This window comes from Oncorhynchus mykiss, chromosome 23 (assembly GCF_057628025.1).
Source record: "Oncorhynchus mykiss isolate SJ-2025 chromosome 23, ASM5762802v1, whole genome shotgun sequence".
NCBI classification, from domain to species: Eukaryota; Metazoa; Chordata; class Actinopteri; order Salmoniformes; family Salmonidae; genus Oncorhynchus; species Oncorhynchus mykiss.
This window is the reverse complement of record NC_143044.1, coordinates 30,748,991-30,820,910: the sequence shown is the minus strand read 5'-3', so window position 1 is coordinate 30,820,910 and position 71,920 is coordinate 30,748,991. Positions and strand designations below refer to the sequence as shown.

The 71,920-nt window shown below is 43.7% G+C and overlaps 3 protein-coding genes across 7 annotated transcripts in view; 1 reads left to right on the top strand and 2 right to left on the bottom strand.

Moving 5' to 3' along the window:
• The window catches only part of lrrc59 (leucine rich repeat containing 59), a 5,911-nt gene extending 591 nt beyond the window's left edge, over window positions 1-5,320 (bottom strand). Inside the window, exons 1-8 of the mRNA XM_021581021.3 lie at window positions 5,067-5,320; window positions 4,671-4,781; window positions 4,348-4,407; window positions 3,090-3,248; window positions 1,889-1,993; window positions 1,525-1,597; window positions 371-565; window positions 1-272 (exon numbers count right to left, since the gene is read on the bottom strand). The exon at window positions 1-272 is cut by the window's left edge and continues 591 nt beyond it. Of these exons, the coding sequence (XP_021436696.2) occupies window positions 1-272; window positions 371-565; window positions 1,525-1,597; window positions 1,889-1,993; window positions 3,090-3,248; window positions 4,348-4,407; window positions 4,671-4,769 (963 nt within the window). The 5' untranslated portion in view covers window positions 4,770-4,781; window positions 5,067-5,320. The remainder of the gene's footprint in view (window positions 273-370; window positions 566-1,524; window positions 1,598-1,888; window positions 1,994-3,089; window positions 3,249-4,347; window positions 4,408-4,670; window positions 4,782-5,066) is intronic.
• Window positions 5,321-18,891: 13,571 nt separating this feature from the next.
• Window positions 18,892-54,030, bottom strand: rnf157 (ring finger protein 157). Of its 2 annotated transcripts, XM_021581018.3 has the most exons (18): window positions 53,514-54,030; window positions 51,190-51,308; window positions 47,083-47,171; window positions 46,676-46,825; window positions 46,249-46,366; window positions 45,971-46,081; window positions 45,542-45,589; window positions 45,243-45,314; window positions 42,616-42,775; window positions 42,274-42,386; window positions 34,490-34,722; window positions 32,888-32,990; window positions 32,697-32,805; window positions 32,372-32,580; window positions 27,331-27,379; window positions 25,396-25,503; window positions 24,011-24,045; window positions 18,892-19,961 (listed from the first exon to the last, which is right to left on the bottom strand). In XM_021581018.3, exons 1-17 carry the CDS (start codon window positions 53,599-53,601, stop codon window positions 24,011-24,013), a joined length of 1,914 nt encoding a protein of 637 aa, XP_021436693.2. In that variant the 5' UTR covers window positions 53,602-54,030; the 3' UTR covers window positions 18,892-19,961. The 2 variants fall into 2 exon arrangements, with proteins under 2 accessions (XP_021436693.2, XP_021436692.2); XM_021581017.3 differs by lacking the exon at window positions 24,011-24,045 and having other exon boundaries at window positions 53,514-54,019.
• Window positions 54,031-64,814: 10,784 nt separating this feature from the next.
• Window positions 64,815-70,615, top strand: srsf2a (serine and arginine rich splicing factor 2a). 4 transcript variants are annotated; one of them, XR_002470365.3, is made up of 4 exons: window positions 64,815-65,707; window positions 67,169-67,443; window positions 68,984-69,080; window positions 70,050-70,615. XR_002470365.3 is itself a non-coding variant. In XM_021581014.3 (3 exons), exons 1-2 carry the CDS (start codon window positions 65,346-65,348, stop codon window positions 67,416-67,418), a joined length of 612 nt encoding a protein of 203 aa, XP_021436689.1. In that variant the 5' UTR covers window positions 64,815-65,345; the 3' UTR covers window positions 67,419-67,443; window positions 68,984-70,615. The 4 variants fall into 4 exon arrangements, 2 of the variants coding, with proteins under 2 accessions (XP_021436689.1, XP_021436691.1); XR_002470367.3 differs by having other exon boundaries at window positions 67,169-67,451; XM_021581014.3 differs by having other exon boundaries at window positions 68,984-70,615.
• Window positions 70,616-71,920: the final 1,305 nt, after the last annotated feature.

The following is a 71,920-nucleotide window of genomic DNA, read 5'->3' as shown; positions in this document are numbered from 1 at the left end:
CACCAGAGAGGACAGTTTCTGCAGCAGCTCTCTGGCTCTGATATCCACTTCCTCCACCAGCTTTCTGACTCTTACATCTACTTCCTGTTCCCGGACCCAGGAGAGGCTGTCATCCACAGCAACATTGATTGGCACACAGACTGCCTCCTCCTTTAGCCCCGTTAGTTGACACACCCCCACGACGCCAGCCAATCCCAGCAGGAGGAGCTTGAACAGCAGGCCAATAAGAGAGCGTCTTCGGGCTTTGGGGGCGGATTCAGCTGCTTTCTTATCTGGAGAGAGAGATGGGAGTAAGTGACGTGTGCTGTGTAGTCAACATGTGAGCTGCACGACTACATTAAGAACAACCTGGAACACTCCCATTGCATACCTGCTGCTATCTGTCCATTCCTCTTTTTCTTCTCCTCTTTTCTCTTATTCTTCTGTTCCTGGATGGCCAAGGCAGCCATGTGAGCGTGGTACTCCTTCCTCTTCCTCTCCTTCTCCTCTGCCTTGTCTCGTTTACGCGACTCCTTCTCTTTCGCCTCCCTCTCTCTCTGCTTCGTCTCTTTCTTCTTCTCCAGTTCTAAAGCGATGGAGGGATGGACGAAAGAAAACAGATTAAGTTACAAATGTCCCAATCAGTTTATATCCCGAACCCAAACTGTAACAAGATTGAAACTCTTAAGCTTTGATGTTCACTTTCTATCATGTTCAATGTACTGAGTGTACAAAATATTAGAAACACCTTCCTAATATTGAGTTGCACCCCCTTTTGCCCGCAGAACAGCCTCAATTCGTCGAGGCATGGACTCTTGAGGTGTCAAGCGTTCCACAGGAATGCTGGCCCATGTTGACTCCAATGCTTGTGTCAAGTTGACTGGATGTCCTTTGAGAGGTGAACCATTCTTGATATACACGAGAAACTATTGAGAGTTTGAAAAACCCAGCAGTGTTGCAGTTCTTGACACACTCAAACTGGTGCGACTGGCACCTACTACCATACCCCGTTCAAAGGCACTTAAATATTTTGTCTTGCCCATTCACCCTCTGAATGGCACGCACACAATATATGTCTCAATTCTCTCAAGGCTTAAAAATCCTTCTTTAACCTGTCTCTTCCCCTTCATCTACACTGAAGTGGATTTAACAGGTGATATCAATAAGAGATCGCTTTCACCTGGTCAGTCCATGTCATGGAAAGAGCAGGTGTTCCTGCCCCGCAGCTTCCATTAACGTTTTTTGTCTCATTCAATGATTACCCAGTGAGGAATAATAATGTTTTTGAACACTATAAGCATGGAAAGCTATATAGTCAGTAATATCAGCTGCTCTGTGCTAACAATGTTAAAACACTATGAAATAACACGAGCGAACCCATAGCCACTAGGGCAGGAAATGGCAGCCTATTCCCTACATAGGGCTCTGGTCAAAAGTAGTGCACTATGCTTTCGTCATAAGTACTGCACAACATAAGGAATTGGGTGTCATTCAGGACACAGACCTAGGTTGACTGACCACTGGCACCTGCATTGTAATACCCACCTTTGTCCTTTAGGAAGCGCCGCTCCCTCTCTTTGTCCACCTCGTCCTGAAGGATCCTCATGTGCTGGAGAACCTACAATCATATTGTAGTCTAAATGATATTGCACCATGCTGGAACCAAATAACCCTAGTCTGTCCCAACATTTCCTTCCTCTCCCATTCTCCCTTAATTTCTAATTTCTTTATCTCTACTTCCCTTCCTACCTCTTATTCTCTCCCTCAGTCCATATTTTCCTCCCTACCTCCCTCTGCTTCTTTTAACAATGAATAAGCTTTATTATCAACTTCCATTGTCCTCCAAGAGTTGTGGAATCTCCTCTACTTCCCTCTGCCTCCCTTCCCACCGCCTCCCTCCCAGTCTTACCCTGGCAGCACATTGTTTACACTGTTTCTCATCCAGACAGTCTCCTGCAGCTTTCGCCAGGTTGATTTCCAGAGGGTTGTCCTTTAGATCCAGCCACTTCAGGTTCTACACACACACACACACAACAACAAAAAATAAGCCTGTTGAGATTGTGTGAATTGTTTTCTGTCTTCAACCTCTGTCCATATGCCACTGTGGTCATGTTGGAGTTTACAGAGTTCAAAGATAGCTGGCTTATCCTTATTGTAGAGTTGACTGTATAGTCTTGTTCATGAAAGTATGACTCATTGTTTTTAAACCTGTTTGTAATGAACTAACAATAGACATTTCTGATTGTTGTAAAACATTATAATTGGTTGATTACAGTTAGCCTTTCCTACTGTTGATGGTCAGATTCAAAGTTTATTCCCAGGGCTTTACTAATGTTTCTGCCAAAAAGTTATCAGTAAATGTGACTATATATTATAGAAGCAGATTACTATACTAATGATGATGTTGTTAATGAATAATAGTGTCGAAAATGCCAGGAGAATAAAGGGACTTTAGGGGTAGCCTAGTGGTTAGAGCGTTGGACTAGGAACCAAAAGGTTGCAAGTTCAAACCCCCGAGCTGACAAGGTACAAATCTGTCGTTCTGCCCCTGAACAGGCAGTTAACCCATTGTTCCTAGGCAGTCATTGAAAATAAGAATTTGTTCTTAACTGACATGCCTGGTTAAATAAAGGTAAAAAAAAATACAAATTTGAAGCTTGAAGCATGGGAACACTATGAGACGTTACCACAATCAAATAAGCAGGTCCTGATGTTTGAGAAAGGTCTATTTTTCCTCTTATTTACATCACCAACTAATTTTGCCAAGTCAGCAGCATTTCCACATACTGGTGATTGCTTTGAATACATTCTCTCTAGTTCTTAGTCCAACTTATTTCCAGCAGAATTGCATCAATGAAAATGGGCCTTATATTGTGCTGTAGTTTGCCTGCTATAACTATTACTCTAGAAGAGCTTGGTGATGATGGGAACTAACTACTACACCCAGGCAGATATGTTTCATTATCTGTGTCTTTCTGTAACATGGCTTACAATGGTGAAACATGCTTCCCCATTAAAAAATGTTATGTTCAGTGATTAGATGCGTTTTAGTATTGTGAGGTCCCTGGCAATTCCCAGCCCTAGTGTGTGTGTGTGTGTTTGTTACCCACCTTGAGCTGGGAGAAGCTGACAGGCAGAATGGTCAGCTTGTTGTTGTACAGGTCCAGGTGTTGCAGGTTGCCAAGGCGACCCAGATCATCAGGTAGAACGGTCATGAGGTTCTTACTAAGGTCCACCTTGACCAAGTGACTCAGGCTGCAGAACTCCAGCTGGAGACACACACACATACTATTATGTACAGTGTAATAATCATCTCTCCACTCCTATTGCAATGATCCACTGACAGGAGACAGTGGAATGTCTGCACAATTTCAACACTCAAGGTACTGTACACTACTTCTGCTACCCCCTACGCGTCTTCTCTCCTGCTCTACCCACATCTCTCCTCCTTTACTTCATTATAGTACAACTCCTTGACCATCCAGCTGGGTTGGCTACTATACATTAGTCAGTGACATTAGCCAGTTGTCTTCAGGCGGGAGCAACAGGGTGAGCAGGCTTTAGTTCCAGCCCAGCACTAACACAACTGACCGAACTGAAGGCTGTGGTGACAAGCATTTGGCTTTGGAGCTGGGTTCATTCTTGCCTAATAAATCAGACTGCAGTTTCCATCCAATTGGCGACAGATTTTCATGCAAATATTCTAAAATCTGCATAAAGTAAATATGCACGTTTTCTCACCAAACTGACTTGTTGCGGATAAAAAGCAGTGTGTGATGACGTAGTGCACATAAAATATACTTTAAATCATTTACATTTTCATGTACCAAATAAAAAGTTAAATGTGTTTCCAACTCTACCGATAATTTTGTCACAAACTGTTGCGTTAAATAGCAAATGTGCCCACTCTGGTCTTGGAAAGTGTGCATAGCCCACAGCTCGCAGATACAGTGCTGGTAGGCTAGCCTACAAAATGAGATTCAAATGGATAAGAGATTATTTTTACTTGTCAAACGGCTGCCAAAGATAGATCGATCATGTCACCTGAATAAGACCCTCAATATTTATTGGAAAGGAGCAACAAACTCATCACCGTGCACTTTCACCATCCTGTGAAGTTGATCATCACATATTTTATCTGAAGCCTAATAAACTGCATGCTTTGTACTGGGAGGACCACACAAATGTCATCGCGTGACTTCAAGTTTGCTTCTATATGATGGTTATTATATCAATATTTGGGCATTAAGGGGTTTCCACCACCCTTTCTCGCATACATTGTTTTTTCTATGTAAATGTGTCTGGCTATGCTGTACACAATGGAAAGAATCACCACCTTTGGGACTAGGTTAACTCAAGGTTACTCACAGGCAGGGAGGTGATATTGTTGCAGGACAGGTCCAGGACTGTGACTTTAGGGAAGGCAGCCTGAAAACACACATGTGTATGACAACATGACTATTCCATACTAGTTGCGCCTTGTGGAAGGAGGACAGGCTCATTGTAATGGATGGAATGGAATAAATGGAACGGTATCAAACACATGGAAACCACACGTTTGACTCCATTCCATTTGTCATATTCCAGCCATTATAATGAGCCTGTCCTCCTGTAGCTCATTCCACCAGCTTCCACTGTTGCTTACAATATATGGCTTTATAAAGGTAATGTGTGTGTCGTTGTGGGCCTACTAGTTCTTTAACAGGAACTTCAGTGAGGTTACAGAGACTCAGATCCATCTCGTTGCCATCGATTTTGTCCTTCAGATTCAACACCTTGTTCTTACTCATCCTGAGTTTTGGCTGGGGGAGAATACACACGATTTTGTAAACAGAAACTTTCATAGCTAATAGACTAGCTAACTGACATGGTGATTATGGTTTGCTAGCTGCTGTAGCCCACCTAGCCAACAAGCTATTTAACGTAAACTACGTTGTTGCAATGTTATTATTTTACTGTCGTTGTAATCACTTCTTAGCTAAACTGAGTAACGTTAGTTAGCTGCAAATTGACTTTCTTTTGTTGGTCGCTACAGTGACACCACAGCAAAGTAACCTTTTCTTGGTAACGTTAGTCAAAGTACTCACATGTTTCACTGCGATATCACAACCGTTTAAGCGTCTCAGACCTTCTATTCCTACTAATAAATACTACACGAATCTCTACTTTAAAGACAGTTGGCAAAATATTCGTACAGTGCGATTAAATCGCTGACAAATATCATTTGTGTGGCGTTAGTTGTTACAATGAAAATTCCACGTCATTGATTGAACTCGCAGTCCAGTTGGCGGTGGGGCAATGACGTGACATTTCAGAGCATTATCGCCACCTACAGCTTTGGAGGAGCAACTGGCAAGTTTCTCACACGAACACACACACAGGAAGTTTTTTATTTATTTTTATGTTTAGCATAGTCTACAATACAATTATTTAGTTGAAAAATGACATGAAAAGCACACAGTTTATTATAACCAGGAACAAAGTTGTTTTCTATAGTGCTTGAAAGGGAAATACCTTGTCCGTTGTACAACTGAATGCCTTTAACTGAAATATGTCTTCCGCATTTAACCCAATCCCTCTGAATCAGAGAGGTGCAGCGGGCTGCCTTAATCGACATCCACATCTTTGGCCTCCAGGGAACAGTGGGTTAACTGCCTTGCTCGGGGCAGAATGGCAGATTTTTACCTTGTCAGCTAGGGGATTCAATCCAGCAACCTTTTGGTTACTGGCCTGGTGCTCTAACCACTAGGCAGGTACATTGATATTTTCTTAATTTGTATTTATTTAGCCAGGATAGTCCACTCAGTAACAATTGTTTTCCAGGGAGTCTTGGGTTCCAGAGAATCAATTAAAACACACCATACACAGAAGCATATACAGCACAGGAGGTTTGGGCACCTTAATTGGGGAGGACGGGCTTGTGGTAATGGCTGGAGTGGCAATTAGTGGAATGATATCAAAAACATACCATTTGCCATTCCATGGATGGGTGGAGACTCCCACCTGAACAGATCTGACGTATTCAGGCAGTTTGTGCTGTGTCGCCTTGAAAACAGTCACTAGGCTGTTGTAATGGATCCTGTCCGTCAGTGGTTGGATTACATATTTTTGCAGAAGAACCTCTGTTTATATGTTTTCCTTCCATGAATGCCCAGTCTTGATACGAGCGGCCCTGTTGATGATACGCTGTAGCTGGTTAAAACCTGTCTCATTGCATTGACGTAGGCAGGGACGCCATACTGTGGTACAGTCACAAGAGATTGGTGGCACCTTAATTGTGGAGAACGGGCTCGTGGTAATGACTGGAGCAAAGTAGGTGGTAACAAATACAACAAACATTCCTGGTGTTTGATGCCATTCCATTTGCTCCGTTCTGTTCATTATTGTCAGCTGTTCTCCCCTCAGCAGCCTCCTGTGAGCAGAGTAGTCCAGGTGAGTTGTTATCATGCTGTGGTAGATTGTCAGGATGTCCTTGGAGATGAACAATACACACACTGATAATACATGCAGTTATTGACATCCAAAATTAGCTATAGGGTCACCTATCTCTAACCCCAGGTAAGAAAAGTTTGGAAGGTGATCCAGAACAAAAACAGCTCCTGTCAGCTATACAGCACAGTTCGGTTATCCACATCTATGTGATGCATTATGGGATTATTATGGGCTCCTGAGTGGCTCAGTGGTCTAAGGCACTGCATCTCAGTGCAAGAGGCATTACTGCAGTTCTTGGTTCAAATCCAGGCTGCATCACATCTGGCTGTGATTGGGAGTCCAATTGCCCCAGCTTTGTACGGGGTAGGCCGTCATTGTCAATAAGAATTTGTTCTTAACTGACTTTCATTGTTAAAATAAGTTAGGAGGAATAATGAACAGTCATGAATGCACTTAACATGATCTATAGAAGTAGTAGACATAGAGTACGTGTGTTACTAAGTTAATTGAGGAGAGGAAAAGTGGAAAAAAAACTGTGCTTGTATGAAATGAGGCTCTCCTTGTCCACAGAGGCGGTCTTACCGTTACGCAACCTAGGGAATCGCCTGGTGCCTCACCTCATCAGGGGGTCTCATGAACTTGGCATCATTTTGTTAATTTTTGTTGTCTTGCCTTTCTCCTCTGCTGAAGGTCCTCCTCCACTCGTGAGTAACCTCTGATGTACACCATTAGCGGTTGTGACAAATGGAGTGGTTTCTGTTTTCTTCCTCCGAATTTAGCTCTAGCTTTTGAACGATTGATGCAATTACTTAATATTAATTACCCCATTCCTGAAAGCAAAGACTCTCAGGAACACGTACATGTCTTCTATTTCCCTCACATGGCCACAAGACACATTAGAAGGGATTGTGACAAAACCGCAATTGAAAACAATGCAGATATGTTTTTCTACACACACAATTATTACCTAAATGTTTTGCCAAACTTTTCAATACCTTTCTGATGCATTTCACTCACTTTTTGATGCAAATACAAAAACAATCCTGTAAAAAGTAATTGTACATATTTTCTTATTAGCCTTATGAACATATACACTGGGTTGCAGTTTGTATCTGTGCTAGAATGGTTAAAAAGGCCATAAAATGAGTATTGGCCCAGAACTTCAATATCAGTGCATCCCTAACTTGCATCCCTAAAAAAAACAGATAGAAAGAATGTAGAAATGATAATGGACCTATATATTTAAGCAATTGTCACGTTCGTCATATTGATGAGACCAAGGCACAGTGTGATAAGCATACATTCTTCTTTTAATGAAGGAAACGAACACTGAACAAAACTAACAAAACAACAAAACGAACGTGAAGCTATGAGACACGAGTGCTGACAGGCAACTTACACATAGACAATACAAAAACTAAACCAACCACCCTTGTCACACCCTGACCTAACCAAAATAATAAAGAAAACAAAGATAACTAAGGTCAGGGCATGACAGCAATAAGGCACAAGGGGGTGTGGTATATGACCAATAAACCCCGGCTAAGGGCTGTTCTTAGCCCCGACGTCCCCACAGTGACCGTATGTACATATCCCAATCAGAAGCCATGCATTACAGGCAACATCCACATTGAGCTAAAGGCTAGAGCTGCCACTTTCAAGGAGCGGGACTAATCCAGTGACTCGAGCCTACCAGATGAGCTAAATGCTTTTTATGCTCGCTTCAAGGGAAGCAACACTGAAGCATGCACGAGAACACCAGCTGTTCTGGATGACTGTGTGATAACGCTCTCGGTAGCCGATGTGAGCAAGACCTTTAAACAGGTCAGCATTCACAAAGCCACGGGGCCAGATGGATTACCAGGACGTGTACTCAAAGCATGCGTGGACCAACTGGCAAGTGTCTTCACTGACATTTTCAACCTCTCCCTGACTGAGTCTGTAATATCTACATGTTTCAAGCAGACCACCATAGTCCCTGTGCCCACAGAAGCGGAAGGTAACCGGCCTAAATGATTTCCGCCCCGTAGCACTCACGTCGGTAGCCATGAAGTGCTTTGAAAGGCTGGTTATGGCTCACATCAACAGCATCCTCCTGGATACCCTAGACCCACTCCAATTCGCATAGCGCCCCAACAGATCCACAGATGACACAATCTCAAATGCACTCCACACTGCCCTTTCCCACCTGGACAAAAGGAACACCTATGTGAGAATGCTGTTCATTGGCTACAACTCAGCGTTCAACACCATAGTGCCCACGAAGCTCATCACAAAGCTAATGACCCTGAGACTAAACACCTCCCTCTGCAACTGGATCCTGGACTACCTGACGGGCCACCCCCAGCTGGTAAGGGTAGGCAACAACACGTCTGCCACGCTGACCCTCAACACTGGGGCCCCTCAGGGATATGTACTTAGTCCCTTCCTGTACTCCCTGTTCACCCACGACTGCAGGGCCAAACACGACTCCAACACCATCATTAAGTTTGCTGACGACACAACAGTGGCCTGATCACTGACAACAATTAGACAGCCTAAAGGGAGGAGGTCAGAGAACTGGCAGTGTGGTGCCAGGACAACAACCTCTCCCTCAATGTGAGCAAGACAAAGGAGCTGGAAAAGGTGGGCCAAACAGGCCTCCATTAACATCAACGGGGCTGTAGTGGAGAGAGTCGAGAGTTTCAAGTTCCTTGGTGTCCACATCACCAACAAGCGATCATGGTCCAAACACACCAAGACAGTCGTGAAGAGGGCATGACAAAAACTTTTCCCCTTCAGGAGACTGAAAAGATCTGGCATGGGTCCCCAGATCCTCAATAGTTCTACAGCTGCACGATCGAGAGCATCCTGACCAGTTGCATCACCACCTGGTATGGCAACTGCTCGGCATCTGTACTTACATCTGTAAGGCGCTACAGAGGGTAGTGTGTACGGCCCAGCTTCCTGCCATCCAGGACCTATATAATAGGCGGTGTCAGAGGAAAGCCCATAAAATTGTCAGAGACTCCAGTCACCCAAGTCATAAGACTGTTTTCTCTGCTACCACATGGCAAGCAGTACCGGAGCGCCAAGTCTAGGACCAAAAGGCTCCTTAACAGCTTCTACCCCCAAGCCATAAGACTGCTGAACAATTAATCAAATGGCCACTGGACTATTACATTGACCCCCCCTCCATTTGTTTTATACACTGCTGCTACTCACTGTTTTATTATCTACGCATAGTCACTTCACCCCTACCTACTACATTAATAAATTACCTAAACTAACCTGTACCACCGCACACTGACTCAGTACTGGTTCCCCCTGTATATAGCTTTGTTATTGTAATGTTATTGTGTTACTTTTATTATTTTTGTATCATTTAAAAAAACTACATTTTTTGATGTTTTGATATAGTTTTATATAGTTTACTTGGTAAATATTTTCTTAACTCTTCTTGAACTGCATTGTTGGGTAAGGGCTTGTAAGTGAGCATTAGGTAAGGTCTACACTTGTTGTATTCGGCGCATGTGACAAAGTTTGATTTGATGTGAAAGTGTGTCAAATAAGTTGAAAGCACTGTTTGTGGCTGTACCTAACCTTGACAACAGACAAAGAGCTGTGAATGGATCAACGGTCCACCAATCAGGGCCTTGATGGGCTTGGCAACAGTAACAAAGGGTGATGTGTTCAGGTTGGAATGTTCTTGCAATGTCACATGAAAGGTGTCTAGAACATAAATATCTTTATTCTGAGAACATGGCAACCATGTTCTGTTACGTTTGTTGTGATGTCGTTGGAATATTCTCCTTACTCTCATAAAACTGGACACATGAATGTTTTTGCAATGTCCCATTAAACATATCTAGAACATTAATATTGAATGTTCTCCTAACTCCAATGACAAAACATGCTAAATGGGTTCTCAGGAGGTTTTTGCTAACATACATAGAATGTTCTTCTAACTAACAGAAAATTGGACACTCAAACATCAGGGGAACATTACAAAAAAAATTCTCTCTCCCTAGAATTGTTAGTTGGGCCAAAACTAAAATCTTGCTTATGTAGTCTGTCCACAAGAGATTAGATTTCTACTAATAGGACTTGGTGCTTCCAATGGCAATGTCCGCGATAGGAATGTCAGGAGCCCCTAGTGGATTTGACAGTTCCAACGCAGTTACACCTCCGACACCACCCTAACAAAATACATTATACAGTGCCTTGCGAAAGTATTCGGCCCTCTTGAACTTTGCGACCTTTTGCCACATTTCAGGCTTCAAACATAAAGATATAAAACTGTATTTTTTTGTGAAGAATCAACAACAAGTGGGACACAATCATGAAGTGGAACGACATTTATTGGATATTTCAAACTTTTTTAACAAATCAAAAACTGAAAAATTGGGCGTGCAAAATTATTCAGCCCCTTTACTTTCAGTGCAGCAAACTCTCTCCAGAAGTATTGTATTTCATATACCTTTGACTATTGGATGTTCTTATAGGCACTTTAGTATTGCCAGTGTAACAGTATAGCTTCCATCCCTATCCTCGCCCCTACCTGGGCTCGAACCAGGAACACATTGACAACAGCCACCCTCGAAGCAGCGTTACCCATGCAGAGCAATAACTACTACTACTACGAGTGACGTTTGAAACGCTATTTGCGCTCACCCCGCTAACTAGCTAGCCATTTCACATCGTTGACACCAGCCTAATCTCGGGAGTTGACAGGCTTGAAGCATTGCGAAGAGCTGCTGGCAAAATGCACTAAAGTGCTGTTTGAATGAATTCTTACGAGCCTGCTGCTACTTACCATCGCTCAGTCAGACTGCTCTATCAAATCATAGACTTAATCATAACATAACACACATAAATACGAGCTTTAGGTCATTAATATGGTAGAATCCGGAAACTATCATTTCGAAAACAAAACGTTTATTCTTTCAGTGAAATACGGAGCCGTTCCGTATTTCATCTAACGGATGGCATCCCTAAGTCTAATTATTCCTGTTACATTGCCCAACCTTCAATGTTATGTCATAATTACGTAAAATTCTGGCAAATTAGTTCGCAATGAGCCAGACGGCCCAAACTGTTGCATATACACTGACTCTGCGTGCAATGAACGCAAGAGAAGTGACACAATTTCACCTGGTTAATATTGCCTGGATTTCTTTTAGCTAAATATGCAGGTCTAAAAATATATACTTCTGTGTGTTGATTTTGAAAAAGGCATTGATGTTTATGGTTAGGTACACATTGGAGCATTGACAGTCCTTTTTCGCGAATGAGCACCGCATCGATTATATGCAACGCAGGACACGCTAGATAAACTAGTAATATCATCAACCATGTATAGTAGTGAGTAGTGATTATAACTAGTGATTATGATTGATTGATTGATAGTTTTTTATAAGATAAGTTTAATGCCAGCTAGCAACTTACCTTGGCTTCTTACTGCATTCGTTCGCCTTAGCAATCTCACTAGGATAAAGACCTCCTCCATTCCTGCCATTATTGAAAGAGATCGTGATACCTCACATCTCAAAATAGGGCTACTTAATGTTAGATCCCTTACTTCAAAGGCAGTTATAGTCAATGAACTAATCACTGATCATAATCTTGATGTGATTGGCCTGACTGAAACATGGCTTAAGCCTGATGAATTTACTGTGTTAAATGAGGCCTCACCTCCTGGTTACACTAGTGAACATATCCCCCGTGCATCCCGCAAAGGCGGAGGTGTTGCTAACATTTACGATAGCAAATTTCAATTTACAAAAAAAAAAAGAAGTATTTTGAGCTTCTAGTCATGAAATCTATGCAGCCTACTCAATCACTTTTTATAGCTACTGTTTACAGGCCTCCTGGGCCATATACAGCGTTCCTCATTGAGTTCCCTGAATTCCTATCGGACCTTGTTGTCATAGCAGATAATATTCAAATTTTTGCTGACTTTAATATTCACATGGAAAAGCCCACAGACCCACCCCAAAAGGCTTTTGGAGCCATCATCGACTCAGTGGGTTTTGTCCAACATGTCTCTGGACCTATTCACTGTCACAGTCATACTCTGGACCTAGTTTAGTCCCATGGAATAAATGTTGTGGATCTTACTGTTTTTCCTCATAATCCTGGACTATCGGACCACCATTTTATTACGTTTGCAATTGCAACAAATAATCTGCTCAGACCCCAACCAAGTAGCATCAAAAGTCGTGCTATAAATTCACAGACAACACAAAGATTCCTTGATGCCCTTCCAGACTCCCTCTGCCTACCCAAGAACGTCAGAGGACAAAAATCAGTTAACCACCTAACTGAGGAACTCAATTTAACCTTGCGCAATACTCTAGATGCAGTTGCACCCCTAAAAACTAAAAACATTTCTCATAAGAAACTATCTCCATGGTATACAGACAATACCCGAGCTCTGAAGCAAGCTTCCAGAAAATTGGAACGGAAATGGCGCCACACCAAACTGGAAGTCTTCCGACTAGCTTGGAAAGACAGTACCGTGCAGTATCGAAGAGCCCTCACTGCTGCTCAATCATCCTATTTTTCCAACTTAATTGAGGAAAATAAGAACAATCTGAAATTGATTTTTGATACTGTCGCAAAGCTAACTAAAAAGCAGAATTCCCCAAGTGAGGATGGCTTTCACTTCAGCAGTAATAAATTCATGAACTTCTTTGAGGAAAAGATCATGAATATTAGAAAGCAAATTACGGACTCCTCTTTAAATCTGCGTATTCCTTCAAAGCTCAGTTGTCCTGAGTCTGCCAGGACCTAGGATCAAGAGAGACACTCAAGTGTTTTAGTACTATATCTCTTGACACAATGATGAAAATAATCATGGCCTCTAAACCTTCAAGCTGCATACTGGACCCTATTCCAACTAAACTACTGAAAGACCTGCTTCCTGTGCTTGGCCCTCCTATGTTAAACATAATAAACGTCTCTCTATCCACTGGATGTGTACCAAACTCACTAAAAGTGGCAGTAATAAAGCCTCTCTTGAAAAAGCAAAACCTTGACCCAGAAAATATAAAAAACTATCGGCCTATATCGAATCTTCCATTCCTCTCAAATCTTTTAGAAAAGGCTGTTGCGCAGCAACTCACTGCCTTCCTGAAGACAAACAATGTATACGAAATGCTTCAGTCTGGTTTTAGACCCCATCATAGCACTGAGACTGCACTTGTGAAGGTGGTAAATTACCTTTTAATGGCATCAGACCGAGGCTCTGCATCTGTCCTCGTGCTCCTAGACCTGCTGCTGCTTTTGATACCATCGATCACCACATTCTTTTGGAGAGATTGGAAACCCAAATTGGTCTACACGGACAAGTTATGGCCTGGTTTAGATCTTATCTGTCGGAAAGATATCAGTTTGTCCTCTGACAAATCAACTGTAAATGTTGGTGTTCCTCAAGGTTCCGTTTTAGGACCACTATTGCTTTCACAATATATTTTACCTCTAGGGGATGTCATTCGAAAACATAATGTTAACTTTCACTGCTATGCGGATGACACACAGCTGTACATTTCAATGAAACATGGTAAAGCCCCAAAATTGCCCTCAAAATTGCCCTCGCTTGATGCCTGTGTTTCAGACATAAGGAAGTGGATGGCTGCAAACTTTCTACTTTTAAACTCGGACAAAACAGAGATGCTTGTCCGAGGTCCCAAGAAACAAAGAGATCTTCTGTTGAATCTGACAATTAATCTTAATGGTTGTACAGTCGTCTCAAATAAAACTGTGAAGGATATCGGCGTTACTCTGGACCCTGATCTCTCTTTTGACGAACATATCAAGGCTGTTTCAAGGACAGCTTTTTCCATCTACGTAACATTGCAAAAATCAGAAATTTCTGTCCAAAAATTATGCAGAAAAATTAATCCATGCTTTTGTTACTTCTAGGTTTGTCACATTCTGACTATAGTTCTTTTGTGTTTTTCTTGTTTTAGTGTTGGTCAGGATGTGAGCTGGGTGGGCATTCTATGTTTTGTGTGTCTAGGTTGTTTTTCTGTGTTCGCCCTAGTATGGTTCTCAATCAGAGGCAGGTGTCGTTAGTTGTTTCTGATTGAGAATCATACTTAGGTAGCCTGGGTTTCACTGTGTTTTTGTGGGTGATTGTTTCCGTGTTTTACACCACACAGTACTGTTTTCGGTTTTGGTTATTCACGTTACGTTTATTGTTTTTGTATGGAGTGTTCAGTTTATGTGTTTAAATAAATACCATGGACACTTACCACGCTGCGCTTTGGTCCTCTCCTTCAACGGAAGAAAACCATTACAAAGCACTAAATAAACTTCAGTTAGTGCTAAATACGGCTGCTAGAATCCTGACTAGAACCAAAAAATTTGATCATATTAATCCAGTGTTAGCCTCTCTACACTGGCTTCCTGTTAAGGCAAGGGCTGATTTCAAGGTTTTACTGCTAACCTACAAAGCATTACATGGGCTTGCTCCTACCTATCTCTCTGATTTGGTCCTGCATTACATACCTACACGTATGCTACGGTCACAAGACGCAGGCCTCCTAATTGTCCCTAGAATTTCTAAGCAAACAGCTGTAGGCAGGGCTTTCTCCTATAGAGCTCAACCTTTAAGTTTTTACTGAAGACTCATCTCTTCAGTGGCTTATATGATTGAGTGTAGTCTGGCCCAGGAGTGTGAAGGTGAACGGAAAGTCTCTGGAGCAACGAACCACCCTTGCTGTCTCTGCCTGGCCGGTTCCCCTCTTTCCACTGGGATTCTCTGCCTCTAACCCTATTACAGGGGCTGAGTCACTGGCTTACTGGTGCTCTTTCCTGCCGTCCCTAGGACGGGTGCGTCACTTGAGTGGGTTGAGTCACTGATGTGATCTTCCTGTCTGGGTTGGCGCCCCCTCTTGGGTTGTGCCGTGGCGGAGATCTTTGTGGGCTATACTCAGCCTTGTCTCAGGATGGTAAGTTGGTGGTTGAAGATATCCCTCTAGTGGTGTGGGGGCTGTGCTTTGGCAAAGTGGGTGGGGTTATATCCTTCCTGTTTGGCCCTGTCCGGGGGTATCATCGGATGGGGCCATAGTGTCTCCTGACCCCTCCTGTCTCAGCTTCCAGTATTTATGCTGCAGTAGTTTGTGTCACGGGGCTAGGGTATGTTTGTTATATTTGGAGTACTTCTCCTGTCTTATCCGGTGTCCTGTGTGAATTTAAGTATGCTCTCTCTAATTCTCTCTCTCGGAGGACCTGAGCCCTAGGACCATGCCTCAGGACTACCTGGCATGATGACTCCTTGCTGTCCCCAGTCCACCTGGCCATGCTGCTGCTCCAGTTTCAACTGTTCTGCCTGCGGCTATGGAATCCTGACCTGTTCACCGGACGCGCTACCTGTCCCAGACCTGCTGTTATCAACTCTCTAGAGACAGCAGGAGTGGTAGAGATACTCTTAATGATCGGCTATGAAAAGCCAACTGACATTTACTCCTGAAGTGCTGACTTGCTGCACCCTCGACAACCACTGTGATTATTATTATTTGACCATGCTGGTCATTTATGAACATTTGAACATTTTGACCATGTTCTGTTATAATCTCCACCAGGCACAGCCAGAAGAGGACTGGCCACCCCTCATAGCCTGTTTCCTCTCTAGGTTTCTTCCTAGGTTTTGGCCTTTCTAGGGAGTTTTTCCTAGCCACCGTGTTTCTACACCTGCATTGCTTGCTGTTTGGGGTTTTAGGTTGGTTTCTGTACAGCACTTTGAGATATAAGCTGATGTACGAAGGGCTATATAAATACATTTGATTTGATTTCGTGTAACAGGCAAGCTCCTCGTGAGGCAGGTGGTTAGAGCCTTGGACTAGTTAACCGTAAGGTTGCAAGATTGAATCCCTGAGCTGACAAGGTAAAAATCTGTCGTTCTGCCCCTGAACAAGGCAGTTAACCCACCGTTCCTAGGCCATAATTGAAAATAAAAATGTTCTTAACTGACTTGCCCAGTTAAATAAAGGTGTAAAAAAATATATCCAAAAATACCGATTTCCGATTGTGATGAAAATTTGAAATCGGCCCTAATTAATCGTCCATTCCGATTAATCTGTCGACCTCTAGTCGCCACCATATAAATCTCCATTCTGGAATGTAAGCATGGCTTTTCTGTTCTATTCTAGAACCCTGACCAAGCTCATCCACAATCTCAATGCTCGAGACATTGCTCCCTTCACAAATCAATCAAGGGCACTATATAGGAAATAGGGTTACATTTTGGAAGCATCCCATGCTTTCTCTGGTCTACAGAAGTGAACCACGGTCCATATACCGTAGATCAGAGGGATACAGGTAGGGGTGTTTGAGCTGACAGTGTGTAAACACTAGCTAACTGAGAGCTGTTGCCAGCTTGTAGTTGGGGATAAGGAAGAGGGCATCTATAGTGTGTCTTATTGACAATCTGTGCATCTCAAATGGCACCCTATTCCCCATATAGCTTACTACCTTTACTTAAAGGGGAATTGGGCTCTGGTCAAATGTAGTGCACAATATGGAGAATTGGGCTTGGGTCAAAGTAATGCACTATATAGGGAATAGGGTGTCATTTGGAGACAATGGGAAGGTCTCAATTGCATACTCCTCACATACTCTCTCCTAATTTCCTTCTCAAAACCCATTGGATGAGAAAGCCAGAGGTCCCTCCACTCTGACCTCCTCCAATGGGTTTTGAGAAGACAAGGAGAGAAGAGAGAAGATGCAAGGAGTATACAATTGAGATCGTCCCATAATGACAATACAGAAAGGTCAGAGGTGTGTACCACTGTGGGTACAGGGTACACAGGGTTGTTGAGACTGACCTAGACTTTCATGTTTTACTCTACAATCGCCTCATGCACCGCAAAGTCTGTTGCCTAGGTAACAGCTAGAAGTGCATTCATTGTTGCACTTCAAAACAATTAATCATTTCACATACAGTACCAGTCAAAAGTTTGGACGCTCCTACTCATTCAAAACTATGAAATAACACATATGGAATCATGTAGTAACCAATAAAGTGTTAAACAAATCAAATATCATATGTTTTATATTTGAGATTCTTCAAAGTAGCCACCCTTTGCCTTCATGACAGCTTTGCAAACTCTTGGCATTCTCTCAACCAGCTTCATGAGATAGTCACCTGGAATGCATTTCAATTAACAGGTGTGCCTTGTTAAAAGTTAATTTGTGGAATTTCTTCCCATCTTAATGCGTTTGAGCCAATCAGTTGTGTTGTGACAAGGTAGGGGTGGTATACAGAAGATGGCACTATTTGGTAAAATACCAAGTCCATTTTATGGCAGGAACAGCTCAAATAAACAAAGAGAAACAACAGTTCATCATTACTTTAAGACATGAAGGTCAGTCAATGCGGAACATTTCAAGAACTATGAATGTTTCTTCAAGTGCAGTCGCAAAAATCATCAATCGCTATGATGAAACTGTCTTTCATGAGAACCGCCACAGGAAAGGAAGCCCCAGAGTTACCTCTGCTGGAGAGAATATGTTTATTAGAGCTACCAGCCTCAGAAATAGCGGCCCAAATAAAAGCTTCAGAGTTTAAGTAACAGACACATCTCAACATCAACTGTTCAGAGGAGATGGCGTGAATCAGGCCTTCATGGTTGAATTGCTGAAAAGAAACCATTACTAAAAGACTCCAATAAGAAGAAGAAACCTGCTTGGGCCAAGAAATATGAGCAATGGACATTAGACCAGTGGAAATCTGTTGTTTGGTCTGATAAGTTAATATTTGAGATTTTTGCTTCCAACCGCCGTGTCTTTGTGAGACACAGAGTAGGTGAACGGATGTTCTCCGCATGTGTGGTTCCCACTGTGAAGCATGGAGGAGGAGGTGTGGGGGTGCTTTGCTGGTGACACTGTCTGTGATTTATTTAGAATTCAAGGCACACTTAACCAGCATGACTATCACAGCATTCTGCAGCGATACGCCATCCCATCCTTTTTGTGCTTAGTGGGATTCCTCATTTGTTTTTCAACAGGACAATGACCCAACACACCTCCAGGCGGTGTAAGGGTTATTTGACCAAGAAGGAGAGTGATTGAGTGCTGCATCAGATGACCTGGCCTCAACCCAATTGAGATCAAATCTAATTTTATTTGTCACATGCGCCGAATACAACAGGTGTAGTAGACCTTACAGTGAAATGCTTACTTACAAGCCCTAAACCAACAATGCTGTTTTAAGAAAATACCTAAGAGTGTGCAAAGCTGTCAAGGCAAAGGGTGGCTACTTTGAAGAATCTAAAATCTAAACTATATTTTGATTTGTTTAACAGTTTTTTTACGACATGATTCCATGTGTTATTTCATAGTTGTTTACTATTATTCTAAAATGTAGAAAATAGTAAAAATAAAGAAACATCCTTGAATGAGTAGGTGTGTCAAAATTTTGACTGGTACTGTATAATCATCCACATAATAAACAACACATTTTTGTTTAAACAAATAAAACACAAGAACATGTGACAAAATTACCAGGAGAGCTTTACACTAAAAACAACATAAATTAAACAAAATAAAGGTTTTCACAAAATGAGGAGAAAAAGGTTCAGGTTTGTCTATCAAACAGCACGTGTTTTTGTAGGGTGGTGTATGTGTTGGGAAAGGTGTGCAAGGGGTACATGGGGTAGTTCAAAGTTCAGAGGTCATTCTTCTAAAGTTAATAATCCCCAAACAAATCATTACATTACATTCCCCTCTGAGTTACACATACTCCATCGGCATCGGACATTCTCCCCTGTCTCCTTTACAGTTGAGTATCTACCACCATTTTGGAGCAAATCAAGTCCTCCATTTTGGATCAAATCCTCCATTCACCACCACATACAGCACATCCAGTTTCTTAGCTAACAAGGATAATCCCATTCAGACCAGGTAGTTGTGGGAGGACAGAACACTGCTGAGTACAGTAGGGCTGCTTGGAGACATCAGAGCGCTCTATGCAAAACCACAGCCAGAGATTTCTGGTTCATGGACCGGAGTACACTGACCGGTTGGTTGTTAGAGGCAAGGGGAGGCATCTCAAAAGACGAACTCGTGACACAAAACACAAGAAAGACATTATGACACATTGAGGGGGGGAGTGGTCTAACTCTACCAGTCTCCTTCTTGGACTGTGGATTGGTTAAATCCTTGTCTTCAAAACTTCCCTTTTAGAATTAGCAACTGAGATAAATGTTCCTCCTCTTTAGTCCAGAGTGAAGAGAAGTGTGGGATGGTTGAGTGAGGACACTGCCTCAGGATGGATGAGGGACATGGGAGTTGGTTAATCAGGTGAGGAGATGCAGTAAGGAACGTCTACTGCGCAATCATGAGGTTGCCTAAAATGAATAACATATCAGTGTGTGCTGTTATAGCACTGAGGTCGAAATTGGACGCGTGTGTGTGTGGTCAGCGGCGTAGTGTGGGAGGTATGTGTTTGGGACTCTGACTGTCCATTGTCTTCACCCTCTGCTCCTCCAGGTTGATATTACTGGTGGAGGCATGGTGGGAGAGGGGCTCCAACACTGGCCTATATCCTCCCAGATACATCAGACCTGAGAGAGAGAGAGAGAGAGAGAGAGAGAGAGAGAGAGAGAGAGAGAGAGAGAGAGAGAGAGAGAGAGAGAGAGAGAGAGAGAGAGAGAGAGAGAGAGAGAGAGAGAGAGAGAGAGAGAGAGAGAGAGAGAGAGAGAGAGAGAGAGAGAGAGAGAGAGAGAGAGAGAGAGAGAGAGAGAGAGAGAGAGAGAGAGAGAGAGAGAGAGAGAGAGAGAGAGAGAGAGAGAGAGAGAGAGAGAGATAAAGGATGTAAAATAAAAACAACATGCAAGGCCCTTGTGTTGAGAACTGCTCGCTGGTCTCTCTCCACCTAGTGGTCTCTCTCCACCTAATGGTAGTCTAAAGTCTGTGGCTGGCCAGTCTAACATGCTGACCAGACCACTTGCCCGTGCGCACCCGCCATCGAGTGCATGTTAATTTTGTCCACCCACACCAGACGTGATCATCACATGCAGGTTGAAATATCAAAACGAACTCTGTACTATATTAATTTGGGGACATGTCAAAAAATCCTTAAACATTTATGTTAATTTAGCTAACTAGCTTGCTGTTGCAAGCTAATTTGTCTTGGGAATATAAACATTGGGTTGTTATTTTACCTGAAAAGCACAAGGTCCTCTATTCCGTGAGTTAATCCACAGATAAAAGGGTAAACCGAGTTTGTTTAGAGTAATCTCTACTCCTTAGGTTTCTTCTTTTTGTTTGGACTTTATATGGCGGTTGGCAACCAACTTTAAGGTGCATTACCACAACCAACTGGACTGGATTGGGGACCTCAGTTCATCTTTCAATCACCCAGGTGGGTATATGCTCCTAAAAACCAATGATGAGATAGGGGAGGCGGGACTTGCAGCGCATCAAGTGTCACAAATAGAACCAAGTTCTATTTTAGCGCCTGGCTAAGCAGACGCTAGTTGACGCCCTCGAGCAGTGTGGGTGCAATGATTGAATAACATGTAGAGTGGCAAGAAAAAGTATGTGAACCCTTTATAAATACCTGGATTTCTGCATAAATTGGTCATGAAGATCAGATCAAAATTTATCGAGGTCACAACAATAGACAAACACATCCTGCTTAAACTAATAACACACAAACAATTACACGTTTTCATGTCTTTATTGAACACACCGTGTAAACATTCAAAGTGCAGGGTGGAAAAAGTATGTGAACCCTTTGATTCAATAACTGGTTGACCCTCCTTTGGCAGCAATAACCTTAACCAAAAGTTTTCTGTAGTTGCGGATCAGACCTGCACAACGGTCAGAAGGAATTTTGGACCATTCCTATATACAAAACTGTTTCAGTTCAGCAATATTCTTGTGATGTCTTGTGTGAACTGCTCTCTTGAAATCATGCCACAGCATCTCAATCGGGTTGAGGTCAGGACTCTGACTGGGCCACTACAGAAGGTATATTTTCTTCTGTTGAAGCCATTCTGTTGTTGATCTACTTCTGTGTTTTTGGTCATTCTCCTGTTGCATCACCCAACTTCTGTTGAGCTTCAATTGGCGGTCAGATAGCCTAACATTTTCCTGCAAAATGTCTTGATAAATTGGGAATACATTTTTCGTCGATGATAGCAAGCTGTCCAGGCCCTGAGGCAGCAAAGCAGCCCCAAACCATGATGCTCCCATCCACCATACTTTACAGTTGGGATGAGGTTTTGATGTTGGTGTGCTGTGCCTTTTTTCTCCCGACACATAGTGTTGTGTGTTCCTGCCAAACAACTCAACTGTAGTTTCATCTGTACACAGAATATTTTGCCAGTAGCGCTGTAGAACATCCAGGTGCACTTCTGCAAACTTCAGACGTGCAGCAATGTTTTTTTTGGTCCACAGTGGCTTCTTCTGTGGTGTCCTCCCATGAACACCATTCTTGTTTGGTGTTTTACGTATCGTAGACTCGTCAACAGAGATGTTAGCATGTTCCAGAGATTTCTGTAAGTCTTTAGCTGACACTCTAGGATTCTTCTTAAACCTCATTGAGCATTCTGCACGGTGCTCTTGCAGTCATCTTCACAGGATGGCCACTCCTAGGGAGAGTAGCAACAGTACTGAACTTTCTCAATTTATAGACAATTTGTCTTACCGTGGACTGATGAACATCAAGGCTTTTAGAGATACTTTTGTAACCCTTTCCAGCTTTATGCAAGTCAACAATTCTTAATATTATGTGTTCTGAGATCTCTTGTGTTCGAGGCATGGTTCACATCAGGCAATGCTTCTTGTGAATAGCAAACTCAGAATTTGTGAGTGTTTTTTATAGGGTAAGGCAGCTCTAACCAACATCTCCAATCTCTTCTCATTGATTGGATTCCAGGTTAGCTGACTCCTGACTCCAATTAGCTTTTGGAGAAGTCATTAGCCAAGGGGATCACATATTTTTTCAAACCTACACTGTTAATGTTTAAATTATGTACTCAATAAATCATTTCTGTGTTATTAGTTTAAGCACACTATGTTTTGTCTATTGTTGTGACTTAGATGAAGATCAGATCAAAGGATTCACATACTTTTCTTGCCACTGTATGTGCACAATTATTTTGCAACGCACGTGACATGAGCAGTGTGGTCAGCATGTAACTGGTCATAGAGATGGGGGGTAAAGTGAGCCCTGCTGGGCTGGATGCACATTCAATAAGGGACCAATCCCAACTTCAGAAATGTGCACAAAACACTTTTACTAGACGTGTTTCTCAAGTTGGATTCGTCCCTGAAAAACAGGAGAGCTGCGGTAGCTAGATGCAGGGTTTTGTACCAGCCCAACACTGACTGCACCTGATTGAACTAATCAAGGTGTCCTTGAGGATTAGTCAAAATGGGTGATTGAGTGCTGGACTGAAACTAATATAAACTCTCCACACCATTTGACTCTCCAGGACCAAGGTGATAGGTCACTGCTCTACATCATGCAGCTACTAGTGGTTAATAACAGGTAGTGCATCTCCTTTGTTTTGTTGACGTTGAGTGAGAGGTTATTATCCTGACACCACACTCCGAGAGCCCTCACCTCCTCCATGTAGGCTGTCTCGTCGATGTTGGTAATCAAGCCTACCACTGTAGTGTTGTCTGCAAACTTGATGATTAAGTTGGAGGAGTGCATGACCATGCAGTCATGGGTGAACAGGGAGTACAGGAAAGGGCTGAGAAAGCATCCTTGTGAGGCCCCAGTGTTGAGGATCAGCGGGATGGAGATGTTGTTTCCTACCTTCACCACCTGGGGGCGGCAAGGAGTCCAGGACCCAGTTGCACCCAGTTGAATTCCCAGTTGAATGCTGAGCTGTAGTCAATGAACAGCATTCTTACATAGGTATTCCTCTTGTCCAGATGGGATAGGGCAGTGTGATGACGATTGCATCGTCTGTGGACCTATTTGGGCGGTAAGCAAATTGGAGTGGGTCTAGGGTGTCAGGTAGGGTGGAGGTGATATGACCCTTGAATAGTCTCTCAAAGCACTTCATGATGACAGAAGTGAGTGCTACCTGGCGATAGTCATTTAGTTCAGTTACCTTTGCTTTCTTGGGAACAGGAACAATGGTAGCCATCTTGAAAAATGTGGGGACAACAGACTGGGATAGGGATTGATTGAATATGTCCGTAAACACACCAGACAGCTGGTCTGTGCATGCTCTGTGGACGCGGCTAGGGATGCCATCTGGGCTGGCAGCCTTGCGAGGGTTAACACGTTTAAATGTTTTACTCACATCAGAGGAGAGCCCACAGTCTTTGGTAGCAGGCCATGTCGGTGGCACTGTATTGTCCTCAAAACAGGCAAAGAAGTTTAATTTGTCTGGGAGCAAGACGTCGATGTCCGCGATGGGGCTGGTTTTCTTTTTGTAATCCCTGATTGACTGTAGACCCTGCCACATACGTCTCGTGTTTGAGCCATTGAATTGTGACTCTACTTTGTCTCTATACTGACGCTTTGCTTGTTTGATTGCCTCCTTGCCATGATTAAATGCTGTGCTTCGCGCTTTCAGTTTTTCTGAAAGTGCGAAGTTTAGTGAACAATCTCTAACCTATCAGCTAGCCACAGCTATAGCCATACCTATTCCTCAATGTGCACAGGGCATGAGTCCGCATCTGTCCATCCGAAAGAGAGATAGAGAGGAGGGGCATCAAAGAGGAGACAGAAAATATTAAATGATGGATAGAGAGAAACAAAGAGAGAGAATAGAACACATTTACGGCACAGAGAATTCATCTGACAACAACCACAGTAGGGGGAGCGAGGTGGGGGGGCAGTGGGGGAAATACGTTGGGAGTTACAGGAATGGGAGGAGCTAAGGCTTCGTCTGCAATTATTATAATATTTTTAAATTTAAGCAGAGTCCTTAAAGATTGACTTCCTTTTAAGACACAGCTTTTTGATAAAAAGTCTGGAAAACAGGGACTAGTCGTTTGAGAGTTGGTGGCCACGGAAACAGCACCCATGTTAGAGTGCTACAGACTTAGAGAAACAAAGCTAAAGGGCAGTTTTTACACCTGTTTTTGGATACTAGTTGTTCTTGCCAAAACCAGCACCTGGATCTTGACAGACTGCACTGGGTTTTCTCTTGCTCTTTGCATAGAGAAAAAAGCCTTTCACTCGCCTTCCCTCACTGTAACTTTCTTCAGCACAGCAGAGAGAGGACATCAGGCAAGCGAGGGAGAAGCAAAGGAGAAGGAGAGATGGAGGGATGAGTCGCAGACGATAAGCAAAGCGGCTCAGAGCTGGCAGACACTGAACATGAACTTGGAACTCTGGGATGGAGCAAAGAGAACAACCACACACCCACACTCTCACACACACACATGCTCTCACATACACGCGCTCACACACAAATGTGAAGACACACACACTTTGTCACACACACAGGAGCTTTTTGCTGGGAGGAGAGGAGGAAGAGAATGCATAACTACCCACTATTGAGAAAAACAACAAGAACGAACAACAACCACAGCAGTGAAGGATGGGGGGATGATAAGAAGAAAGAAGCCTCCTGTTCTAACTGCTGAGAAAGATACACTGTCTTGTGTTTGGTATGGATGGATCACCAATTACAGCCTCATTTATTTTGGGTCAATATTTTCTTCCTTCAATGTCACTGAATCTATTTCCTGAGCCATTTGAGCAAATTGTCAATGAAACAACTCTAGTAGACCGACATTTTATGTGGTATATAATCCGAATAGCTCCCCTCTTCACTTTCTCCATTTATAGTAATTAAAATCTCAGCTAGAAACATAGGAACCTCAGTTTTGACTAAAAACGGTCTCCCTCTCGCTCCACCCTCTCCAATGTCTCTCTACCCTGACTTCTGTTCCACTGTTTCTCCTCTCCATGATCCCTCGCTCCCTTCTTATTTCCTTTCACTGACATCCCCCCTCTCTACCCCGCCCCATGCCCAGTCTCAGCTTTGATTGGTCCATGTTCAGTAGGTTGCCACTCACCGGCGAATCGGCTGACGGGAACCTGCTCATTGTCCAGCCCCCCCAAACAGGGTGTGTCACAGAGGGCGTGATTGTTATTGGCCAACTCTGGACACCTGCTCCGCCCACCTGCAAGCGGGGGCAAAGGTCAAACAACAGTAGCCAGGCACAGCAGGGGGGAGGGAGAGGGGTGTGTAAATGGGGGTCAGTAGCTTTTCGATGACTCTGCTTGTGTTGTTGTGTGTGTGTGTGTGTGTGTGTGTGTGTGTGTGTGTGTGTGTGTGTGTGTAAAAGAGGGCATGGGTGAGATCATGTGATGATAGTTAGCATGTGGCTCAGGCTCAGAGGAGAGAGAAGCAGTGACACAAGCGTGCAAACATACGTCACATGCACATGAACATATAGAGAGACAGGATTCCTTTGGTTTCCTTATTAACTCATTTATTCATTGTTTGTTTATTGTTCACCACTCCACACATGCACACATCCACTACAACTGGACTGGAGAAAAATACACATTAAGAAGGTGCATGGTGATTCAGATAATGTCACAAACAAACACACACAAAAGACACACAAACATGCAGACATAGTATTTAAACACACATTCATAAATAACACACACACACTGACACACACTCAAACTCTGGACAAACAAACACACACACTAACTCTGAGTTCACGCACACGCACATTCATACACACTCAAACTCTGAGGACACTGAGAGGCAGGGTTAGAGATTCAATCCCAATGTATCTGACTTTTGAATGGTGGAATAGAGAAGGGAAAGCAGAGGAGAAGGAGAGGTGGGGAAGCTATGACTCCAAACATATACACACAAAAAGAGAGAGGGAGAGACACACACACACACAAATATACTGTAAACACAATTGCATATCAGATTGTGGAATCTAAGCAGTGCATGCAGAGCACAGCAGGCAAACATACACAAGCATTGGCAAACCAACGACACACACACACACACACACACACACACACTAAACCAAATGCATATGTGCAAACGGATGATTAGTGATGGTTTCACCGATGGTCAGTGTTGTAACACTTTTTCGGATAGTCCATATGTAGATGCTCTAACCCTAACCCTAACCCTAACTCTAACCCTAGCTCTAACCCTAACTCTAACCCTAGCTCTAACCCTAACTCTAACCCTAACTCTAACCCTAGCTCTAACCCTAACCCTAACCGTAAGCTTAGCAAGCAATTGCTTATCAACAGGTAGTTTGTTGATAGTATGACCATTGTTCGAGCATCTACAGACGGAAAGTCCGGACTAGCCAAATAAAGTGTGACCAGTATTTTAGCCCACATTATCATTTACAATAGCATGGCACCCCTTAAAACAGCCTTGCTATCTCACTAATAATGAGCTTTATATGGTAGTTTACTGGATAGGGTGCTGTACCAGGGTAGTCAGTCACTAAAAGGGCATGTTAGAAAGGACAAAAGTGGAAATATTGTAAGAAATGATGAGCGAGTAAACCCCGAGGCATTTTTTACTTAAATATTTATAGTAATTTGAATTCAAAGTCAATGAAAGGTAATTACTACTTAAAATGTATATGTGGTACTGACTCAAAACTAAATGAGAAGTATAATAACAAATTAACTTTTTCCCAGCATGCTCTACTGCAGGTATATTTTTTTGAATTGTTTTTAATATCTGTGTTTTTGCATGTACATTTTGTGATGACAGCACATTGGAGTTTACAGTGCAGTGTACAGGTGATATTTGTTCCCTAATGTAGGGCTTAGGCAAGGAGTTAGTTAGGGTGAGGCTTTAAGTTAGGATTAGTGGGTAACATTGTATTAGTGCTTAGACTGCCACGTACTTCTGTCCTTTCCAGCATGGCCAGATAGTGAGGAGAGTAAAGCAGAGAGAGGGGTCAGAGGTGAGAGGTATAGGTGAGAGGTCAATGAGAGGTCCTATTTACCCTGCTTGTGGAAAGGGGAGGGGCAGTGTTCCTCTGTGACATCATTTCCCTGTGAGAAGGAGAGAGACAGATTCATGTTGTGTTGTATTGTATTGTATATTTGATATGTTTAAAAAAAAATCTATAGCCATTCCTATAGTTTAGGTACAATACGATATATGTAACTCTGAATCCTGCTCTTCTGACACAGCGACTGAGAAGTTATGTTCTTTTGGCTCTATGGGTAGTTCCTTCACTATGAGGAAACACTAAAACAGTACAGAAATGCACTAAGAAAAAATAAGGAGCAGCATGTCAGAAAGCTCAATGTGAAGGAAGAACCCATAGAATCAAATCCCTTCTGGGAAAATTGGAACACAAACAACAACACGAAGAGCTACCTATGGATAAAGATGTATGGATAAAATACTTCTCCAACCTTTTTGGCCATATAACAAAGAACCAAGAACAGAAATGTATACATGATAATTTATGAATCAGTTATTAAAAAGTACTACCAGAACCCATTGGATTCTCCAATTACATTGGATAAGCTACAGGACTAAATACAAACCTTCCAACCCAAAAAGGCCTGTATATTGATGATATACTGAACTAAATGATAAAATATACAGACCCCTGAATTCAAATTGACTATTCTTAAACTCAATATTATCCTCAGCTCTGGCATCTTCACAATATTTGGAACCAATCCACAAAAGTGGAGACAAATTTGACCCCAATGATTACCGTGAAATCTGCGTCAACAGCTAAATCTTCTACAGTATCATCAATAGCAGTGAAAACAATGTCCCAAGACAATGTCAAATTGGCTTCTTACCAAAATACCGTACGACAGACCACGTATACACCCTGAAAATCCTTACAAATAAACTAAACAAAAGCTAATTTTTCTCATTTCGTTTTTAAAAAAATTAGTTTTGACTCAATTTGGCATGAGAGTCTGATGTACAAATTGATGGAAACTGGTGTTGGAGGAAAAAAATATGACATTATATAATCAATGTACACAAACAACAAGTGTGTGTTAAAATTGGCAATAAACACACAGATTTCTTTCCTCAGGGCCATGAGGTGAGCCAGGGATGCAGCTTGAGCCCACCCTCTTCAACATTTATATCAATGAATTGGCGTGGGCTCTAGAACAGTCTGCAGCACCCGGCCTCACCCTACGGGACTCGGAAATAAAATGAATACTGTTTGCTGATGATCTGGTGCTTCCGTCCCCAACCAAAGAAGGCCTACAGCAGCACCTACAGTCCTGTGAAAAAGTATATTTGAGATTCTTCAAAGTAGCCACCCTTTGCCTTGATGACAGCTCTGCACACTCTTCGCATTCTCTCAACCAGCTTCATGAGGTAGTCACCTGGAATGCATTTCAATTAACATGTGTGCCTTCTACAGGAGAATGTCAGGCCATCCGTCTTTGAGCTGAAGCTGAAGCACAGCTGGGTCAAGCAGCAAGACAATGATCCGAAACACAATAAAATCTGCATTTATTTAATTTAACAATGAAAATTGATAAAAAGCAACACATTTGAAGTTTTGGAATGGCCTAGTCAAAGTCCAGACCTAATCCCAATTGAGATGTTGTGACAGGACTTGAAATGAACAGTTCATGCTTGAAAACCCACAAATGTCGCTGACTTAAAGCAGTTCTGCATGCATGAGTGGGCCAAAATTCCTCCACAGCGACGTGAGAGACGGATCAACGACTACAGGAACAATTTGGTTGCAGTCATTGCAGCTAAAAATGGCACAACCAGTTATTGAGTGTAAGAGGGCAATTACTTTCACACACAGGGGCATTGGGTGTTGCATAACTGTGTTTATGAAATAAATAAAATAAGTATCCATTTTTTGTTTGTTAAATGTAAACTCAGTTTCCCTTTATCTAATCATGGGTTTCGGTTGAAGATCTGATAACATTCAGTATCAAAAATATGCAAAAGTAGAGAAAATCAGAAAGGAGTCAAATACTTTTTCACGGCACTGTAGATCTTCTGCACAGATTCTGTCAGACTTGGGCCCTGACAGTGAATCTCAGTAAGACAAAAATAATGGTGCCCCAAAAAAGGTCCAGGTGCCAGGACAACAAATACAAATTCTATCTAGACACGGTTGCCCTAGCGCACACAAAGAATTATACCTACCTCAGCCTAGACATCAATAACACAGGTAACTTCCACAAGGTTGTGAATGATCTAAGAGACAAGGCAAGATGGGCCCTCTATGACATAAACTCGACATCCCAATTAGAATCTGGCCCAAAAATACTTCAATCAGTTATAGAATCCATTGCCCTTTATGGTTGTGAGGTCTGGGGTCCACTCGCCAACCAATAATTCACAAAATGGGACAAACACCCAATTGACACTGCATGCAGACTTCTAAAAAAATATACTTTGTGTACAACGCAAAACCCCAAACAATGCATTCAGAGCAGAATTAGGACTATAGTTATCAAAATCTGGAAAAGAGCTGTTAAATTCCACGATCACCTAAAAGGAAGCGATACCCACACATTCCACATCAAAGCCCTCATCTACAGATGAGAAGTTCTCATCTACCTAGATAATTCCCCTCAGCCAGCTGGTTCTGGGGCTCTATTCACACACACAAACAGAACCCACAGAGCCCCAGGCCAGCAACACAATTAGATCTCAACCAAATTATGAGAAAGCAAAAAGATTACTATTTGACACACTGGAAAGAATCAACCAAATAACAGAGCAAATTAGAATGCTATCTGGCCCTAAACAGAGAGTACACAGTACACACTGAGACTGAAAATGATTGACTATGTACAGACCCAGTGAGCAGAGCCTTGCTATTGAGAGAGGTCGCCATAGTCAGACCTGGTTCTGAAGTGCCCACTGTCCACAAAAAGAAACTGAGCTACACTTCCTAACCTCCTGCCAAATGTAAGACCACATAACCACAGATCACACAGACCCACAAAGAATTTGAAAACAAATCCAACATTGATAAACTGCCATACCTATTAGGCGAAATACCACAATGTGCCATCACAGCAGCAAGATTTGTGGCCCGTTGCCATGACAAAAGGGCAACCAGTGGAGCACAAACATTCTAAATACCACCAATATTTATCTGTTTATTTATCTTCCCCCAGTATTCGTACTACAACTATTTGCACATTGCTAAAACACTGTACATGGCTGATAAATATAACACTTGAAATGTCTTTATCTGTTTGAAACCTTTTTGAGTGCAATGTTTACTGTAAATTTCAAATAATTTTTTGTTTATGTTTAAATGTGTTTCTTCTCACTTTTGTGTATTGTTTATTTCACTTGTTTTGGCGATGTCAAACAGACCCCTTGACTTTTTCCACATTTTGTAATGTTACAGGCTTATTCTAAAATGTATTAATCTTTTTTTCCCCTCATCAATCTACACATGTCCCATAATGACAAAGAAAACAGGTTTAAGATTTTTTTGAGAATTTATTGGAAAAAAATGGAATATCACATTTACATAAGTATTCACTCTTTACTCAGTACATTGTTGAAGCACCTTTGGCAGTGATTATAGCCTTGAGTATTCTTGGGTATGACGCTACAAGCTTGGCACACCTGTATTTGGGGAGTTTCTCCCATTCTTCTCTGCAGATCCTCTCAAGCTCTGTCAGGTTGGATAGGGAGTGTTGCTGCACAGCTATTTTCAGGTCTCTCCAGAGATGTTCGATTGGGTTCAAGTCCGGGCTCTGGCTGGGCCACACAAGGACATTCAGAGACTTGTCCCGAAGCTACTGCTGCTTTGTCTTGGCTGTGTGCGTAGGGTCGTTTTTCTGTTTGAAGGTGAATTTTGCCACAGTCTGAAGTCCTGAGAGCTCTGAAGCAGGTTTTCATCAAGGTACTTTGCACCGTTCATCTTTGCCTCGATCACCCTTAGTCTCCCAGTCCCTGACACTGAAAAACATCCCCACAGCATGATGCTGCCACCACCATGCTTCACTGTAGGGATGGTGCCCATTTTCCTCCAGACGTGACACTCGGCATTCAGGCCAAAGAGTTCAATCTTAGTTTCATCAGACCAGAGAATCTTCTTTTTCATGGCCCGAGAGTTTTTAGGTGTCTTTTTGAAAACTCCAAGCTGGCTGTAATGTGCCTTTTAATGAGGAGTGGCTTCCGTCTGGCCACTCTACCATAAAGGCCTGATTGGTGGAGTGCTGCAGAGATGGTTGTCTTTCTGGAACGTTCTCCCATCTCCACAGAGGAAATCTAGAGCTCTGTCAGAGTGACCATTGGGATTTGTGGTCCCCTCCCTGACCAAGGCCGTGCAGCCAGCTCTAGGAAGAGTCTCGTGGTTCTAAACTTCTTCAATTTAATAATGATGGAGGCCACTGTGTTCTTGGGGACCTTCAATGCTGCAGAAATGTTTTGGTACCCTTCCGTAGATCTGTGCCTCGACACAATCCTGTCTCGGAGCTCTACAGACAATTCCTTAAACCTTATGGTTTAGTTTTTGCTCTGACATACACTGTCAACTCTGGGACCTTATATAGACAGGAGTGTGCCTTTCCAAATAATGTCCAATCAATTGAATTTAACACAGGTGGACTCCAATCAAGTTGTAGAAACACCTCAAGGATGAGCAATGGAAACAGGAAGCATCTGAACTCAATTTCAAGTCTCATAGCAAAGGGTTGGAATACTTATGTAAATAAGGTTTTTCTGTTTTTTATTTTTAATACATTTGCAAAAATGTCTAAAAACCTGTTTTCACTTCGTCATTATAGGGTATTGTGTGTCGATTGCTGAGGAAAAACATTTATTTAATCATTTTTAGAATAAGGCTGTGACGTAACAAAATGTGGTAAAAGTCAAGGGGTCTGAATATTTCCGAAGGCACTGTACGTTTCCAATGCCAATACATCCCCATTGAATTGAATTGAGAGAGTGAGAGACAGAGAGAAAGAGAGAGGGGGGTATTCTCTATATCACAACAAACCATTTTTCTAGGAGTACCCCACTCTCTCCTCTCTCATCCCCCTGTTCCCCCTCATGTTTCTCACCTCCCCGTCCTGCTGTAAGGGTCCCCGGCTCTCCATGGGTGCGTCCTGGATCTTCTCCCCCTCTGTGTCTCCCCCCTCCACCTCTCCCTCCGGTCCGGCCAGGTAGGAACCAGACATGGAGGACAGGGTGTCAGTGCTGATCTGAGAGTGCTGGCTGTGGGAGAAAGCCATGGACATGACTGACTGAGCCAGGCTACTGCTCACTGGGTCTGTGTGGGAGAGAGAGCGAGAGAGAGAGAGGAGGAGACAATTAACAGTGTTTTATAATTTGACACATTGGACACATTTTCCTTTGCCCACCCCCTGACAGCCCCAGCAGGACTACCTTCGGGGGAGGTGATGGTGGAGGAGAAAGGTGTCCCAGTACAGGAGGACTGGTCTATGGCTCCAGACGAGGATAGAGTCAGGTTCTCACTCTCTGAAGTTACACCACTCTGGAACAGAGAGAGTAAGGTCAAACATACACCGGACACAGACAAACACGCATACACAAACTATGTCAGAATGTCAGTGTACCTCAAGTTGTTGCTTCCGGCGGCAGGCCTGAACCTCTGATTCACTGTGTTGTGACTTCTTTCCCTCCTCCCCTGGCAGCACTGAAGAATTCTGGGAGAGAGACCTGACACATCCCACAATGCAACAGTCAGAATCATAAACACCACAGCAAACACTCTCCCTTTGTCCGGACATAAAAACACTACATGAATAGTAGCAGGTGTCCATCTGTGGACACATGCTCGCTGAACATCTCATTCCAAAATCATGGGCATTAATATGGAGTTGGTCCCCCCTTTGCTGCCACAACAGCCTCCACTCTTCTGGGAGGTTTTCCACTAGATGTTGGAACATTGCTGCAGGGACTTGCTTCCATTCTGCCACAAGAGCATCAGTGAGGTTGGGCACAGATGTTGGGCAATTACGCCTGGCTTGCAGTCGGCGTTCCAATTCATACCAATGTTGGTCGATGGGGATGAGATCAGGGCTCTGTGCAGGCCTGTCAAGTTCTTCCACACCGATCTCGACAAACCATTTCTGTATGGACCTCGCTTTGTGCACAGGAGCATTGTCATGCTGAAACAGGAAAGGGCCTTCCCCAAACTGTTGCCACAAAGTTGGAAGCACAGAACCGTCTACAATGTAATTGTATGTTGTAGCGTTAAGATTTCCCTTCACTGGAGCTAAGGGGGCTAGTTCGAACCATGAAAAACAGCCCTAGACCATTATTCCTCCTCCACCAAACTTTACAGTTGGCACTTTGCATTCGGGCAGGTAGCATTCTCCTGGCATCAGCCAAACACAGATTTGTCCGTTGGACTGCCAGATGGTGAAGCATGATTCATCACTCCTGAGAAGGCGTCCAATGGCGGCAACCACTCCAGCCGACGCTTGACATTGTGCCTGGTGACCTTAGGCTTGTGTGCAGCTGTTCAGCCTTGGAAACCCATTTCATGAAGCTCCCAACGAACAGTTATTGGGCTGACGTTGCTTACAGAGGCAGTTTGGAACTCGTTAGTGAGTGTTGCAACTGAGGACAGAGACATTTTTTTCAGCACTCTGCGGTCACGTTCTGTGAGCTTGTGTGGCCTACCACTTCGTGTGGCCTACCACTTCACCGCTGAGACATTGTTGCTCATAGACATTTACACTTCACAATAACAGCACTTATAGTTCACCAAGGCAGCTCTAGCTGGGCAGAAAATTGACGAACTGACTTGTTGGAAAGGTGGCATCCTATGACGGTGCCACGATGAAAGTCACTGTGCTCTTCAGTAAGGCCATTCTACTGCCAATGTTCGACAATGGAGATTGCATGGCTGTGTGCTCGATTTTAAACACCTGTCATTAATGGGTGTGGCTAAAATAGCCAAATCCACTCATTTGAAGGGGTGTCCACATACTTTTGAATATATAGTGTATTTTCTATTAGCTAAAACTTTAAAAGTCATAGGAAATTAATTCCTATTCAAATGTACAGTATGTTTGCATCCCAAATGGCACCTTACTCCCCATGTAGTGCACAACTTTTGAACAGACTTCAGGTCAAAACTAATTAACTTTATAGGGAATATGGTGCCATTTGGGACATAACCTATGTCTCCAGGTGTTTGCTCCACTTACTTGGAGCCGCTCTTCTTCAGTTTGAGTCCCTGGCTTGAGGTGGAGTGGTCCAGGGGGGACATGGAGTGTGCCGGGGCGGGGTGGGTCTCACTGCTGTAGGGGGGTAGGGTCCCCGAGACGTGGCACCCAGAGAGGTCCTGCAGAGGGGGGGCAGAGGGAGACACACACAGGGGCCCGTTCAGAGCCTCCAGGAGGGACACGACCTCATATCCGGGGGGAATGTGATCCGACATCTGGGGAAGGGTGGGTTGAAAGGAGAGAGAGGAAGGATGGGACAGGGGTAGAGAGAACGAAAAAAAAGAGATGAGCTGTTATGTTGCTATACGTCAGCGGTCACCAACTGGTCGATCACGACAAGTCGATCACCAAACGATTACATTTTTTCGTGTTGCTCTGTTGGCGGGAAGGTGCACTTCATTCAGAAGCCCAGGACACCGGGTAGGCAAAGTGTTCCCATTTTGAACCATTTCATCTGTCTGAAAAGACAAACTCCACCTACCCTGTGGACCGGGAGATCTGTGGCTAAATCGAGTGCGCCTACTGCCCAGGCCAATCGGATAGCTAAAATCACCATACTTACAGCTGTATATACAGTTGAAGTCGGAAGTTTACATACACTTAGGTTGGAGAGCTAACCATGTCTTGCTCCCAGACAAACTAAACAACTTCTTTGCTCACTTTGAGGACAATGCTCGCTTTGAGGAGAATAGAGTGCCACCGACACGGCCCGCTACCAAAACCTGCGGGCTCTCCTTCACCGCAGCCAACGTGAGTAAAACATTTAAACGTGTCAACCCTTGCAAGGCTGCCGGCCCAGACGACATCCCTAGCCGCATCCTCAGAGCATGTGCAGACCAGCTAGCTGGTGTGTTTACGGACATATTCAATCAATCCATATCCCAGTCTGCTGTTCCCACATGCTTTAAGAGGGCCGCCATTGTTTCTGTTCCCAAGAAAGCCAAGGTAACTGAGCTAAACGACTCACTTCTGTCATCATGAAGTGTTTTGAGAGACTAGTCAAGGATCATATCACCTCCACCGTACCTGACACCCTAGACCCACTACAATTTGCTTACCGCCACAATAGGTCCACAGATGACGCAATCGCAATCACACTGCACACTGCCCTAACCCATCTGGACAAGAGGAATACCTATGTAAGAATGATGTTCATCGACTACAGCTCAGCATTTAACACCATAGTACCCTCCAAACTCATTAACCTCAAGACCCTGGGTCTCGACCTCGCCCTATGCAACTGGGTCCTGGACTTTCTGACGGGACGCCCCCAGGTGGTGAGGGTAGGAAACAACATCTCCACCCCGCTGATCCTCAACACTGGGGTCCCACAAGAGTGCGTTCTCAGCTCTCTCCTGTACTCCCTGTTCACCCATGACTGCGTGGCCATGCACACCTCCAACTCAATCGTCAAGTTTGCAGACAACACTACAGTGGTAGGCTTGATTACCAACAACGACGAGACGGACTACTGGGAGGAGGTGAGGGCCCTTGGAGTGTGGTGTCAGGAAAATAACCTCACACTCAACGTCAACAAAACAAAGCAGATGATCGTGAACTTAAGGAAACAGCAGAGGGAGCACCCCACTATCCACATCAACGGGACAGTAGTGGAGAAGGTGGAAAGTTTTAAGTTCCTCGCGAACACATCACGGACAAACTGAAATGGTCCACAGACACAGACAGCGTGGTGAAGAAGGCGCAACAACACCTCTTCAACCTCAGGAGGCTGAAGAAACTTGGCTTGTCACCAAAAACACTCACCAACTTTTACAGATGCACAATCGAGAGCATCCTGTCGGGCTGTATCACCGCCTGGTACGGCAACTGCTCCGCTCACAACCATAAGGCTCTCCAGATGGTAGTGAGGTCTGCACAATGCATCACCGGGGGCAAACTACCTGCCCTCCAGGACAACTACAGCACCCGATGTCAAAGGAAGGCCAAAAAGATCATCAAGGACAACAACCACCCGAGCCACCGGCTATTCACCCTGCTAGCATCCAGAAGGCAAGGTCAGTAGAGGTGCATTAAAGCAGGGACCGAGACTGTAAAACAACTTCTATCTCAAGGCCATCAGACTGTTAAACAGCCACCACTAATATTGAGTGGCTGCTGCCAACATACTGAATCAAATCTCTAGCCACTTTAATCATTAAAAATGGGATGTAATAAATGTATCACTAGTCACTTTAAACAATGCCACTTTATATAATGGTTAGATACTCTACATTACTCATCCCATATGTAGATACTGTATTCTATACCATGTACTGCATCTTGCCTATGCCGTTCGGCCATCGCTCATCCATATATGTATATGTACATATTCTTATTCATTCCTTTACACTTGTGTGTATAAGGTAGTTATTGTGAAATTGTTAGATTACTTGTTAGATATTACTGCATGGTCGGAACTAGAAGCACAAGCATTTCGCTACACTCGCATTAACATCTGCTAACCATGTGTGTGTGACCAATAAAATGTGATTTGATTTGAGTCATTAAACCTCATTTTTCAACCACTCAACAAATTTCTTGTTAACAAACTACATTTTTTGTAAGTCGGGTAGGACATCTACTTTGTGCATGACACAAATCATTTTTCCAAAAAATTGTTTACAGACAGATTATTTAACTTATACTTCACTGTATCACAATTCCAGTGGGTCAGAAGTTTACATACACTAAGTTGACTGTGCCTTTAAACAGCTTGGAAAATTACAGAAAATTATGTCATGGCTTTAGAAGCTTCTGATAGGCTAATCGACGTAATTTGAGTCAATTGGAGGTGTACCTGTGAACGTATTTCAAGGCCTACCTTCAAACTCAGTGCCTCTTTGCTTGACATCATGGGAAAATCTAAAAAAATCAGCCAAAACCCCAGAAAACAAATTGTAGACCTCCACAAGTCTGGTTCATCCTTCGGTGCAATTTCTAAATGCCTGAAGGTACCACGCTCATCTGTGCAAACAATTGTACACAAGTATAAACCCCATGGGACCAGACAGACGTCATACCGCTCAGGAAGGAGGCGCGTTCTGTTTCCTAGAGATAAACGCACTTTGGTGTGAAAAGTGCAAATCACTCCCAGAACAACAGCAAAGGACCTTATCAAGATGCTGGAGGAAACAGGTACAAAAGTATCTATATCCACAGTAAAACGAGTCCTATATTGACATAACCTGAAAGGCCGCTCAGCAAGGAAGAAGCCACAGCTCCAAAAGCCCCATAAAAAAAGTCAGACTACAGTTCGCAAATGCAATTGGGAACTTTTTGGAGAAATGTACTCTAGTCTGATGAAACAAAAATAGAACTGTTTGGCCATAATGATCATTGTTACTTTTGGAGGAGAAGGGGGAGGCTTGCAAGCCAAAGAACACCACCCCAACCGTGAAGCACAGGGGTGGCAGCATTGCTGCAGGAGGGGCTGGTCCACTTTACAAAACAGACGGCATTATGAGGTAGGAAAATTCCATGGATATATTGAAGCAACAGCTCAAGACATCAGTCAGGAAGTTAAAGCTTGGTCACAAATGGGTCTTCCAAATGGACAATGACCCCAAGCATACTCCCAAAGTTGTGGCAAAAGGGTTTAAGGACAACAAAGTCAAGGTATTGGAGTGGCCATCACAAAGCCCTGACCTCAATCCAATAGAAAATTTGTGGGTAGAACTGAAAAAGTGTGTGCGAGCAAGGAGGCCTACAAACCTGACTACACCAGCTCTGTCAGGATGAATGGGCCAAAATTCACCAAACTTATTGTGGGAAGCTTGTGAAAGGCTACCTGAAACGTTTGACCCATGTTAAACAATTTAAAAGCAATGCTACCAAATACTAATTGAGTGTATGTAAACTTCTGACCCACTGGGAATGTGATGAAAGAAATAAAAGCTGAAATAAATCATTCTCTCAACTATTATTCTGACATTTCACATTCTTAAAATAAAGTGGTGATCCTAACTGACCTAAGACAGGGAATATTTACTAGGATTAAACGTCAGGAACTGAGTTTAAATGTATTTGGCTAAGGTGTATGTAAACTTCCGACTTCAACTGTATACAATACCAGTCAAAAGTTTGGACATACCTACTCATTCAAGGGTTTTTCTTTATTTTTACTATTTTCTACATTGTAGAATATTAGCAAATACATCAAAACTATGAAATAACACATATGGAATCATGTACTATCCAAAAAAGTGTTAAAAAAATCCAAATATATTTTAGATTTTGTAGCCACCCTTTGCCTTGATGACAGCTTTGCACACTCTTGGCATTCTCTCAGCCAGCTTCATGAGGTAGTCACCTGGAATGCATTTCAATTAACAGGTGTGCCTTGTTAAAAGTTCATTTGTGGAATTTCTTTCCTTCTTAATGCATTTGAGCCAATCAGTTGTGTTGTGACAAGATAGGGGTGGTATACAGAAGATAGCACTATTTGGTAAAAGACTAAGTCCATATTATGTAAAGAACAGCTCAAATAAGCAAAGAGAAACGACAATATATTGTTACTTTAAGACATGGTCAGTCAATGCTGAAAATGTCGAGAACATTGAAAGTGCAGTCGCAAAAAGCATCAAGCGCTATGATGAAACTGACTCTCATGAGGACCGCCACAGGAAAGGAAGACCCAGAGTTACCTCTGCTGCAGAGGATACATTTATTAGAGTTAACTGCACCTCAGATTGCCCAAATAAATGCTTCAGAGTTCACGTAACAGACACATCTCAACATCAACTGTTCAGAGGAGCTTGCGTGAATCAGGCCTTCATGGTCAAATTGCAGCGAAGATACCACTACCAGAACATACCAATAAGACGAAGAGACTTGCTTGGGCCAAGAAACACGAGCAATGGACATTAGACTGGTGGAAATGTGACCTTTGATATGATGAGTACACATTTGAGATTTTTGATTCTGACACTGTCAGTGATTTATTTAGAATACAAGGCACACTTAACTAGCATGGCTGGTTTGCGCTTAATGGGACTATCATTTGTTTCTCAACAGGACAATAACCCAACACACCCCAAGGCTGTGTAAGGGCTATTTGACCAAGAAGGAGAGTGATGGAGTGCTGCATCAGATGACCTGGCCTCCACAGTCACCCGACCTCAACCTGTCACACCTGCTCCTGCTCCCCCTCTCTGGCGCTCGAGGGCGCCAGGCTGCCCATCACTATGCACACCTGTCACCATCATTATGCGCATCAGCACTTCATTGGACTCACCTGGACTCCTTCACTTTGTTGATTGCCTCCTCTACATCTGTCTGCTTCTCAGTTTGCTCCCCGTGTCAGCATTAATGTTGTTTTGTGTTCCCTGTCCAGACGCTGTCTGTGTTTTGTTTCATGTCCGTTATTTATTAAATGTTCACTCCCTTTACTTACTTTTGTCTCCCAGCATCTGTCCTTACAAAATGCTGACACCAATGTTGGAAGCATCAGGGAGTTTGTTTTGTTTTTTGTTTTGGTTGGTGCTGTCGGGTCCAGGTGCCGCTGCCGAAGGAACCGGGGGTGCAGCTGACTCGTCAGGCTCCTACCCCTCAGCCGCCTCGTCATGCTCCCACGCCTCAGCGGGCTCGGCAGGCTCCCATCCCGCATCATGCCTCAGCCGGCTAGTCGGGCTCCCACGCCTCAGCCGGCTCGTCGGGCTTTCACGCCGCAGTTGGCTCGTCGGGCTCCCACGCCTCTGCCAGCTAGTCAGGCTTCCACGCCTCCGCTGACTCGTCCGGCCCCCACGCCTCGACCGGGCCGTCAGGCTCGCCCAGGTGGGACGCAGGGTGGCGCCCCTAGAAGGGGGAGTACGGTCACTCCTGCTCCCCTCTCTGGCGCTCAAGGGTGCCAGGCTGTCCATCATTACGCACACCTGTCACCCTCATTATGCGCATCATTGCTTCATTGGACTCACCTGGTTCCACGGATCTCTCCGTAACTTTTATTACGCACACCTGTCCCCTATTCCCACTGATTAGTACTTGTATAAGTGTGCCCTTTGTTTTCCATTGGGCTGTCGTTTGTTGTTACTATGTCCGTTGGTGCGTGTGAGTACCTGTGCTGTGTGTTTTGGCTTTTTTGCTTTTTTTTGTGGATTGTGCAGATGATTACAGGTCTCGTCCCATGTGTTAATCATTGTGTTATTTATTTGAGGTACTCCTCACTCTTTTGTTTTGGGTTTCTACCCTGTGTTTTGTTAAGTGTTTGTATGGTATTTGTCCCCGTGCCTTTACACAGGACACCGTACTTTGGGCTTAATTTAAATAAAATATTACGTATTCCTGTGCCTGTCTCCCGAATCTCTTCATACCAACGTGACACCTGGACTCTTCACTTTGTTGATTGCCCCCTCTATATCTGTCTGCTCCTCTATTAGTTCCCCATGTCAGCATTAATGTTGTTTTGTTGTCCCTGGCCGTGTTTTGTTTCATGTTCGTTATTTATTAAATGTTCACTCCCTCTACTTCCTTCTCGTCTCCCAGCGTCTGTCCTTACACAACCCAATTGAGATGGTTTGGGATGAGTTGGACTGCAGAGTGAAGAAAAAGCAGCCAACAAGTGCTCAGCATATGTGGGAACTCCTTCAAGACTGTTGGAAAAGCATTCCAGGTGAAGCTGGTTGAGAGAATGCCAAGAGTGTGCAAAGCTGTCATCAAGGCAAAGGGTGGCTACTTTGAAGAATCTCAAGTATATTTGTATTTGTTTAACACTTTTTTGGTTATTACATGATTCCATATGTGTTATTTCATAGTTGTGATGTCTTCACTATTATTCTACAATGTAGAAAATAGTAAAAATAAAGAAAAACACTTGAATGAGTAGTTGTGTCCAAACGTTTGGATGTTACTGTATGTATATACACTGCTCAAAAAAATAAAGGGAACACTAAAATAACACATCCTAGATCTGAATGAATGAAATATTCTTATTAAATACTTTTTTCTTTACATAGTTGAATGTGCTGACAACAAAATCACACAAAATTATCAATGGAAATCAAATTTATCAACCCATGGAGGTCTGGATTTGGAGTCACACTCAAAATTAAAGTGGAAAACCACACTAAAGGCTGATCCAACTTTGATGTAATGTCCTTAAAACAAGTAAAAATGAGGCTCAGTAGTGTGTGTGGCCTCCACGTGCCTGTATGACCTCCCTACAATACCTGGGCATGCTCCTGATGAGGTGGCGGATGAATCTCCTCCCAGACCTGGACTAAAGCATCCGCCAACTCCTGGACAGTCTGTGGTGCAACGTGGCGTTGGTGGATGGAGCGAGACATGATGTCCCAGATGTGCTCAATTGGATTCAGGTCTGGGGAACGGGCGGGCCAGTCCATAGCATCAATGCCTTCCTCTTGTAGGAACTGCTGACACACTCCAGCCACATGAGGTCTAGCATTGTCTTGCATTAGGAGGAACCCAGGGCCAACCGCAACAGCATATGGTCTCACAAGGGGTCTGAGGATCTCAACTCGGTACCTAATGACAGTCAGGCTACCTCTGGCGAGCACATGGAGGGCTGTGCGGCCCCCCAAAGAAATGCCACCCCACACCATGACTGACCCACCGCCAAACCGGTCATGCTGGAGGATGTTGCACAACAGCATGTGAAATTTATTGTCAATCAGTGTTGCTTCCTAAGTGGACAGTTTGATTTCACAGAAGTGTGATTGACTTGGAGTTACATTGGGTTGTTTAAGTGTTCCCTTTATTTTTTTGAGCAGTATATATAATTTTTTTAAAGTAAGTGTATGCGTACATATTACCGAGTGTTCCTCTGAGTCAGAGGTCTGGCAGGTGATGACGGGGTTAAATCTGGCAGGAGAGAGAGGACTCAGCTTCTTCTTCATGGCTCGGATCTGCAGCAGCGCCCGGAACGCTGAAGATGCATTATAACATGCTTAAGTATTGATGTGAAGGTCTTATGCAGCATTATGGACTCACACAGTCTGCAGATAGGGCAGCAGTTAGCCTGATATCTGAGCATGTATTACTGTAGGTATTGCTATGAAGGTCCTAAGCATCTAAAAACTATTGCTATGAAGGTATTAGGAATGCCAACATATGGCTTACAAAGGTCTTATGTAGCATCATAGACATAAACTCACGCAGTCTGCAGATGGGGCAGCAGTTGGCCTGGTAGCGGAGTGTGTCTGCGCAGGCATTGCAGAGACACAGGTGTCTGCAGGGCAGGATGAGTGTGTCGCGGACATCCGACAGACACACCACACACTCCGCACTGTTATCACTGATCTCATCATCCACAACCTGGGGCCAACATAGTCAATCATTCAAACTGCACCTGTACATAGCCCACCTATAATTTAGCCCAAACAACTACCCCTACTGTATTTAATTTATTTATTTATTTTGCTCCTTTGCACCCCATTATTTTTATTTCTACTTTGCACATTCTCCCATTGCAAATCTACCATTCCAGTGTTTTACTTGTTATATTGTATTTACTTTGGCACCATGGCCTTTTTGCCTTTACCTCCCTTATCTCACCTCATTTGCTCACATCGTATATAGACTTGTTTATACTGTATTATTGACTGTATGTTTGTTTTACTCCATGTGTAACTCTGTGTCGTTGTATGTGTCGAACTGCTTTACTTTATCTTGGCCAGGTCGCAATTGTAAATGAGAACTTGTTCTCAACTTGCCTACCTGGTTAAATAAAGGTGAAAAAAAAATCAATACATAAATCAATAAATACATAATTTACATTCACAAAGCAGTATGGTAGCTTGAGCAAGCAATATTGTAAAAATAATTAAATTCCTTTGCATATTCATAGGAAACAACTTTGCCAGCATTATCATGTCATAAAATAGCCAGATGGAAATGTCATTAGCTAGCAAAGTTTGTCAAAAATAGCTAGCAATGCTAACGTTAGCTAGCTAAAATCCGGTGGCCTCAGCTCAATCTTAGCAAGCTAGCTAATGTTTTACTGCATATAAAGTGAATCTGGAGACATCAAAATGATGACAAAGGGGTTTCCTACTAGTTATTTGCCTTCCTTTGAATGTCATTGTATTTCAAAGCCATTGTAATGCACTTTTGATGAAATCTTCTTCAGCGCTAATTGACAATGTATTGAGTGGAATGCTCAGTCGGGCATCAGTCCAAAACGAATGTTCAAAACAATATTGTGACGAAACATGCAACTTATGAATACTCTAACCAATTCTACAGAGAGTGATTTGGAAAGTTTTTAACAAAAAGCATTGTGATCACTACACTGTAACGTAAAACTGTAAATTATACGGTAATTTTGGGTATAATCAACAGTAAAATACTCTGAAACGTTTTAGTGCAGCATACTGTAAATTATTGTGCATTGTGGGAAAATGTTGTGGAATTTGAGTTGTGCTGTGTTTCGATTGGTACTCTAATTCTACCCCACAGAAGACAGTACTGTACCATATCTTTGGATTGACAAAAATCTTTTGACCACTAGTGGATACATGATATAGTTTCTGGCTCATTAACATATTTTGAGGGGCACCTTGTAAGAGGCTATATTTATTGCACCCGTGAGAGAGAATGCAGTTCGAATTGAACTCCTATGTGGTTATAATGCCCCATCTAATGGTATAGGGGGAAGAGTTACAGGGTTTGTTGAGTGGTGGTGTCCTGTCCTCCCAGGCTGTTGGTCTGGTGTAGGACCAGATATAATTAAATTAGGGTGGTGGGTTTTTAATGATGGTAGGGTAAGTTTTTTCCTAATTTTGTGTCATAAAGTATAATGAATTTATACACCTGTCCTGTTGGTGGTGGTAATGAAGAAGGGAAGGGCATGGGTTCCCAAACTTTTTCACTTAGGCCCCCCCTTCCAGCACTGGGGAACATCCCACCTCCCCTGTGCTGGTGTGTGCCAAGTCTATTTCTATGGGCACAAGCACTGTTCTTGACTCAAGTTGTTCACATCCCTCTTTAATTTTCTTATAATGCTACACATTTTGCCATGTCTAATGTGTATTTGTGTGATATTTGAGTGACAGGAACATTACTACAAAATCTATGGCCTACAAAAACTAGCTAAAAAGCGTTAGCTGACATGGGCTAGTTGATTGGAACATTTCTGACAAGTTATAAATAGCTCTCTAAGGTATGCAATGACTGACATGACAAGAGGAAAACTGATGATGCACAACTCATGAGTATGATGCACCCCCGAATCCCCCTGCCGCCCCCTCGCCCCTCCTAGGGGGTACGCCCCACAGTTTAGGAGCCACTGGTATAGGGGAAAAATTGGAGTGGCAACAAGTCTTAAACCTTAAATGGTTGAGCATTTTGCCATGTCCTTTTGGTCTGTTTTGCCCTGTAGTCACTACCAGTTTGGAAGCCTTTGTGAATGTCTCTAGAAGTGCAAGTGATACAAACACCAAATATTCATGAATAAACCTGCTGTAATGTGTAAACACTTCACCTAGCAGCCAATCTGCTTGCACCAATCCCTTGTAATTACAGTAAAATACTGTGAAAAGCAAACTCTTCCCCTCTGTTCATTCATTCATTTATTCCGATGTACTTCTTTTTTTTACAGTAAGATAAGGTCAATTTTACAGTATTGTACTGTGCTTTGATATCCTATTTATATTACAGTAGGTGAACTGTAATATGACACACATCATTTCACTTGCCACTGAGCTGCCTGTAAGCTACTGTCAAATTCACAGGAACCCCTTTACAGTGTAGTCCCTAAACAACCAAATGCTCAGCTGTGTACCTTTGATTCTTGGCTGTTGTACTTGTTCTCGATGCCGTAGATCTCCTGAAGAAGGTAACTCACTCCATCTACCTGGAGAGGACAGGAAACATGTTGGGGATGAGAGAGAAGGTTTCAGTATAAAACATAGCAGGAATGATAGTGAAAGGGGGAGCGAGAGATTGGAAGAGAGAGAGGAAAGAGAGGTAAGCAAGGCAGGAAAAAGGGATGGTAAGGTACAGTTCAGAGTGAGATGAGATGAGATGAGATGAGAGCAGGAGGAGAGAGAGAAGAGGAGAACTTGGTGGAAACAAACTCACCACTTGTTTCTGCTTCAGAGGTTTGACACAGTAGCTTCCGTCCATGTGCTGTGGAACAAACAGTAGATACTTAGCCAATGCTTATACCAATCCAGTCCCACTGGACAAAGACATCAGTTCAACGTCTAGTTTTGATTTACATTTTATTGGGTTGTCAACTAAAATGAATTCAACGTGAAATCAACATAACATTTAACCACGTCACTGGGTTTTAAAAGTTGAATGAAAAAAATACAAACATTCCCCAAATTCCTTTACGTTGATGACACCACTCAGTTTATTTATGTGTTGAAATGGTGTGGAAACAACATTCATTCAACCAGTTTATGCCCAGTGGGATGCTTTTAAATCCAGAGTCAACTGCATCTCAAAACATGATAAAACAAACTTTCAATTAATTGAACACACATCCGACTCCAAGCTCCTTACCTTTTCAAAGGTGGCCAGGAGGACATGGGAGTGACCCATGTGATCTTCCCCCTCGTCTACTGTCGCTTGAATGACCATGGGAAACACATCCTTATCCATGTCAAACAACAACTTTTAAGACGGAGGGAGAGAGAGAGAGAGAGAGGGAGAGAGAGAGGGTGGAGGAAGAGAGAGAAAAGAGGGAGATAAAGATAGGTTATGCACTGAAACACACACACACAGACTTCCTACTAATATGAATAAACACACTCACACGCTCACACACACACAGCCCATACCTCCTCATCGGCCCACTCTGACAGGTTGACAGAGTGCGAGGGCAGACAGAACTGCTGACAGACTCCTCTCTTAAAGTGCACCATTTCTGACTGGAGAGAGCTGTCCTGGGGAAGGTAACTATAGGAGATACACACTCTTAGAAAAAGAAGATGATATCTAGAACCTTAAAGTGTTCTTCAGCTGTCCCCATCAAATAACCCTTTGAAGAACCCTTTTTGGATGCAGGTAGAACGCTTATGGTTCCAGGTAGAACACTTTTGGGTTCCAAGTATAACCTATTCTACATGTTACCCAAAAGGGTTCTACCTGGAACCAAAAAGGGTTCTCCTATGGGGACAGAGGTAGAACCCCTTTGGAAGCCTTTTTTTCTCAGAGTGCAGAAAGATAAACACACAAGCATGCACACACACACACACACAGACTTACATTGGCACTCCGTTGTGGAACTCCTCTATAGCTTGATAGTAGATGGTGATGGCCACCTGTGTGTCAGCATCGAAGGTGAACTCTATGTTGTAACAGGCTTTGCTTTTCCCTGCCACTTCCTCCCCTGGCAGCTTCAGGCCGTCAATACACCTGTCATACCACACCGAAACACAGCTAGCATCATCTACACACCGTTACAATTAGCATAGTAAGAGTAAAGGGAGTAATCACAGGACCCAGAACAAAGCTTGCGAAAGCCTCAGGCCAGCTACTCGACTTGGTTCTGGGGGGGATAAGTGGAGATGTTGGACTAGTGCAATAAAACACAGACTAAGCATAACTGAAATAATAACAGTAAAAGGGCTATAAATTACAAATCAATTGTGTGTTTTGTGAGAGATACTCACCGTACAAGCCTCAGCGTATCCTTACGGATGTTTATAAGGCTTCGTAGCGTCTTCACTGGCTCCTGAGGTGGCGGGGCTGCATAGGGGAACTGTAAAGGAACCAAACACAAAAGGTCACATCAACAACAATATCAACAACAACAAAGGGGTCACATGATCTGATTTACTAATCCCCAAGCCCTTGATCAGTTGAATCAGGTGTGTTGGTGCTGGAAAGCTTGCACACTATCTGCACACCCTATCTGCATACCCACTTAAAACATTAGATATCTTTTCTTTACACAATTGTTTTACTGTACTTTGCACAATCTTTGCACAAACCGTGTTTTTGTTGCTGACTCTGTGTAAGAAGAAAGTTGAGTGGGTCTAAAAATGCTTTTTATGTCAGACGCTTAACTATTTAATTGACATTATTCTTTATTCTTACTGGCACTGATCTTCCTGATACCGGGCTATTCATTTTTTTTTTTTTAAGTGCGATGATCTGGATCTGTGGTTGTTATACTGTACCTGTTTTAGAATAATACACTTACTGTGCACTTAAGTCATTTTGGATAAGAGTCTGCTAAATGACTGAATGCACTGTAAAAATGTGTATAGAATAACCTTTGAAACCCTATTGAACATGCCGTCTAGTAGGAATGGAGGATGTGGTTAGATACCTCCACACCCCTCTTTTGGGACTAAGGGGAGGTGTGTGTGTGTGTGTGTGTGTGTGTGTGTGTGTGTGTGTGTGTGTGTGTGTGTGTGTGTGTGTGTGTGTGTGTGTGTGTGTGTGTGTGTGTGTGTGTGTGTGTGTGGTTTACAGGAAAGGCTCCTGATGGGCCCAGATGTGTTATTATACTGAATACTGTGCCATTCATTAAAACACACACACAACAGGAAAATTCTGCTATGGGATCTGTAGAGTAGGAACGACAAGGCTGTTTTTCAGTACAGGGAAGACACACACATTCATGCACACACTCACATAAACACTCCCTTCCCTCTCTCTTTGCAGTCTGAATATGACTTTATTACAGCAGTCAACTGCTGTTAAATCCCCAATATATTAGGCCTGAGTGTTTATAGCTGTCGAGGTCCAGCCACACACACAGGCACACATAATGTAGGCTATACATAACTAGTGCAGGGGGACTAGACCTACGCTGCAGATCACAGTTAACAACTCAGGGACAGATGAGAGAAATGTACTGAGTGGGGTAGGGAGATGTGGTTCTGCATTGCCATCTGCTTAGGGAGGGCAGTATGACTTATATAGCAGGATATGACTGAGAGAGAGAGAGAGAGAGAGAGAGAGAGAGAGAGAGAGAGAGAGAGAGAGAGAGAGCGTTTGAACTGCTTTGGCTGTAAGCTATTATGACCCCACTCCTGAAAGCTAAGATCCTCTGGAGCATGGATGTGCTTTCTGTTCCCCTCATAAGAATATAGTTGAACGGCCCTGTCATAGCCCTTCTATGGATAGCCTTTCCACTCCCTATTTAATCTTGCGACTGACTGAGTTCGAACCAGGTCTTCTGCATGTCACAAGACTGTCAGTCCACTATGTTAGCCCATATGGATTAGTTCAGGAAGCGAACAGAAGTCTTCAAATCTCCAGCAAGGTTCATCGAACCCCCTCGGCTACAATTCAACCCCCTTTGACCTCCCACTCAGAGATCACAGCACCAATATAACTGACTGGGTTCTAAATCAGGCCTACTAGACAACAACACTTACAGTGGTAGACAGAAGCAAAAGGATCTGTGCACCCCATTTAATGGAGTGCAACAGAGGTGGTTTGGTGATCCGTCCATGTGATGAGTACCAGACTGATTATCACGTGTAGTGAACCATTCATGTAAGCTCGGGGGATTAGGCCGCTCGCAAGGCTATGAGATGAGCAACCTTGGCTGAGACATGTAGACGTGTTAGTTTGGCTAATGAGGGTCTAACCCAGGTCTCCTGTGCACCAGATAATGCAACTTTTCAGGTCTTTTCAGACAAGTTACTCATCACATGAATGTGGTTACCAAACTACCTGTGTTACACTTCTCCCCCCTTTTACCTCCTCCTTGAAGAGACCTAACCTAACAAGGCGAGACCCAAATGCAGACACATGAGGCAGATGGTTGGAGTCTTACAATGTTTATTAATCCAAAGGGGTAGGCAAAATAATGGTCGTGGACAGGCAAAAACCAGATCAGAGTCCCAGAGGTACAGAGTGGCAGACAGGCTTGTGGTCAAGGCAGGCAGAATGGTCAGGCAGGCAGGTACAAAGTCCAGTATCAGGCAGGGGTCAAAACTGGGAGGACTAGAAAAACAGAGAACGCAAAAAGCAGGAGAACAGGAAACCGCTGGTTGACTTAGAAACATACAAGACGAACTGGCACAGAGGAACAGGAAACACAGGGATAAATACCCTGGGGAAAATAAGCAACACCTGGAGGGGGTGGAGACAATCACAAGGACAGGTGAAACAGATCAGGGCGTGACAAAACGAAGTCAAAGGACCAATGTTTAGGGTTTTAGCTCAACAGGCTAACACATTGTTAAGCCAGTCAGTCACATGTTAACCTTATAATATCTACAATAAATCAGCCCATTCCGGCCCATTATTTACCTTGAGGCCCCCATACCGGCCCCATACCGGCCCTTTTCCTCCAGGCCTCTGAAGACTTGCATTAGTGTAGCAGATGGGGATCCGTGAAACTCACTCCTCAGCCTGAAGTGTCGCCCCTTGCGCAATTGAAGAAGGCCTTTTTTAATAGTAGGATGAGTTGGAATACTTCAGGAGGGTGTTTTCGAGGAAGAAGTTCTTAGTTCGAGTCTATATATGAGCTGAATAAGGGGGAAGCGGTACTTGTTAAGCAAGCTGCATGCCGTCCTTTACCTGAACTTCCTGAACGTATCCCTCCCTATAGGCTTTAGCTAAGTGTACTAACACAATCTTGTGAGATACAGGAGACCTAGTTCAAACCCAGATCAAAGTTAAATAGGGAGTGGAAAGGCTATCATTAGAAGGGCTATGACAGGGCATTTAAACTATATTCTAATGGGGGTCAAATTTAGTTTTTGTGTGAAACTCTCTTCTAATGCATCCTGCCATCATCATAGAGGGAAACAGAAGGCATGTCCATGTTCCGGAGAGTCTTAGCTTTCAGGAATGGGGTCATAGTAGTTCATAGCCAAAACATTTCAAATGCTAGAGCCAAATTCATTGGAAGAGCATTTAATCAACATGCCACATTGACTTCAGAAACCGCCATCAGTTTCTGTTTACCAAAGGAAACGTTTGATTCTATGTGCTGTTCTCTACCTTTCCTGGCTGGTAAAGTACCAGGTGTTGTCTCTGGTTTTGAACCTAAATTTAAAGAACTGAATTTGAAAACTGAATCTGAATGCATCTGAGAAGTTGAATGTATGAAACTCTGATACACTTGAAATTATAGTTTGTAAACTTAATACACAGACAATGAATGCAATATCTACCATAATGAAATTGAACAGGCCTATATAAATATATATAAATGAATTTGAATATTCAATTGAATTTATATATAATTTTTAAATTAATGCAATATTCATTCAATTCCACTTCAATTCATGAAATACAAGTTCAATTTACAAATTCAATGATTAAATTTGTACATTACAAATTTAAAAACTTGACATTTAAATTAAATTTCCTAGTACAAATTCAAAATGATTAAATTCAAATACAATTCCTGTTGTCACTGACATCGCTCCATACCACACCCCCAGTCACAGAATTCTATGGTATTCCCCATGTCCATACAGCAGAGATGATGAGAATTGCGATCGGAGGTATTTGGAACAAAACCTAACGCCCAAATGGGACCCTATTCTCTATATTGTGCAATACTTATAAACAGGACCCATAGGGCCCATAATTAGACAGACAGTATTGTAGCTGGAGACTTAGAAGCTAGTGTAGTGTAGTGTAGTGTAGTGTAGTGTACTGTATTGTACTGTAGTGTACTGTAGAGTACTGCAGTGCACTGTGTAGTGTAGTGCAGTGTAATGTAGTGTAGTGTATTGTACTGTACGGTACTGTGTAGAGAGAGTCCTGTGTAGTGTAGTGTAGTGTACTGTGACAATCCGTACCACCACTGGTCTGGTTCCCAGAAAGTTGAGGTCAGTGTTCTCTCCAAACAGGTATCCCTCGGGGTGGGTGGAGTCAAACTTCTCCCCGCCCATGATGAAGTGGCTGGCAAAGTAACTTCCTGTGGGGAAATATGCATATAATACATCCTCCAAATGCAACGTCTGCCTACACCCACACCCATTGTCTCAATTATTTATTTTTATTTTTAATTCCCTCAAACACCAAATTAGGGTTAGCCAATCATTTGATCTCCATCAGTTTCGTGGGAATATGCATTTAGATATTCTTGAATGATCTCAGCCTACAGTGTAGGCCTAACCAGTGGCGGGCGCTGATTGGCTGAATACCCATGGTGGATGGAGTTGTCAAGAAAGCATTAGGACAGAAATATGATGCCAAGTTTTCGAACTCCCAGTAGTTTCTTTTAGAAGATGTATAAAGCAATCTGTGCATTTGAACAGCAGCATGAATACTCATATTTCACATTTGGATGTCATAAACCGAATGACCATTTCTGAACATGCTGCCACTGTTTTGAACAGATTAGAACATACTATTTACCATTTAGAAAGAGCAGCCAGCTCATGAACGCATGCAGATGCAATAAATGAAAACACATTATCTTACTGGGAATAGCTAACACAATGTCACAAAGCATGATGCGCTAGCCAGTTCACTTTCATTCTGAAATAACTTCATATTTCCGAGTTAGAACGATATTAGTTTAGATAGACTTGAAATTGCTGCTTATCAAAGGTAGATAACTAGTTCATTTCACCCAGAAAATGTACCAAACTACTCTCATTGTTTCTCAAAATTACTGCAGCTCGCTAATTAATTTGATCATGCTTTGTGATTACTCCCGGTTTTATGCTGTTTTAATCCACACAACACGTCGCCCTGTCACGTACAATAGAGCATGATGAACACCATGGCATGGTAGGAACAATCAAATTGGCCAGCCACAGTCATGCTTTTTTAACGGATGTGAAACGGCTAGTTTAGTTAGCTGTCGTTCGCGCTAAATAGCGTTTCAATCGGTGACGTCACTTGCTCTGAGACCTTGAATGAGCAGATCTAGTTTCATGTGCGGAAGAAAGCCGTCTGGAGCGAAAGACTCATTGGGAGACAATTGACCACTCCAGTACAGTCCATTTACCTTGTGCTGTTGAAATGTATGCTATGAAATCCTGCGATTTCATTGAGGCAATTCCCCCTCTTAGCAAGTCACTGAGGGGCACAATAGTACGTTTGTTTTTATCAACTGAGTGTACAAAACATTAAGAACACCTTCATATTGAGTTGCACCCCCCCGTCCCCTTCTGAATCATTGTACCATCTCAACCGCTGTGAAATATATTTTACATAACCAAAAATATTAGATTTTCAGCTGTTTGAAGCTGGTGTACACAACTAAAAGTAAAAGATGCAAAAATTTAAGAACGAGAAGCATAAAAATAGTGCACATGAAACAAATCTACCGCTTCTAAGATTTGCTTCAATGCGAATGATATGTATATAACACATTCTAATGTGAATTTGGTCGGGTCACTCAAAAAGTTACATATTGCAGCTTTACATTTTGGCGCATATTTTTTTTCACTCAAGTAATCAACCTAAATCTCATAAGAAATTAGGTGGTGTTTTTGGTTCAATAGTAACGTTATACTATGCTATTCTATTCGGTTATGTTATGTAGAATACAAATAAAACATTATGTGACTTTACAGACATTAATTCAGCTTTGATCTAGACCTAATGGAGCACCATAGTGAGAGGTGTCTGGGCGACGCTTTGTGTGCGCTGCAGCAGCAGTACGTACACCCCTGCACACTGCAATCTTCACTTTTTCCTATTTTAATTGGAATGGTAAAACATGAATGTGGTATAATGCTTTTCAGCGTCATTCTGCTTGGAGGCTGGTGGTCAGGCTGATATTGACCGACCAACATCACATAGGCCTCGTGTTTTTCCATGTGTGTTTCAAACATGACAATTATATGATTGGCACTCGATGTCTGGTAAACATCCACATTTAGCCACCCTAGCACTGAGGCCTATAGGTGCGGACGGGGTATCGGACACCTTGTCCTCTGATGTAATGATTGTGATTCATCATTATATTTAAATAATAGATAGTACAAATAAGTCATAGGCCTATAATTATCTGAATATTAATAAATAGGCCTTATAATATCCTAATAACATATCCCTATGTCTTTTTTACCAAACCGAGAAGGTTTGGGCTGTCCTGGAATATGCTGTGGGTTGAGTGGGATCGCTCCTGTTAGGCTACTGTCGTCTATGGGGAACAGGCACCTACCAGATTTTGGTGGATAGCGGTACACCGAGGTGGACGGTATATCGACCTCTTCCACTCCTGCGTTCTGTCTGCTGGTCAAAGCTCCCATTTCCACAGAAAACAAAAGCTCAAATTAACGAACATAACAAGAAAACATTCGCTATTCTCTAAAACCCCTTTACCCCCTTTCATTTAATCCAGTTCGTGCTGCCATTTCGATTTTTTAAATCTCGGTTTATATCCTTGGTTCCCTGCCGGTGGCAGCTATAGCCTGGTTGTGCTCGTTCTGGGATTAGTTGTTGTTCTTGTCTGCTTTATCCAAAGCCCAGTGGGGTTGGTGCTGTCGCCAAAACCGATCGATAGTTTGTTTTCCGACAGAAAAGCAGTAGTATGCACCCCTTTAATGGCAAAGCAATTTATCCATTCACTTCGTGACGCATTCTTCGCTCCAATTCAGCGCGTTTCGGGGGAAAACGAGGTCTCTCACTATGTATCACTGGCAGGGCCGGCCCTAGCCTTTTGGAGGCGCTAGGGTCCCTCACATCGCAGGCAAAACATTTTAGTGGCCCCCTCTTGACAGAGGAGATAAATAATTGAAGATTCCTGATATTATTAGGCGTAGAGAAATTTCGGCAGTTTTTAAGCTAATTTATTTTACAGTACAGCTACTGTAGGGAAGAGCCAGGATGAAAGTACCATGCCCATTTTCACAAATTACAAGAAACTAGAATTTTGTATTGAGGCATGCATGTGCCAGAAGTTGACCTCCCTGCAAGATATCAGCACGCTGTGTCAACATTTGAAGGTTGTTTTAAGCAAGGTAAAGTAAAAAAGAATGACCCGGAATAGTTTTTCAGTTGTAGAGTTGTGTTTCTTTTTTTACGTTTCCAAACATATGTTATTTTCTTAACCCATCTAGTGACTGTTAAGGGAATTTTTGTCTATAATGACTTAATGACAGCATAGGTTTGAACTATTGTGCTAGATAGTCTTTGATGCTTGCAAGGAGAAGTTTCACAGTGAGAGGGGTTGGACGGAAGTAACAGAATGTTACTTTTGCCCCGCAATAACTTAGAATGTGTTTTCATTTGTGTTTCACTTGTTTATTGACAGAATATTGACAGGACATGCCCAGAAATAGGGTCAAAACAACAGACAGAGCAAGGTTTCATCCAGAGACCTACGAAAGAGCTTCCCAGAAGTGCTGGTAGGAGTCCAGTCAGTCAGGGGTGCAGCAAAAGCACATGGTGTGTACCATGTTACACTCTAAAGATACTGTAGGAGGTTGAAGGATAGTCCTAATGCCCGAATGCCAGCCTACAGAGCCCACAACAAAGTATTTAGTGAGGAGCAGGAGAGGAGTCTGAAGGAGTATCTGTTAAGGGCTGCAGATATTTACTTAAAGAGGTAGTCTTACACAATATAAATGGCCCAAAAGTGCAAACTCACAATTATGATTATTTTTTAATTATGTTTAAAAGGTTCAAAGTTTTTTATTTTTTATTTTATTTTTTTAAAGAAATGTTGGGTTTGTTATTTAGGTAAGGAAATGTGCATATCAGCTTGCCCAACGCTATCGCTTCAAGTATCCTGAGACCTGCGACACCAAGGAGATGTCCGGGAATGATTGGTTCACTTCTTTCCGCCAAAGGCACCCCAGCTTCTTCATCCGCCAGCCACAAGCAACAAGTCTGTCAAGGGCGACTAGTTTCAATCCAACAAACCGCTCCCAGTTCTTGGAACTGAACGACACCGTCTATGACTGTAGCCTATTGCCGCTTTGATGACTTATGATTGGCCAACAACAAGCAACACGCTCCACTCTCATGAAAAGCAAGAGAAGCAGCATAAAATATAAAATGCCTCTCTTTCTCTGCAGCAGTCACATTTGGATCTGTGCAGGCCCTTCCAGTCAAGTCAGTTAAAATTACACAATCCCAAAACCCGTGACAATCATATCAGATTCGACCCAGACCCGTAACATTATTTAGAATTCAGGATCCAGACCCACTCGGGTCCCGGATCGGGTCTCGGGTATTCGGGTACAGGTGGATCCATGAAGACCTCTAGAAGCAGGTCCAAGTCCAATCCACCTCTGAGGATCACTTGCTCCACACTGTCCCAGGTTCATCGATGTTGGACTTCAGCTCTGCGTCTGTCCGACTTTTTCCCAAGGATGGGCCCAGGAATGATGTGATAAAGGGCAGAAGGAGAAGATCGACTGCCATCCTCACTGATACACCTGTTACAGTAAGTGTGCCATGGAAGATGAGAAAATAAATTAAGTGAGACCAAAGGCCAAACCGAAGGCCAAGCGCAGCTTGAATGAGTGTGGCAAGGGCGCTCAAAAGAGAGCTAACCAGAAGCGTGCCAATATCAATGACACATGTCTCGTCTAAAAGGAGTTTTTGGGCTCCTCCAAGCCAGGGAGGTCTGGGTGCAGTGCCTGTTCTGCTTGGGAGGTCACACGAAGACTGCACTAAAAAAGAGCAGCCCATTTATCTCTGACACTTGTAAGGAAGAGTAGAACAAACACAAATGCAAGGGTTAGCTAAGGGTTTTTGTTCTACAGTGCTTCTATAATTCTTTTTTGAAATGGTTATTGTTCATGCACCTCTTATTGCCCTTTCGTTACTGCTGTTTAACCTGGCAGTACTTTTTCATTTAGGCCTTAACTAATTAGGCCTACCTTGAATAATTCTGACAAGAAAAGCTTGAGCGCAACTGATTGGTAAGGCATGATGGATTCAGGTAGAACAGTCATTGAAAATTATGAAAAACATCTCCTACTCCATTGCCATGAACGTGAATTAGGAAATAATGGTTAATATAGCTATAATGTAACCCATTTTAGTCTGATTCATATTGTAAGGCAACATGTGGATGTTATCTCATGGTTAATTTTCATATATATCGAACCTATGGCAATAACATCTGCTAAGCACGTGTATGTGACAAATATTATTAGATTTTATCTGATTACTCAAATCAACACAAACATGAAATTATGGCTGATAGTACATTTGTTGAAGGTAATATTATTACAAACCAGAAATAAGAGCCCTGAGAAGCTCTATCAAATACAAAAGATCTAAAAGTGTTACTTCTATCCCGACTGTTACGGTGAGTGAATGAGGACCCAAAAGCGAACTAACTTAAACAGAGCTTCTTTAATAACCAAACTGTGGTAGGCTCAGATAGACCGGCAGATTCCGACAGGACAGGACAAGGTTACAGCAAACATGACGATAGTCTGGCTCAGGCATGAAACACAACAAACAAGAATCCGACAAGGACAGGAACAAAAACAGAGAGAGATATAGGGGACTAATCAGAGGGAAAAGGGGAACAGGTGGGAGAAGGGGTGACGAGGTAGTCAAGAGGAGACAAGGAACAGCTGGGGGAAAGCGGGGGAGAAAAGGTAACCTAAGACGACCAGCAGAGGGAGACAGGGTGAAAGGAAAGGACAGAAAGACACAACATGACAATACATGACAGTACCCCCCCACTCACCGAGCGCCTCCTGGCGCACTCGAGGAGGAAACCTGGCGGCAACGGAGGAAATCCTCGATCAGCGCACGGTCCAGCACGTCCCGAGAGGGAACCCAACTCCTCTCCTCAGGACCGTACCCCTCCCAATCAACGAGGTACTGGTGACCACGGCCCCGAGGACGCATGTCCAAAATCCTGCGGACCCTGTAGATGGGTGCGCCCTCGACAAGGATGGGGGGGGGGGGGGGGAAGACGAGCGGGGGCGCGAAGAACGGGCTTAATACAGGAGACATGGAAGACCGGGTGGACGCGACGAAGGTATCGCGGAAGAAGAAGTCGAACTGCGACAGGATTAATGACCCGAGAAATACGGAACGGACCAATGAACCGCGGGGTCAACTTGCGAGAAGCCGTCTTAAGGGGAAGGTTCTGAGTGGAGAGCCAAACTCTCTGACCGCGACAATATCTAGGACTCTTAGTTCTACGCTTATTAGCAGCCCTCACAGTCTGCGTCCTATAACGGCAAAGTGCAGACCTGACCCTCTTCCAGGTGCGCTCGCAACGTTGGACAAAAGCCTGAGCGGAGGGGACGCTGGACTCGGCGAACTGAGATGAGAACAGCGGAGGCTGGTACCCGAGGCTACTCTGAAAAGGAGATAGCCCGGTCGCAGACGAAGGAAGTGAGTTGTGGGCGTATTCTGCCCAGGGGAGCTGTTCTGACCAAGACGCAGGGTTGCGAAAAGAAAGACTGCGTAAGATGCGACCAATAGTCTGATTGGCCCGTTCTGCTTGACCGTTAGACTGGGGGTGAAAGCCGGAAGAGAGACTGACGGAAGCCCCAATCAAACGGCAAAACTCCCTCCAAAATTGAGACGTGAATTGCGGACCTCTGTCCGAAACGACGTCTGACGGAAGGCCATGAATTCTGAAAACATTCTCGATGATGATTTGTGCCGTCTCTTTAGCAGAAGGAAGCTTAGCAAGGGGAATGAAATGAGCCGCCTTAGAGAACCTATCGACAACCGTAAGAATAACAGTCTTCCCCGCTGACGAAGGCAGTCCGGTGACAAAATCTAAGGCGATGTGAGACCACGGTCGAGAGGGAATGGGAAGCGGCCTGAGACGGCCGGCAGGAGGGGAGTTACCGGACTTAGTCTGCGCGCAGACCGAACAAGCAGCCACGAAACGACGCGTGTCATGCTCCCGGGTGGGCCACCAAAAACGCTGGCGAATGGAAGCAAGCGTACCCCGAACGCCAGGGTGGCCGGCTAACTTGGCAGAGTGAGCCCACTGAAGAACGGCCAGACGAGTAGGAACGGGAACGAAAAGAAGGTTCCTAGGACAAGCGCGCGGCGACGGAGTGTGAGTGAGCGCTTGCTTTACCTGCCTCTCAATTCCCCAGACAGTCAACCCGACAACACGCCCCTCAGGGAGAATCCCCTCGGGGTCAGTGGAGGCTACTGAAGAACTGAAGAGACGAGATAAAGCATCAGGCTTGGTGTTCTTAGAGCCCGGACGATAAGAAATCACGAACTCGAAACGAGCGAAAAACAGCGCCCAACGCGCCTGACGCGCATTAAGTCGTTTGGCAGAACGGATGTACTCAAGGTTCCTATGGTCAGTCCAAACGACAAAAGGAACGGTCGCCCCCTCCAACCACTGTCGCCATTCGCCTAGGGCTAACCGGATGGCGAGCAGTTCGCGGTTTCCCACATCATAGTTACGTTCCGACGGCGACAGGCGATGAGAAAAATACGCGCATGGGTGGACCTTGTCGTCAGAGAGGGAGCGCTGAGAAAGAATGGCTCCCACGCCCACCTCTGACGCGTCAACCTCGACAACGAACTGTCTAGAGACGTCAGGTGTAACAAGGATAGGAGCGGATGTAAAACGATTCTTGAGGAGATCAAAAGCTCCCTGGGCGGAAACGGACCACTTAAAGCACGTCTTGACAGAAGTAAGGGCTGTGAGAGGAGCTGCCACCTGACCGAAATTACGGATGAAACGACGATAGAAGTTCGCGAAGCCGAGAAAGCGCTGCAGCTCGACGCGTGACTTAGGGGCGGGCCAATCAATGACAGCTTGGACCTTAGCGGGATCCATCTTAATGCCTTCAGCGGAAATAACAGAACCGAGAAATGTGACGGAGGAGGCATGAAAAGTGCACTTCTCAGCCTTCACAAAAAGGCAATTCTCTAAAAGGCGCTGGAGGACACGTCGAACGTGCTGAAGATGAATCTGGAGTGACGGTGAAAAAATCAGGATATCGTCAAGGTAAACGAAAACAAAGATGTTCAGCATGTCTCTCAGGACATCATTGACTAATGCCTGAAAGACAGCTGGAGCGTTAGCGAGGCCGAAAGGAAGAACCCGGTATTCAAAGTGCCCTAACGGAGTGTTAAACGCCGTCTTCCACTCGTCCCCCTCCCTGATGCGCACGAGATGGTAAGCGTTACGAAGGTCCAACTTAGTGAAAAACCTGGCTCCCTGCAGGATCTTGAAGGCTGAAGACATAAGAGGAAGCGGATAACGATTCTTAACTGTTATGTCATTCAGCCCTCAATAATCTATGCAGGGGCGCAGAGACCCGTCCTTCTTCTTGACAAAAAAAAACCCCGCTCCGGCGGGAGAGGAGGAGGGGACTATGGTACCGGCGTCAAGAGCTACAGACAAATAATCCTCGAGAGCCTTACGTTCGGGAGCCGACAGAGAGTATAGTCTACCCCGGGGGGGAGTGGTTCCCGGAAGGAGATCAATACTACAATCATACGACCGGTGTGGAGGAAGAGAGGTGGCCCTGGACCGACTGAACACCGTGCGCAGATCGTGATATTCCTCCGGCACCCCTGTCAAATCACCAGGCTCCTCCTGTGAAGAAGAGACAGAGGAAACAGGAGGGATAGCAGACATTAAACATTTCACATGACAAGAGACGTTCCAGGAGAGGATAGAATTACTAGACCAATTAATGGAAGGATTATGACAAACTAGCCAGGGATGGCCCAGTCAACAGGTGTAAAAGGTGAACGAAAAATCAAAAAAGAAATGGTTTCGCTATGATTACCAGAAACAGTGAGGGTTAAAGGTAGCGTCTCACGCTGAATCCTGGGGAGAGGACTACCATCCAGGGCGAACAAGGCCGTGGACTCCCTTAACTGTCTGAGAGGAATGTCATGTTCCCGAGCCCAGGTCTCGTCCATAAAACAGCCCTCCGCCCCAGAGTCTATTAAGGCACTGCAGGAAGCTGACGAACCGGTCCAGCGTAGATGGACCGACAAGGTAGTGCAGGATCTTGAAGGAGAGACAGGAGTAGTAGCGCTCACCAGTAGCCCTCCGCTTACTGATGAGCTCTGGCTTTTACTGGACATGAAGTGACAAAATGACCAGCAGAACCGCAATAGAGACAGAGGCGGTTGGTGATTCTCCGTTCCCTCTCCTTAGTCGAGATGCGGATACCTCCCAGCTGCATAGGCTCAGCTCCCGAGCCGGCAGAGGAAGATGGTAGTGATGCGGAGAGGGGGGCAACGGAGAACGCGAGCTCCTTTCCACGAGCTTGGTGACGAAGATCAACCCGTCGCTCAATGCGAATAGCGAGTTCAATCAGGGAATCCACGCTGGAAGGGACCTCCCGGGAGAGAATCTCATCCTTTACCTCTGCGCGGAGACCCTCCAGAAAACGAGCGAGCAAAGCCGGCTCGTTCCAGCCACTGGAGGCAGCAAGAGTGCGAAACTCAATAGAGTAGTCTGTTATGGATCGATTACCTTGACATAGGGAAGACAGGACCCTGGAAGCCTCCTCCCCAAAAACAGATCGATCAAAAACCCGTATCATCTCCTCCTTAAAGTCCTGATACTGGTTAGTACACTCAGCCCTTGCCTCCCAGATTGCCGTGCCCCACTCACGAGCCCGTCCAATAAGGAGAGATATGACGTAGGCGACACGAGCAGTGCTCCTGGAGTAAGTGTTGGGCTGGAGAGAAAACACAATATCACACTGGGTGAGGAACGAGCGGCATTCAGTGGGCTCCCCAGAGTAACACGGCGGGTTATTGATTCTGGGCTCCGGAGATTCGAAAGCCCTGGAAGTGGCCGGTGGATCGAGGCGGAGATGGTGAACCTGTTCTGTGAGGTTGGAGACTTGGGTGGCCAGGGTCTCAACGGCATGTCGAGCAGCAGACAATTCCTGCTCGTGTCTGCCTAGCATCGCTCCCTGGATCTCGACGGCTGAGTGGACAGGATCCGAAGTCGCTGGGTCCATTCTTGGTCGGATTCTTCTGTTACGGTGAGTGAATGAGGACCCAAAAGCGAACTAACTTAAACAGAGCTTCTTTAATAACCAAACTGTGGTAGGCTCAGATAGACCGGCAGATTCCGACAGGACAGGACAAGGTTACAGCAAACATGACGATAGTCTGGCTCAGGCATGAAACACAACAAACAAGAATCCGACAAGGACAGGAACAAAAACAGAGAGAGATATAGGGGACTAATCAGAGGGAAAAGGGGAACAGGTGGGAGAAGGGGTGACGAGGTAGTCAAGAGGAGACAAGGAACAGCTGGGGGAAAGCGGGGGAGAAAAGGTAACCTAAGACGACCAGCAGAGGGAGACAGGGTGAAAGGAAAGGACAGAAAGACACAACATGACAATACATGACACCGACTCTACCCTAATCTATTTTACCGTAACAAAAATGTTACTGCAATCTAATTTACAGTACCAAGTCAGATACTGTAATCTAATTTCCAGTTCTAATTACAATTACAGCATATAATTGTAATTACCAAATGCCATATAACTCAGTTGAAAGGTTTAAAGACATTTACATTTTGGTTATTTAGTGGGCGCTCTTGTCCTTTGCAATTTACAATTGGTGTATTCAACCAAGGTTAATTAATAAAACACAGATCACTGTCATAGCAAGTAAAACATCTCTGTAACCATTACTGAAAATGTTGTTTAAGTTAAGGATACACTGGTATTCAAAATAATTTGAAGGTATGCGTCGAAATCGTAGAGCGGTGTACTTCAAAGCCGTGTGCCGAAGCCTGTATCACTTTATCAGAAGCACGTGATCAATGATGTCTGAAGCATTGTTTCGTCTAACAACCAACTGATTGGTTTGGTATTGGTTTCGGTAGAAGACAAAAAAGCTACGCTGTGCATGCGCTATGGAGTGTGGGACATCATCTATAATAATTTGTCTGCTCTGAATTCTTTTGACATGCAGGTGCCACTAGTGTAAACTTTGTTGATCATACTTCTGTATATTTCTGGCCCTTCCTTGGACACTGTGCTATCTAACCTCCAAACGAGCTTCAATGCCATACAACACTCCTTCCGTGGCCTCCAACGCTAGTAAAACCAAATGCATGCTTTTCAACCGTTCGCTGCCTGCACGGGCACGCCCGACTAGCATCACCACCCTGGATGGTTCCGACCTAGAATATGTGGACATCTATAAGTACCTAGGTGTCTGGCTAGACTGTAAACTTTCCTTCCAGACTCATATCAAACATCCCCAATCCAAAATCAAATCTAGAATTGGCTTTCTAATTCGCAAAACAAAGCCTCCTTCACTCACGCCGCCAAACTTACCCTAGTAAAACTGACTATCCTACCGATCCTCGACTTCGGCGATGTCATCTACAAAATGGCTTCCAATACTCTACTCAGCAAACTGGATGCAGTTTATCATAGTGCCATCCGCTTTGTTACTAAAGCACCTTATACTACCCACCACTGTGACCTGTATGCTCTAGTCGGCTGGCCCTCGCTACATATTCGTCGCCAGACCCACCGGCTCCAGGTCATCTACAAGTCCATGCTAGGTAAAGCTCCGCCTTGGTTCACTGGTCACAATGGCAACACCTACCCGTAGCACGCGCTCCAGCAGGTGTATCTCACTGATCATCCCTAAAGCCAACACCTCATTTGTCCGCCTTTCCTTCCAGTTCTCTGCTGCCTGTGACTGGAACGAATTGCAAAAATCGTTGAAGTTGGAGACTTTTATCTCCCTCACCAACTTTAAACATCTGCTATCTCAGCAGCTACCCGATCGCTGCAGCTGTACATAGTCCATCGGTAAATAGCCCACCCAATTTACCTACCTCATCCCCATACTGTTTTTATTTATTTACTTTTCTGCTCTTTTGCACACCAGTATCTCTACCTGCACATGACCATCTGATCATTTATCACTCCAGTGTTAATCTGCTAAATTGTAATTATTCGCCTACCTCCTCATGCCTTTTGCACACAATGTATATAAAAAAATTATACTGTGTTATTGACTTGTTTATTGTTTACTCCATGTGTAACTCTGTGTTGCTGTCTGTTCACACTGCTATGCTTTATCTTGGCCAGGTTGCAGTTGTAAATGAGAACTTGTTCTCAACTAGCCTACCTGGTTAAATAAAGGTGAAATAAATAAATAAATAAAAAAATGTAAAGCCTCAAGTAAAGAACCTATTTTCAACACAATTGTCTGGAAAGCCTCAATGCTTCAGGAAGCTTTGTTTCCCCACCACTAATGAATACTATGTGTTTTATATCACTTGCACTTCTATGGGCCTAAACAAAGGCTTTGAAATTGGCTGTGATTACAGGGCAAAACAGATCAAATGATCATGGTTAAATATTCAACCATTAAACGTTTAAGACCTGCTGCCACTCGGATCAGTCCCCTATATAAATGTAATTCTTAGGGAACTACTACACATATCACTTAAATTGGTACAGGACTCTCAACAAATATGGCCACTTACAAAGCATGCCTTAAAATATGTTAACGAATCAAAAAAAATGTACCTTACACGGGCTAATTGAGTAACTGCAGTGACTGATATAACAAGAGAAAACTGCTGATACACAACCACATTTCAAAATTGCACCTTGTGTATTCTAGTATTCTAACACTCAACAGTACGTTGAGACTGCCAATTGAGTTCCTAAATATATATATTTTTTACTTTGTTGAGGCCGTGGGGCCCTAAGCGGTCGACTCGACTAGGGCCGGCCCTGAGCACCATATAATGTTCCACATATTTTTGTTCCTTCTCTCCCATTTGTATGGCTGTGCTGGGATGCTGATGGCTAGGTTGAAGATTACATATATTTTCGACCAAGGCTGATGGCTATCTGTGCTGAGTGTGCTCATGCTCTCCATGCTCTTCTTGCCCCAAAGAACAAATCTAATGGCTACCCATGACGTCATGCACAAATCTGGACAATGGGGTCTGCTATGGGTTTTGCTCAGTACAATTCAGCAGGCAAGCAGTTCCCACTGGACCTTCCCCAAACGTGGGAATTAATCACTGCCATGCAATGCAAAGTTGCGTAATTATATTTATCTATCAAGTCAAATGTATATTTTACATTTAGAAAGAAATAGATAAACAATCAACTTAGGCAACACAGAAATATTGATAGGCAATTCGACAATAAATGTATAGGCCTGTTTTGTGTTAGAACATGATACACACTGGTAGCATCCCAATAGCTAGTCTCGTGTAGCCAAACTTCCAAAATCAACTTTTTTGTCTCCTCATGCAGTAGTAATAAAAGCCCAGTGCACTAATTCTGTTGAAAACAATATTTTCTAAAAAAACTCAAACAAATTTGTATTCTGATTTATCAGGGGGAGCTTCAGCACCCGCACTTCTCGCGGCTATGGTTGTTGGGGAAGCCTAGATCACAAAGTGTCATTGTAACCGATGTGAAATGGCTAGCTAGTCAGCGGGCTGCGCACTAATAGGTGACGGTGACGTCACTCGCTCTAAGACCTTGAAGTAGTTGTCGCATGAAAATCTCTTGCCAATTGAAAGAAAACCTACTGTAGCTAGAGTTACACGAACCAGACAGTTTTCACAATTATATGCAGCAACATAGTAGTGAGTAGTGAGTAGTGAGACTCCAAGTTTACTTCGATATGATGGTTATTATATAAGTATTTGCGCATAAGGCGTTCCACTACCATTTCTCGAATCATTCATTTTACTAACACAAAAATGTACTGTTTCCATCACAGCTGCCGTGATTTAAAAAAAATATGGTATGCTTTACTGGCATAAAAACTGGATGGAAACGTGGGTTCTGTTGTTATTTTAATCTTGACACCGTCAGTTAGCATTCTAACTGTTCTGCCACTCCAATCCGCTACGGCGCGCTGTAGTTCCAAGAGGGAGTAGTTATTAACCCGCCTACCAGCCAACACAAAAAGGAAGCTCCTGAGCCGCCATTTCATGTGCGAGCAGCTAAGAGAAAGGGGTGAGTTTAGCATACAAATCAGCAAAACAAAAACAAATTTAGTCTAGAATAACGATTTTAATCTTCGTCTGGCTGTCTCATTTTGAGGAGCAAAGATGAGCTACGGAAGGCCTCCGCCCGATGTCGAGGGTATGTCCTCGCTCAAAGTGGACAATCTCACGTACCGGACCTCGCCTGAGACCCTACGCCGAGTTTTCGAGAAGTATGGCCGGGTGGGAGACGTGTACATCCCCCGCGATCGGTACACTAAGGAGAGCCGTGGTTTCGCCTTTGTGAGGTTCCACGATAAGCGCGACGCTGAAGACGCGATGGACGCCATGGACGGGGCCTTGCTCGATGGGCGGGAACTGCGAGTGCAGATGGCGCGATATGGCCGTCCACCAGACTCCCACTTCGGGCGCCGAGGCGGCAGTGGACCCCCAAGGAGGCATGGAGGCTACGGGCGCAGGAGCAGAAGGTAAGCTCTGATTCCAGTTTTAGTTAAATTTAGTAGAACATTGTAGTTGGCCAATTGTAATCTTGATGTAACTACAATATACTGGCCAATTTCAGCTAAATGTGCAATGGTATTTACTTTAGCTAGCTAGTTTAACTTTTTATAGTTAACGTAGCTAGTTAGTAGCAAATAGGCCAGTTGATGGCGATAATGAGGTATTTCATTTTACCAATCCAAAGGCAATGTATTCAGCGGCTATACACATCCCCGTGGACCGATTTTGTAGATAGAATATTCTCCATTCAGGCTGCAAATGTGTTGATTTCCTCAACTCTATTTAATGGCGAGAAGGCGGGTAAAGAGGAGCTAAAATCTTTGTGGCCTGAATGGAAAATGTTCTGTAAAAAACAGACAGCGGGTGATATAGCCAGCTAACTTAAACTCACCCCATTCCGTACAAATGTGCGCAACCGCAACATTCAAACGAGGCTACAAAGAAAACTAATGGGACTGTAGCGACTGTGTTGTCTTCAAAATCGGGGGTGTGAATTTGTTTTCTATTCAAGTGTTGATCGACATGGTAATGGCTCATAGTATTGGAGAAAAGTTGGGGGAAAAAACGGACCCTCTGTTACGTCTAGACGTGTCATGTCGTAACGTACACCACGCATAAAGCAACTATTTCGGTCTTACAATCTCTCTCCACCAGGTGTAGCACTTCTCTCATCCTTTAAAAACAAGAAATGGACAGTGACGGGGATAAGGGGGGATACCTAGTCATTTTTTGCGTCATCATTGCATGCAATCAGCATTCTCAAAGCCGCTGTTTACTTCTAAGATCACTTTAGCACCGCCCTAAAAACCCGATTCAAATTTGACACAAACCTTTAAATAGGTATGTAATGACACATTAGATAAACTCTTTATAGTGTTTTATTTACATTTTAGAGGCGATAAGGTGATACGTTGGACAGATCGAGTGGAAAAAAGCAATTTTCCCACACATCTCTCCTTCTCACTACGCATTAGTTTCTCTTCCCCACCCGCCATTTTTTTTTTAAAAGACCAGACGGGGCTCATTGCCTGCTTGAATTATGCCAAAACAGGCATTGTTTAGGTCATGTAATTGATTCTGTTGGACAGGGGAGAAATTGTGCTTTACAATGGTATTGACATCACAGTTGATCTGGAAGTATTGTGTTTTTGGGGCGCTAAAATAAGGGCAATTGTACAGACAAAGGTGATGTATGAGTTTACGTGAGTTTACATTACATAAATTCCCATTGGATGGTAAGATGAAGCAACATGATATCGCCATTTGCCGGCCTTTGGGCTAGTTAGCTAGCTACTACGTTATCAGTTGAGTTTGCAAGCTGCCATCGCAAAATCTAATTAGTCAATAAAAAACAGACTTGTATGAACCAAGTTGCAGTTATTTTTATCTAACTAAACATTATTCCATTTTCTTCTGACCCTCCCCAGTCGTTCGGCCAGCCCCCGCCGGCGAAGACACAGCCGTTCCCGAAGCAGGAACCGCAGTCGTGGCCGTGACTACAGCCGCTCACGGTCTCGTTCCTACTCTAGATCCCGTTCCAAGTCCCGCACACCCCGCAAGAGCAAGTCCCCATCCCGATCAAGGTCCCGCAGCCGCACCCCGGCTTCTAACAGAGGCTCACGGTCGAGGTCCAAGAGCATGCCCAAATCCCCCGATGACAACGGAACCGAGTCTTAGTAACAACAGTTCCAAGCCAGACCCAGTAAGACGGTACACAGGGCATGGGAGAATTGGGGTGACCATCAGACAGCCACATATGTTTGAGTCATAGAGATAGTTATAGGATGCCGCGTTGCGTCTGTCCTGTTATGGCGTCTGTGAGAGTATGTGCAGTGCCATTGAGGCCATCTCCATACATTTTTATTCTACTATGAGTTGGTAAACAAACTGAACGGTTGGTGATTTACTGCCACCTGCAGTTATGGAATGTTTGCTCACTAGTATAATTAATTTGCTGTTGACCTGGATGGAATTATGTTTTATTTTATTTTACCTTTATTTAACTAGGCAAGTCAGTTAAGAACAAATTCTTAACTGGGCTGAGGTATCCTTAAACCTTAGGAAGTCCCACCCCGTTGACTACAAAGTGATACAATTCCTCAATGGTGTTGCCCATGCTAAAACTGGCTTCTGGGCACTAGTCTGTCTATGGTTTGAGTATAGTTTGCTGAATGTAGGGCACATAATTATGTAAGGAACAATTATAGGAACTCTATGGTAGGACAGGTTCAATTCAATTGCAGTTGGACAGTGTTCTGCAACCTTAATAGTCCTTTGAATATTAGTGTTTAGTAACCAGAGTTGCAGTGTACCCGTCAGTACTTCAGAATCCTGACCCTGGAATTTTACTTGGTGTTGTAGAGGAAACTGGAAATGTAAGGAGTGTACAAAACAAATGACAAGTTGTGTGTAGAACGTGCAAGCGACACAAAGTAAAGTCAGGAAATAGAGATGGATACCTGCAGTGCACACTGAATGTGCCCACAGATCTAATCAACAGTGTGTGGGTGTCTGCCAATGTTTTATCCCCAAACAGTCACATCAGCTAACATTGGGGTGGATGTTATCTGCAGGTCAGGGGTATAGTTGGCCAAAATTGTTTACAACATTTATCAAATGTGCCAGGGCCTATATCATTTTTTTTGAGATGGGGTATATTTGTTGCGGGGTGCTAAAATCAAACATTCGTTTACCTAAATGTGGAATTCTCTTCTCCAAGCTGCGGTGTCCTGTTGTCAAACCGAGAGGGTGTGGCAGATGGCAGTGTAAGAGCAGTTAGTGTGTTGTGACGCGACCTGCCTGAGGCTGTTGGTGGGGGGCGATGGCGGTTGCTATGGAGCAGGTCGTCACTGGCGGTGCGGTGGTCCGTGCTGTCAGTTGGTGAGGTACTGTATGTTCACAGGACCACAGACAGAATGCTGCTGGCTGTACCGCTCTGTGTCTGGTGTCACTGGTGCAGGAGGGAGGACCCCAAGGTTTGTTGTCCAATAAATGCCTGAGTAAAAATAAGAACAAATTGAGTGGTGGGTGGGGGGGTCCTTGTAGTGAGAAGACATCCCACGTTGTTAGGAACTCTGTTCTATGCCAGTAACGTGGACAACTGACGAGCCCTCAATGGAATGGTTAAAAGGGGGTGTTTTCTATCCGATTTTAGATTGAGAACAGTTGATTGTCTAGTTGTGTCAAGCTAGCAACCTACCCTTTGACCTCCACTAATGCAGCTTGTCTTGTTTTCTTTCCAGATGTCAGACGATTGAGACTTCTTCTCTGTGGACGTCAACCAGAGCTTAAGTCTGCCAGTGGACACCTCTCTACGCCTAACAGAATACTGACCAAAAGGTTGTGACTTGGTCTAAAATGTTTCAGTTGCCCAGAAATAGACTACTATATATTTACCAATGCGTGTAATGCCGTTGACTAGAGTGAAGGACATGTTTTGAGGTTAACTGTATTTTGTCCCATTGTTAGTGCAGGTTTGTTGCATATTAATTTGATTTAAACTTTTATGAAGTAGCCCCCCCCCTCTTTTTTAAAAATGAATTGAAGCCCTTATTTAGTAGTCTAATTCTCTACAGAAGTATTCCCGTATTGAGTTACTGCTGTTCTTCTTTTGGAGAGTTGAATTTAGCAGTTACCCTAAACCAGCAACATGTAGAGGGAAACCATATAAGCCAAAATTGTATAAAAAATATGTAACATTTTACGTAATTCTCTAACCTAACTAGGAGTGCAGATAGTTTTTTCTATTTTTATGTATGTACACCAAACATTAGGAACACCTTCCTAATATTGAGTTGCACCTCCCTCTTTGCCCTGGTGTTGAAAGCGTTCCGCAGGGATGCTGGCCCATATAGACTCCAATGCTTGCCACAGTTGTCCAGTTGGCTGGATCTCCTCTGGGTGATGAACCATTCTTGATACACACGGGGAGCTGTTGAGCATTAAAACCCCAGCAGCTTTGCAGTTCTTGACACAAACCTGTGTGCCTGGCACCTACTATCATACCCTGTTCAAGGGCACTTCAATATTTTATCTTGCGCATTCACCCTCTGAACGGCACACATACACAATCCATGTCACAATGCTTAAAAATCCTTCTTTAACCCATCTCCTCCCCTTCTTCTACACTGATTGAAGTTTATTTAGCAAGTGACACCAATGAGGGATCATACTTTCACCTGGTCAGTCTGTCATGGAAAGAGCAGGTGTTCTTAATGTTTACTGTACTCAGTGTATATTGTTGATACTTTTTTTTGTCTCTGGTATGCATTTACTTAATCCCCTCTTGTGTCATCTTTTGTGCACTAGGCGCAGTTGTGTAGCAGTTGAGTATTGCTGGTTAGCTGTTAAGGTGCGATGCAGTGCTGATGGTGAGGTGGCAGTGCTGTGGCTGGCGGGGGTGTTGCGGTGCCCGGTGAGTGCCCGGTGCAGTTGCCGCCCTGCTATCGACTTGGTGCTGCTGCCGTTTGCCTGGTTCTGGTCTGTAAGAATAAATCAATCACTGCTGTGGTGGCAGATCTGATCATCCCATCTCTCTCCCTCTGTTGTCTTATGGTCTCTTACCATTGTGGATGTACCAATACTATTCTCTTCCTCCCCTCTTTCTTCATCCCTAGCCTGGTGGAACCAGTCTGATCATTGTATTATCCTACACACACACACACACACACCCCCCCCCCCCCCAACTGTGCTTTAGTCCTCTGTTGTGAGCTGGTTGTATCCACTGATGGAAGAGTCTGTTATGGCTCGAAAGAGGAGGGTTGGATAAAGGGCATCCCACTAGCTTGATAAATTAGTCTCATTATTCTTTTGTGAACCCTCACAAGATGTCTTGTAAATGATCCAGGTGAAGGCTAATAAAAATGTCAAATTTGTTTTGTTGTGGACTGTTATTTGAGCAGATCTTGCAAGAGCCTGGTCTATAATGGCAGCTTTGTTCCTTCAAAGTTAGCCAAGACACAAATAAAATAATTTATTGGGCCAATACATTTTTTTGTAACCATAATCCTTGAGTTAATAAAGCCGAATACAAACATGGTCTCTTGGGTAAGGTGAGAGCGCCAACATGAACGTCTGTGGTGGGAAAAGTACCCAATTGACTAAAAGTGGCAGGCCACACCTGCCCAGGATCGGTTCACCTGAACATCACACCAGGTACAGGATGGCAACAACTGTCCAAGTTACATCAGGAACGCACAATCCCTCCATCGGTGCTCAAGACTGTCCGCAATAGACAGAGAGAAGCTGGACAGGGCGTGTAGGCCTGTTGTAAAGGCAGGTCCTCACCAGACATCACCGGCAACAACATCGCCTATGGGCACAAACCCACTGTCGCTGGACTGGCAAAAAGTGCTCTTCACTGACGAGTCACGGTTTTGTCTCACCAGGGGTGATGGTCGGATTCGCGTTTATCGAAGGAATGAACGTTACACTGAGGCCTGTACTCTGGAATGGGATTGGTGTGAAGGGTCCGTTGTGGTCTGGGGCGGTGTGTCACAGCATCATCGGACTGATCTTGTCATTGCAGGCAATCTCAACACTGCGTTACAGGGAAGACCTGACATGACCCCAGCCGTACTGCTCGTTCTGTGCGTGAATTCCTGGAAGACAGGAATGTCAGTGTTCTGCCATGGCCAGCGAAGAGCCTGGATCTCAGTTCCATTGAGCACGTCTGGGACCTGTTGGAAAGGAGGCTGAGGGCTCGGGCCACCCCCCCCCCCCCCAGAAATGTCTGGGAACTTGCAGGTGCCTTGGTGGAAGAGTGGGGTAACATCTCACAGCAAGAACGGGCAAATCTGATGCAGTCCATGAGGAGGAGATGTACTGCAGTACTTAATGCAGCTGGTGGCCACACCAGATACTGTCTGTTACTTTGTTCAGGGACACATTATTCCATTTGTTAGTCACATGTCTGTGGAACTTGTTCAGTTTGTCTCAGTTGTTGAATCTTATGTTCATACAAATATTGACACATGTTAAGTTTGGGGGGAAAAAACAGTTGACATTTATTTTTTTGCTGAGTTTTAAAAGTAAAATCAATAAATATTAAGTTACCCAGTAAAAAGCACTACTTGAGTAAAAGCCTAAAAGTATTTGCTTTTAATACAACTAAGTATCGAAATGTAATTGCTAAAATATACTTAAGTATCAGAAGTGAAAATATAAATAATTTAAAATAC

What these genes read in the sequence shown, in the direction of transcription:
- srsf2a (XM_021581014.3), top strand. Translation starts at nt 65,346, where the DNA reads ATGAGCTACGGAAGGCCTCCGCCCGATGTCGAGGGTATGTCCTCGCTC. An exon ending in TACGGGCGCAGGAGCAGAAG is followed by an intron (nt 65,708 to 67,168) that starts GTAAGCTCTGAT and finishes GACCCTCCCCAG; the next exon opens with TCGTTCGGCCAGCCCCCGCC.
- rnf157 (XM_021581017.3), bottom strand. Translation starts at nt 53,601, where the DNA reads ATGGGAGCTTTGACCAGCAGACAGAACGCAGGAGTGGAAGAGGTCGAT. An exon ending in TTCCACAACGGAGTGCCAAT is followed by an intron (nt 46,367 to 46,675) that starts GTAAGTCTGTGT and finishes TATCTCCTATAG; the next exon opens with TTACCTTCCCCAGGACAGCT. An exon ending in TCCTGGCCACCTTTGAAAAG is followed by an intron (nt 45,590 to 45,970) that starts GTAAGGAGCTTG and finishes TTTGTTCCACAG; the next exon opens with CACATGGACGGAAGCTACTG.